This window comes from Spermophilus citellus (genome assembly GCF_964194105.1).
Source record: "Spermophilus citellus genome assembly, contig: SCAFFOLD_58, whole genome shotgun sequence".
Classification (NCBI taxonomy): Eukaryota; Metazoa; Chordata; class Mammalia; order Rodentia; family Sciuridae; genus Spermophilus; species Spermophilus citellus.
Window position 1 is genome coordinate 715,724 of NW_027672891.1, and position 72,089 is coordinate 787,812.

A 72,089-nucleotide genomic window follows, 5' to 3' on the forward strand; every position below is an offset into this window, starting at 1 on the left:
AAGAGCATTCTGGATAGATTCTTCCTACACACACACACACACACACACACACACAAAATGTTTGTACTATTATAATCCCGCCTGTGAGTTTCAGAGTAACTATATTTTACAGTCAGTTTTCAAAATTAATGTCAGATGGCCCCTTTGGATTATTATATACCCAAAGAGTCTGATTTTTCAACTACCACCATTAGTTACATAATGATAAGGGTGCTTGTCAGAAGATATTCAGTTTACATAAATGCAACATAAGATAACTAGATGAATTTTAAAAATGAAAGCAGTACTAGCCAATATCCTGTGTAATTGTGTTTTTCCTGCTGAACTTTGCATCCTATTGAGCTGTTTTTCTTGAAGATCTTTATTCTTCAAATATTAGATTAACACAGGTTTCTTGCCATTTATTTTTAGCCTAAGAGTCTATGCATTTTTCTCTTTTTTAAAAGAACTCTTTAAAAACTAGTTTTCTGCTAAATTATGAATTTTACAAAATTATGACATCAAAACTAGACAGGTTTTCATAGAAATATATAAACATATTTTTCAGTTTTTGGAAAACTTTGCTGAAAATATGATCATTAAAAGGATGAATTTTAATATAAATAATATAATTTATATTCATAATAATAATAATTTATAATAATAAATAATTTTGTAAAAATTAAAAAACAAACTAACATGTTTACTAGCCTCTATCCAGGGTGTCCTTACTTAATACATTACCCTTGTACTTCAGTGAATTTTAAAGTAATAGTTAAAATTGTCAATATTTTGACATATTATTTAATCATAATTTTCAAGAGACTCATGCATTAATTAGAGCTATATGAAATCAGCTCCATTGTAGGCAATATGCCACCAAATTTCAAATATTTCTATATACTGAGAACTAGGGTTTGGAAAAGCCATTGTGATACATAGTCTTAGACCATTGTCAATGATAAAGAGACAGAGGTAATTCTACACAAGAAATTTGCTACTTATTACAGAAACATTTTATATCACTGTGAGAAAGTGGGACAGCATCTTATTGTCAATCACTAGTACTACTGGAAAATATAATTGCTTTTTTACCTCAAGTGTTCAAGAAGGGCAAGGATACAGAGCTGACATCAAAATTATGCCCACCTTGACTCTTTTACTTTATTTTCATTTTACCCCTGAGTTAGCCTTGTCATTTTGAAGAACTAAGACAATTCCCATTCAGAACTTCAAGTACCCATTCATAATTCAAAATATGTACTTTTGGCTAAAATTAATCCTTAGCCAACTTTGTTTTGGCTTGTTTGTTTCTCTGATTTCTTAGATTCCTTTTTTTATTTCTTCTTATTTGTTCTTGTTCTCATATATAAGAATAAATTTGTTTTTGTCATTCTTAGGTAAGACTTAAAAGAATGAAGCAAAAACGGACAAGTAGATTATGTCATTAATAAATGATCCTACAGGGAACAGAGAAGGGAATTCTCTGTTGTACAGAGGAATTTGTATAGTAACTGAAGAGCTTTCCCTTTGTTTTCTTCCTTCTTTTCCCGCCCCTCTCCTTTCCCTGATCTTTACTATACAAAGAACTTCTCTACATTGGGAAGTTGAACTACCTAATAACAGAGAACACAGGGTTTAGAATCCAAAGGATAAAATTCAAATAGGGGACCCTATTTGAAAACATACAACAAATAATCCATAACCCAAAATATGTAACAGTTTCTTGGGGGAAATTTGTTTTCTCTGACCTTGGTTTCCTTATGTACAAAATATGAGAAATCATGGTGATGTTTATGGGATTCTTGTAGGCATTCACTCGTGAGGTAGATGAGGGGCATGAATGAGATGAGCTATGGAGGGAGGGTTTGGAATGCTGAGAAATACTCTGAATAGCATCCAAAGCTGCCCATGATTACTTGCATAAAGAGCACCATTATATTGAAATAAAATTTTCCAAGATGAGATTTTTCTGGTCAACTCTTATAGATAAAGTATCATTAAATAGGAAGAAGTAAATGTGATAGATCGGAGTTACTAGAACTATGATATGGGTATTTTTTCTTAAGTAGGCCATAATGTCACATACTTTTTAAAATTTTTATTTTATGTGCTTATTATGGAATTATAGTTATAAATAATGCTGGGGTTCATTTTTACATAATCATACAAGCATGCAATCTAATTTGCTCCATTTTAGTCCTCAGTACTTCCCCTTTCCCTCCCTCCCTGTCCCCCTTTCTCTACTCCCACTGATCTTCCTCCTATTATTTATAGGTTTTAAAACAGTGCTTTATAGATAGACACAAAGGTGAGTCTCACTGTGGTAGATTCATGTATGGATATGACATAATTTGGTGGATTTCACTCTGCAGTTCCTCCCTTATTCGGTCCCTCCTTCCTCCCCCTCAGTCCCCTCTGTGTGCCACTGATCTCACCTATTTTAATTACATCCTGAAACTCCTTTTGTTTCTTTGGGCATGAAATTTTTATGCTATCCTATTTTCAACACACCTAAAGGTATTATGTTTTCCAAAAATACACCACTAAGGCTGCAAGTCCTCAGTGAGCAGATCATGGGGGCGAGGGGAAGAAAAGGAAAGGAAAGGTATCAGAATAAAACAGTTACTAATAGGGCATTATGTAAAATTGTGGATGTGTAACCATCGTGATTCTGCAATCTGCATTTGGGGTAAAAATTGGGAGTTCATAACCCACTTGAATCTAATGTATGAAATATGATATGTCAAGAGCTTTGTAATGTTGTGAACAACCAATAAAAAAATTTAAAAAAATTTAAAAAGTCTGGAGTAAATGCGATACTTCATTTCTTGTACAATCACAGGAATCATCCGGTGATCATGAAACAGTCGGCGTGGTGGAAAACGTCCAGGTGTGCACAGCTGGGGAACTTGGGCTGGATCCTCTTTCCCCTTCCTGCTCTCTGTGTCTGCCACGCACAACCTGACCTTCATCTCCTCATTTATAGATTGTGTTCAATTCCTCCAACGACTTGATATTCCAGAATCACAGATCCATAAGTTAAGAGCTTGGCTTTGTAGCATCTTTGATAGAATATGCAAATCAGAGATCTATTTTGATATCTTTTAAATTTCATCTGGTATGATTCTAAGTGAGTTTTCTTAATATAACTTTATATATATATATATATTATATATATATATATATATAATATATATATAAAGTTTGCTCTCCATCACGTTCTCTAAATGATCTTTTAAAAAGCAACCTTGGGAAACAATGATAGATGCCATTCTCTCTGTATCCTGAGGAAAATGGCAATTTTCTCCTATGGGTTTTTTAATTAGTATAGGAATGGGGTTATATGAATCAAATGAACCTATAATAAGCTTCAGTGAAACCTCTTAACATCTTATCCAAAATGTATCTTCCAGAGGTTCTGTTCAAGCTCACTAGAGTTAAAGATGCTTTAAGGAATATTAACTGTGATGATATTCAAGTTAATCATGAATAACTAAAAAGATTTATCTTGCTGTCAATCTCAGCCCAGTTGAATACATTAAGCATTGTAAATTTGGAGTTTAAAAATAGTAAATAAACTATGCTAATTAGAAACATAGTTTTAGGTGTCAAACACCTTCAAGTCCTATGGGTGTTTCCATATGGATAGAAACTTCCATCTGACAGGATATTCTTGAAAACAGTGGTAGTGTTATGTTATTGATAATCAAAGGGTTACTAAATGAAGCTTTGGAATTAATCAGGGGCTGATTATTTCAATGTATTGTAGCTATTTTGTATAATAGGCCATTGCCTTTGAAATTTCACATTTCCATAAAGTTCTGGTTTCCTTCTCTTCCTAGTCTCAATTTCAGTGTTAATTTCTAAGTAGCCTTCCTTGTCCACTCTGCTGTTTCTGATCACACTTACCCTTCTTATGTCCTTCAAAGCATTGCAGTAATAAACCCGTGTACTATTTGTTCATCTTTGTACTATCTACCTCCCCCAGAAGTGTAGGGTCCATGAGTTGGGGGATTTTATCAGTTTTATTCTCCAGCTGGCTCCCAACATTTAACACAAGGCTTAGCACATAGTTTGAGATTAATATGCACTATTAAATGCATAAATGAAGATGAAGTCATAGATTCAAACCAGTTGAAGGCTATTTTCCTGGTCTTCTCTGATGTGAAGGAGCTTAGGAATTTCCATTAACTTCTGTGTGTAACTTTTGCTACAACATAGATTATATTTGTCCAAGGAATGTTATTCCAATCTCAATAATTTCATAGATAATAATTTGTCTTACCTAATATCTTTCCATAAAGGATCTCCTGATTGATGGGAAGCTCTCATCTAAGCAGAATTTTAGGAACTTGGGCTTCTTCCATCTTCTGACTATGCATCTTCAATATTTCACATGCAGTGTCATCTCCAGAATAGGAAAGAGCAAGAAGCATGGGATGTGGGAGTACAAGGCCCAGCAGGCAACTTCACAGACGTTGACTTTGAAGAATCCATAGCTGGAAGGGAAGCTGGAAGAGAGGATATATGCAACTGCAAGAGTTTGTGTTCATCAGCTTCCCATCACCGAGGAAGAATACTGGAGAAAATCAAATTGAAGGAAGGAAGAGTATATTGAGGGCTCAAGGTTTCAGGGGGTTTGGGTTCATAGTGACTTGACCTCAATATTATGGGCTTGTGGTAAGGCAAAACATCATGGCAGTCAGTGCACAGTGGTCACCTCATGGTAGCCAGAAAGCAAAGGGAAGGAGAGGAATGGACCAGCTACAAGTCATGGTCCCCAAAACATGCCCCCTATGACCCACTCCCTTCAAGTAGATCCCACCTCCTATAATTCCCACCACCTCCTTAAAGACCCTTCAAATTGGGACTCCATCGATAGATTGATTCACTGATGAGGTCAGAGCTCTAATGATCCAGTCACTTCATAAAAGTCCACCTCTGAGCATAGATGTGCTAGGAACCAAGATGTCAACATGCGACTCTTTGGTGGAAATTCCATATCCAAAGCACACCATTGTACAGTTATGTGGACAGGATGAAGAGGAAATGAATCAGGTGAAACATACTGAGTCTATGCTGCAGAAATCTAAATGATCTAAATGAACACACATCTATTCTTAGTAGGGAAACCAGCTTTACTCATGTATACCACAGTGCCTGAAATACGCTTGGCCTACAATTAATATTTACTAACCAAAATATGTTGAAATAAACATTAGACTTACATTAAAAGATGTCTTGTAAACTCACAGTTTTACATCAAATCTGCCACATTCAGCTTATCTTTGTCTTATAGAATGGGAAAATTAAAATGTAATCCCTTTCTTTAGATTAAAGAAAATGCAAGATCATAGAAATCTCGGGTATTGATAATGGATCCACTAAACCCCTTCAATTGTTATTGAGTCACAGATATTTGACAAAACTGCACTTGGTATCAGTGGTAAACTTTTAAATGTCTGATTACATCTTGTAATTAAGCAGGTCTTGTTAATAAGAAAGTTGACTGGCTGTCAGAAGTCATGTGATAGGAGAAAGATCATTCTAGTTCTCTATGCTCTTGGCATCTATGAGCTTTCCTTGCTCCATTATGCTAATTTCCTAAACTGGTTTTTGCAAGGCCAGTGGATGGCTGAGTCACATAGAATGTGAAGACACACATCTTGGCCGGGTGAAGCCACAAAGCTATGGACCCATCTGAGTTTGAGTCTTCTCACCTGGAAGCTGGCAATCATATCACCTGCTCACACAAGTGGTCATGTGAAATCATTGCAGAAATGTCAGAAATGGTCCTTGATCTGGATATTATTATTCCTGGTGTGTTTGCTGTTTCCCCTCCCTGTTCCCACATCATCACCATCTCAATAAAATTGTAGGGAAAGAATTTTAATTAGCTAAATCTTATTTTTCGTGCATATATGAAATGTGGGCTATCAAAATACCATATTTTCAGAATTACAGAAATGAATTTTTTATTAGCTTATATGCATAGCAACCTCAAAAATTTTCATTAAGGACAAGTAACCTTTCTTAAAGATGTGATATGAAAATTTAGATAAGACCTGGATGAGGTGAAGCACACCTGCAATTCCAAGAGGCTCAGGAGACTGAGGCAGGAGGACCGCAAGTTCAAGACCAGCCTCAGCAACTTAGCAAAGCTCTAAGCAATTGAGCAAGATCTTGTCTCTAAATAAAAGATAAAAAGGGGCTGGGGATGTGTCTTGGTGATTAAGTGCCCCTGGGTTCAATCTCTAGTACCACACACACAAAAAAAAGATATAACTATTATTAAATGTTGGGTTAAACATCTTATGCTGTCAATAAAGAGGCAAACAGGATTTAGAATTAAATTGAAATCAAGATTGACTTACTTCACAATTAAATCAGCTAAGTGATGTTGATATGTTTATTGAGATATTTGTAACAAGAGAAATCATGGGATTTTCTGTAAAGGACACATGTTGAGGTCAGATGGTCTTGGGTGTGAGTTGTTACTCTGCAGTGAGCATATATAGCTATGAGTATATACCTGGTCTAAGGGGACTTCAACTTTCTTATCCACTACCACTGATTAATAACCCTTACCATATAGAGCTGAAGAGCCAGCAGACGGGATAAGCCCAGGGCATGGTGGACCTTAAACGCACCAACTTGCCCTAGAGCATCAGGAAGATCAATCCCACAGTCCCTCCCCAATGCCTCTCTCTGGCCTGCATGTGATCAGTCTCACCCCAGATCAAGAATTTAACACTCTCATTTAATAAGACAACCATCTTGCCCAACCATGGATAAACGCTTCCTGAATTTACCCAGTCCCATTCTGAGAACTGTTGCCACAGAAAACTGCATCCATCCTCAGACGGATTAAAATCACAACACTTTCACCCACCATCAGGAACCCCCTTCAGCCTCCAATACACACCCAGCTACTGACACTACTGTTCCAGGAAACACCTTTTGGTTGATTGTCAACAATGGTGTATCCCCAAACCTAAATTCCACTCTTCTTTGTACCCAATCACTTTTTTCAAATTATAACAATGTAGCAGAAAGACACTTCCTTGGCTGTCATTGATTCCTTCAGAGAAAACTGGTCTCATCTCTTTCCTTTCTGCTAGTTGCACTGCTTGTGTGAGCACCTGCACCCACATATGCGTGCGCACACACACACACACAAACACACTTCAGATGTTGATATTCCTGTGTGTTTGTCTATTAGTGAGAATATATTTGCCTGTAAGTTTGTAGAGTAACTTCCGCACGTGTGTGTGTGTGTGTGTGTGTGTGTGTTTGTATGTATGTGTGCACACCCATGTACTTTACCACCCTCAACATCTCAACAATCCCTAAAAAGAGTGTCCTTGATTTTATTATCTTTTCTGAGTATATAACCAATTGCAGGGAAACTTTTATGGATGTTCAGGATATATTTGAAAAAGTGATATTTCATATACATCATGCATACTCTATGATTTCCATCACATAAATCTCAATCCCTAAATGCGTGGACAACAGATATAATCATGGCTGGATTGAGTACTTAATAGGCCTTATTTTTGATGGAATTGGTATAACTGGGTCTGGAATTCAATGTCATTTGCATATTGTTGAACCTCATTAATCCATGCCAGAAACAGCAGGGTGATATTTTTTTTCCTAACTTGTGTATTAGAGCATGAATACAAATTCAAAATGTATTTTTCAAAATAATGAAAAGGGTTCATGATACACATTGCTGGCTTTTCAAATGCAGTAATACTTCATTTGTTATATATAAATGTGCTATGCCACCATTTCTAAAATAAAAAGGAGCTTTCTTTATGACAGTATCAGGTTCCAATAAGATAATGAAACATTCAAGGTAATGACATCCCTCCCCCACCTAAAAAAAAAAACTTTTAGCAAGAACAGTAATATTCACCAATTGATTAAGTGATCATTACTCAGATTCTATTTCTTAGGGATGGTTAATCAGTTTGTTTTAAAAAAAATTACTTAAACCCTTATTTTAGAAAAGTAACAGTTTTATTAATGTATAAATCACATAACATAAAATATACTTTGTTTGTTTTGAGACAATTCATAGAGCTGTGCAGCCATCACCAAAATTTCATTTTAAACATATTTATCATCCCCAGAAGAAAGCCTGTACTTCATGCCTGCCCTCTAGTCCTGGGAAAGCACTAACCTATTTTCTATCTCTATGAGTTTGCATATTTTGGAGTTCAACTATAAAGTACAAGGTGTGGTTTTATAGCTGACTTGTCTCACTTAACATAGTCATTTGTGTTTCTACACAGGCTACAAGGGCCTGTATCACTGCATTAATACATGAATATTGATGAAAAGTGTTCACTGTGTAGAGCCACATTGGTTTATCCCTTGATCAGTAAATGAACATTTGAACTGTTTCTGCTTTTTGGCTGTTTACTATGAGTAATGTTTCTATGAATAGTCATAAAGAATATGTGTATATGTGTGTGTGTGTGTGTGTGTGTGTGTGAGAGAGAGAGAGAGAGAGAGAGAGAGAGAGAGACATATATTTTAAGTTGTTCTAGATATATACCCATTGATGGAATTTCTTGGTCATGTATAAGACCTGATTTAATGATGTCTCTTTTCAGAAATTATATGTAGAATGTTTTTATTATACACATTATAATTTTAATAAGATATTTTGGGGTCACTTCTTTATAGCCATGGAAATGCAATAACATTTATTTCAATCAGAAATAAATTCATAAGAATTAGCTAAAACTCAGAACAATTAGACTTTGCTTAGCAGAGAAATATCACCATTAAAAATTGAGTTTCTACTAATGTGTGAAATTTGACTTGAAAATCATATATATATATCTAAGTCATAAATTATTCAACGAAAAATTCTTAAGAAGTAGATGCTTTGCAACATTGAATCCTAACTACAACAGGCTTATGTTAGAGAATGTTCTGATGTCTCAACTGAATAACTTACCACTGGTAAGTCCCAAGTAGATTCCAATTTAAGGATAAAAAATATCTCCCTCCACTCCTGTGGCCTGGCCGCCTTCTCTCTCTGACAAGCCACCAACCATCATAACTGTGGGATGTAACCACCATTATCCCTTCCTGCTTTGCTCATCAGGAAGACCCCGAAGCAGAAAGATGGAACAGGATTGAGGAATTCTGGGAAATGTGCAATCCCCAAGCATCGCCCAGAGATAACAGAGGAAACAGAATCCAGAATAACTGACAGCCAGCTGAGCTCAGCATCCAGAAATTCAAGAAAAGCAGAAACATGTTGAAAAGTCTAAATTCAACAGAATTACTCTTCTCCTTTTCTAAGTTTTCACAGTAGAATGGCCTAATTTCATCAGCTTCTAGAAGCTGTTATGGGGGGGGCACTGTTGGTTATGATGGCCACCCACTATTTATAGGAAAAGATGCAGGTATTTGAGAGCAAACAGGGATGCAACAGGAAACCCCAGAAAAACTGCCAAGCTAACCTATAGCCTATGTGGATAGTAGAGCACAAGGGTATTTTTCAATCCATTTATATCAGATTTTACATTTGGAGTGAAATCGTTCATAATAATATGTCTCCTCAAATTTCATAGTTGGGCTAGAGATAAAAAGAGATAATACCAAGAAATAGATAAAATAAACAGTCCCTTACTTATTTCACATAATGGGCACCTGCCATTTCCTTTCTGATTAGGAAAGAAGATGCTTCCAAAAGGCTAGATAATGACTTTATTCATGACTCTGACACATGGTTAAGAAATCACAGGACAGAGATCAGCTGCTGGATTAGTGTGAGCAGGAAACTTCTATAGAGAAAAGAAGGACACTTACACTTGACACCACCCTGCCAAAGGCCTTCAAGGGCATCTCAGAGGATCCAGGCCCAGGGAAGGCCACACTGAGACTGGATGGCAAAGTGGGTTCAAAGTGCAAAACGGGGATTAAGGGGAGTCTGCAAAATCTTATGGCGGAGTAAAGTCGGAATAGAGGGGGGCGTGTAAAGGTTTACTGGAACACACTTGGAGTATCAAAGACTTTAAAATTTCGTTATTGTTTTGCTTGAGCTTGGCATCATATCTACACTTATATTTTAATGAACATAGAAGTAAATTAATTGTCCTTGTGACTTTTAAAAACCGATGCATTGTTTAAAGGGCTTTAAAACATCTGTTGATTTAAAATAGTTCTACAACAAAATAAGAAATAATTAGCTGGGCGGGTGCAGTGGCGCACACTTATAATTCCAGCAGTTCGGGAGGCTCAGGCAAGAGGATCACTAGTTCAAAGCCAGCCTCAGCAAAAGCGAGGTGCTTAAGCAACCCAATGAGATCCTGTCTCTAAATAAAATACAAAATAGGGCTGGGGATGTGGCTCAGCAGTTGAGTGCCCCCGAGTTCAATCCAAGAATCCAGAAAAAAAAGAAAGAAAAGAATTATACCAAGCTAAAATTTTTCATAGGTTAGAAATGTCTCCAATGTATACTTCAGCCAGATTCTTTAGGGATAAGTGTTTAAATCAATTTATTCCGATAAAGCAAGGACAAAATGGAATATTGTTGTCATACATGTACTTTTAGGATACACATGGACTTGGGGAAGTAGTTAGTGCTACCATTTTGTTGTTTGGAATTTTAAACATTTGTCTTCATGTTGGAGAGGCCCTTTTTTGCCCTTGTTTGGAGAAAGGTCATTCCTCTAGCTACTGTGGTGAGTAACTACAATGATAAGCACTTGCTTTCTTGCAACTTAAGACCATGCAAAAATAATGCATGTCTGGCAGGCTCTGCCACTAGGGGTCTTGATGCACCAAGACTTATTATTTTCCCTGATAATAGTAACTGACTAAGGTAAAGCCAGTTCATACCATTTTCTGCAGTTCCATATTGCTGAGAACAAGGCAACAGATTGAAGCAAATTCTAAACTCATGTATCATATGCTTTCTCAAGGAGATGCCTTCTGAAGGGTAACTAAGACTTTTGTCCTCACTTTCATAATTTGGAGTTTTTAAAAAAAAATTTTTGTAATTGTAGATGGACAACATGCCTTTATTTTATTTGTTTTTATGGGGTGCTAAAGGATCAAACCCAGCACCTCACACGTGCCAGTCTCTTCCACTGAGCTACAACCCCAGCGCCTCATATTTTGAAATCTTTAAAATATTTTTTCTAAAAATATGCTGATCCACACAATCACCTGAGGAGGAAGAAAATCATTCTTAAATGTTGGATTTCAAAATATGGCTCTAGCCCAATAAATCAGCTTTTGAGACACTAAGTTACATGTAAATTTTCGTTTGCAACAAAAATTTCATTTTGTATGTGTGTGTGTGTGTGAATTTTGGCATCTTCCATGAGACAGAATGTTAGAATATTCTTTACTAACAAATGTCATATAAGAAATGCATGTACTTTTGAATCTCATACGTTCGGTCTCAGCAAATTAATATTTTCTCCCTAGGAAACCTTGATTATAAATACATCTTTTAGCTCATTCATTTGCCACATGTCTATCAAGTTTAAAACATAGTGACAATTAAAAATTAAACTCTTCAGAATAGGCATTCTCAGTGTCTTTCAGGATTTGAGGGTTGACTTTGATATAAAAATTTTAGATGTCCCATTTATTTGTATTTTAGTTAATCACAGAAAAATCTATATTCAGAACACCTACAATGTACAGGACCATGGTGCAGACACTGAAGAGACCCCAATCAACAAGAGACAAAACTTGGCCTTCAGAGGTTTACATCCTAACATGGAGGAGCAGCAGAGAGCCGTTGAGGAGCTGTGGAGATAATCAAGTGCTGATATTAATGGGAGTACTGACACACAACGCTCTTTCCTGTAAATCAAATAAACCATCAGCCTTTCTTTGAGCTCCTGGGAGACTTTCTTTAGAAAAATTCTTTTCTAAACTGTGATTATGTTTTGACTACTATTCAAAGTACCCAGTAGATTGATTTTAGGAATTTTCTTGCCATAAAAACCATTCGGAACAAATCAAAGATGGCACTGTCTCTAATGCTTCAGACGTTATTGACTTTGGAAAATATGCCAATCCATGACTCTCACTTATGACATTAGACCACAAGCTAAGAATATAACTGGGAATATCCACTATAACATTAGACAACAAGCTAAGATGTAACGGAACATCTTTGGGAATATCCATTCAAATTTGTTATCCTTCTATTTTGAGTAACTATAATAATGATACCTAAGAACATTACAATACTTTACATCAACCTAAAATTTATGACATGACAATCTAATTAAAGACTTAATCACTTGATGTCATCAAATGAAATATAGTATATGAAAAAAAACATGTCTAAAATCAAGAGTCAAGAGCAAGAAACACCTCGATATTTATTAAAGTGTAGATGCCAGTAATAGCATATTTATAAATTTCTTTTTTTTAAAACTAAGCTTTTGAATGATCCTGCTACCAATTTGCACCAAGGTCAAAGCATTCTAACCTAAGTTAACACATGACAGCGAATTTCTCTGGAGAGCCCACTATTTTCCATAGATTAGGCAGCTCAATTTCACTCAGCTTTAGACAACAAAGACCTTCACTTATTTAAAAAAAAAACAGCTGACATTTCTTTCAAACCCCTTTCAAAGCACACATCTACGTATCTCACTTTTCTTTCAATGGAATTCCCATTTCTGAAATCCTTTGCTTGTTCTATCCTACAGTTGAAAAAAAGTAATTATAATAAGAATCTTCAGCTTTAAAAAGTGGTCTTGGTATCCTCTGCTTTAGAATTGGAACTATGATTTTAAAATATTCCTCAGTTTCATATAAATAATGTGAATAAATCGTGAAAGGGTTGATTTTAACCAGTCCCTGAGGAGACCCTCCTAGGCCATCCTAAGAATTGTACCTGATAGCATACAGTCTGGAAGATGCCTATCTCTTGCTCCAACACCTCTTTTATTTGGTTATTTCCTATTGCTACAATAGGGCTTAAAGAAGAGGAATCCTAAAATACAATGAGAAGTCTGAACAGTATGCAGGCAGAAATCACTACCATTTAAAGCAACTTTAGGTGAAATTGGTATCACCACAGTGTGAAAGGAAGCAACTCAGATGCTGACTACAAGGGCTTGTTTATAAGCATCATTACAACTGCTAAATAACTTGCTCTTCTCTTCCAACACGTGTTTGGTTGCAGAGATGTGAATGAAAACCAATACATCACTTCTAGATGGGCTAGAAACACAGTGACCTTTGTAGCAGGAACTGCACTGGTCATGAATGACTTCTTGTGCAAACCAGGATGTGATTGATTGGCTTTATTATAATGAGTATAATGATAATTATCAGAAAAGGAATGGTTCCACTCCACTGAGTGCTAACTCTGGGTCAAGGACTTTGCTAAGCATTTTATCTCATGGTCTGAAGCTCAAATGATCGTGCGACAGCTGGCAGCCCTTCAATTAATTCTCATAACTTTCTGAAGTAGTTTCTTTTATCTCCATTTCACAGATGAGAAAATTGAGGTTTATAAATATTGCAAAAGCCATTAACTTTCACTTTCATAAATGGCAAAGCTGGAGAGAGAATCCAAGTTCGTCTGAAACTATGGTGTGTGATCACATCCTCTATGTGAACTGCTTCCTATGCATTATTTTTCCCTTTGCTATTTCCACTTGACTTCTAGTGTTAGGAACTAGGAAAAGTTAGTTCAAATGAAATTCTCCCCCGGAGTTTGCACACTAATAAGTCTCTGCCTGAAACATCTGTCATCTTAGATCTTGATGTCCACCTGTTATTGGAAAGAGTTTGAGATGCTTTCTTTGAGGCCGATGGCTACACTAGGCTTGGACCTGAACTATTGTGCTCCCAGCTTTGATGTTCCATGACCTAGAGGTGTAAAGATGGCTGGACACCCCTCTTCCTGAAGGACCCCTCTTCCTGGACACCTGTTCCTAGGATACTTGAGGAATGAAAATAAGGTTTGAAACTGCATGACCCTTTGACTTCTCAAAGGGATGCATGGGAGCAACTTCAACTCCCACTGGTCTTTGGATATTTTTATATATTTTAAGCAGCTGGATAAGAATGTAATCATGATATTCACATTTTCATAATGAAAAATGGCTCATAAGAGCTATGAAATGACCATCATTTTTCATTTTTACTTATCAAAATAGATTGTGAAATCTGAAGATGAATGATTTTAAATGTGCTGATATAAATCAATTAATATATATTGAACCTCCTATTCTCCTTCAAGCTTCCAGAGTAAAAGCCATCTTCCATTTAGCTATTGACTTCCCAATTAGGACTGCACTGCATTCCCACTTAGAAAGGAAAACCTGCCCATTTTTCTAAAACAGGTTTTCTTGCTGAGACAAAGAAGTTGGAATCTCTCCCCTGGTATGTAATCACACTCCTTCCCCAGTAGCCGAGGGCCATGGTCAGAACGCTTTCTTGTAAATGGCAGAAAACCAAATTAAATTGGCTTAGGTGCAAAAGGGAGTCTTGGCTACTATTCATGAAAAGATCTGAGTGATACCTGGCTCTAGGCACTGTGGATTTAGGCACTCAAGCGACGCCTCTGACTTTCCCTTGCCTCCTTCCCTCTTCTTGGCTTGGTGAATTTCCATCTTGGCTTAATGCCTCACACTACACCGTGGTTTCCAGCAAGTTGCAAGTGGATGCCATTTGTACCACGCATTCTTTTAAAAAGGCTTCTTTCTCCAGAGCCATCCCTAAATTGTCCAGAAGCTCATTTATATAGTTTGGATTCCTTGACTACCCCCAATTTAACATGTGGCCAACAGAGGAAATAAATCTAGTGCCCAAGGGTAAGTTATGTGCCACCCTGACGAGTCAGGAGTCTAGGAATATAAAACATAAAGGCCAGGTTGACTATTCCTGTGTGAGATATTCTCCCTTTGCCTCATGCATCCTTTGGGAGGAGTGGGTTGTTTGGTGCATGTCCAGGTGTGGGTTCGTGTGAGATTTGGTACTGGGGATTGTAGCTCTGAACACATTCCAGCACCCCCCACTTTTTTTAAAATTTGTTTGTTTGAAAAATGGTCTAAGTGGCTTAGGGCCTCACTACTACGTTGCCAAGGCTGGCCTCAAAATGCAACCAACCTGCCTCAGCCTCCCAAGCTTCTGGGTTTACAGGTGTACCCTGCTGTGCTCAACAAGGTTCTATGTTTTTAGCAGATTACAATACAATTTTAAAACATTTAATAAATAAAATTTTGTTAGGAAATATGAAGTCAGTTCAAACTATATCCTCTCCAGGAGGCTTCATGCTAAACAGCTGTTTTTTCACCCAGAGCTATTTCTTCAAAGAGAGGAAAAAAAATCCCCAAACCACAAGCACATAATAAATACAGCCGTCAGTGTGGCTACTTTGTGTCACAAGTGCTGGGGCGAGGGAGCTGGAAGAGTAATGTGGATGTGGTACCTTTCTTCTAGCTGTAAATGGCATCTGAATGATCTTAGTCATTATCTGTTCAGATTAGCACCAAATCAAGAAGGGGGGAAAAAAGTGAAGGAGAAGAAAGACAATTTTAGAATAACAACCACAGGGTCACATTGTTATTTTATGACCATATGTTTCACAAAATTAGAGAAGATTATTAAAGCTATAGAACTTAGAATATGCATAATGTAATATATTTCAGGATGTAATTTCCAATCATTAAAATATGTTAAACGTGCCACTGTGGGCATAAATCAAATTCCTCCAAAATACAATTGACACTCATGTCATAAGCTTGAAAGGTGATTAAAAACATAAAAACCTATGGGAGTTTCTAAGCAGAAAATAAGATCCCGGTTCTTACTTTGATACCTTATATGGCATCAGAACAATATCTCATTTCCATAAGACAAAAGTAGAATCTTAACCAGTTTATTTCTTAGACAAGGATAATGGTTCTAGAATAACACACTCTCATCGTCAGCTGAAGTAAATGGATATGTAGAAACATGTCACCTAAACTGTAGAGTCCATGCTATGAAATTTTTGTTTTCTATACTATCAGTTAAAAATAAACTGTAGAGTCCAAGAGGACAGTGATGGTATTTACTTGGGGTACAGATGGGAGAAATGAAAGAACACTGAGCTACTAAAGAAGGTTCAGAATCGACATTAAATCAAGTCCACCCATTTCGAATGCTTGCAACACATACTAAAAGACATGCATTAAGAATGTGCTTTTTTCAATTCACAATAGCTAGACTGTGGAACCAACCCAGATGCCCTTCAATAGATGAATGGATAAAAAAATGTGGCATCTATACACAATGGAGTACTATGCAGCAATAAAAAATGACAAAATCATAGAATTTTCAGGGAAATGGATGGCACTAGAGCAGATTATGCTTAGTGAAGCTAGCCAATCCCTAAAAAACAAATACCAAATGTCTTCTTTGATATAATGAGAGCAACCATGAACAGAGTAGGGAGGGAGAGCAGGAAGAAAAGATTAACTTTAAACAGAGACATGAGATGGGAGGGAAAGGGAGAGAAAAGGGAAATTGCATGGAAATGGAGGGAGACCCTCATTGCTATACAAAATTACATATAAGAGGTTGTGAGGGGAATGGGAAAATAAACAAGGAGAGAAATGAACTACAGTAGATGGGGTAGAGAGAGAAGTTGGGAGGGGAGGGGAGGGGGGATAGTAGGGGATAGGAAAGGTAGCAGAATACAACAATTACTAATAGGGCATTATGTAAAATTGTGGATGTGTAACCGATGTGATTCTGCAATCTGCATTTGGGGTAAAATTGGGGGTTCATAACCCACTTCAATCTAATGTATGAAATATGATATGTCAAGAGCTTTGTAATGTTGTGAACAACCAATAAAAAATTAAAAAAAATAAAATAAAAAATAAAAAAAAAAGAATGTGCTTTTTTTCCCCACTGTAACCCTGGCCACCAAGAATAAACACAATGAATATAATTAAGCTGTAAGACAACAGAGCCTGAAAACCCGATGTAAAAAAGAGCACCACTTACCTTCCTTTCTCTGCGTCAATCACATGGTGACAGGTTGCCCAGTGGTCACTTCTTTCCATTACCTGCCACCATGAGTATCATCTCTCATTGCTCAAGACTCAGTAGCTTCAGAACTGTTCCCTCTCTCAATCAGGTGACTCAGGGGAAGGTGGCCAGGTCCAGCTCTAGAGGCTGGCCTTCACGCCCCTCCCATCCTCTGCAGACTGGCTCCATGCAGGGTAGAACCCACGGCCTCCAAGTCTGATCAATCTAATCCAAACAGAAAGTGCCACTAGCAATTGCTGTTGGTCCCATGGAATATATGTGACATGGGTTGGATCAAACAGAATAAGGGAAAGGACTTTTATCTCATACTTAGGTAAAAGAATTCTCCCTGTCCACTCCCTGTCTTTCTCTCTAGCTCTCACTCTCTCTGTACCTCAGAAGGAAGAAAGCCAGGGCCTATTCTGGAAATATCCACCAGCCTTTCTAATTCTCACAGCAACCCTCTGGAATAGGTATTTTAACTGTACATTATGGTTATGCAAACTAAAGTACAGAGAGGTCAGGCAGTTGCAAAGGTCACATAGTAAGTGGTGGGGTAAGGATTGGAACAAAGGCCTTTCATTCTACAAAGCCTACCATAAGTTAGAATGTCCATCACATACCAGTCATTGGCAAAATGCTTTATACATTTTATTTCACCCTTCACATATTTATGCCATATACTGAGAAAATATTATCCAGTCATCCAAACACCCATGTACTCATCTATACTTCCTCTTGTTCCTCGTCCTTCTGTCAATCTGTCCATCCATCCATACACATATATCTGCCTGTTGCATATACATCTACTCAAACAACCAGTCAGCAATATAGCCACCCACCCACCCACTATCCATCCACTTACCCCATAACCTATCCATACAAATACTCATCCAACCATTCTTCCACTTATCTATTTATGCTAAAATATATCATCTAAATTTCACCACCTCTCCATTCATCCAGTTATCTATTCACCCATACATTTATCCAGGCACACATCTGCTCATATATCCAAATATTCAGTCATACATGCATCCATCCAAATATTCAGCCAGATGCCCATCCTATTAAATCTAAAAATCCACTCACCCCCATATCCAATAATCCATCCAAATGCCTAACCACCTACTCATTGATCCAAACACCCACCCTTCTATCAAACATACCACACACACACATCCTAACACCTACCCACTCATCCATATACCTAATATTCCAACCTTCACCCTTCAATCTACCCAAATTTCTATTTGCTCCTCACCCACCCACTCTTTCAGACATCAACAATCCAAAAAGCTTAAGATATACATGCAATATGATCTTCAAAACCAATAAGATGTTAGGACAAAGAAAAACAAATGACAGTTGATGAGTAAGATAAGCTGGTAATACTGTGGAGAATATGTCTGGTAATTCCAGCACAATTACAAAAGGCAACCTACCAATATGGCTGAGCCAAAGCAAAGAAAGAAACACAGTCTATAACCACACCCATAAAATTCAAGTAAGCCAGCTGTTTTAATAGTGATGAGATCTGAGAATCCCCAGACCTCCTAATAGGAGTGTTTCTTCCCCTGATTAGGAATAATGATGAACCTCAATTTCCCTGGCATAGGTAGAGTTTATGCCTATTGTCTGGGTGTCATTTCTAACTGTATTCTCTTCATTATTGGGATGATAAATGATTTGACCACCATGATCATAAAGCATATGATCATTGAACAGTCAGTGAAACAACTTCTAGACTTCCCTTCCCTTCATCTGCACCGAGAATTCCCCCAGACCTGAGCATCTCTTAGCCTCATCAGTTCCTCTCCTGTCCCCAGGACTCACGTGCTCCCACAAGCTTCTGGGACAGCCAGCTTGACCCCCCTGCAGCACCCAGGATGGAGGACATTTGCTCACAAATCAAACCTTCCCAGATTTCCCATTTGTGTCTTGAAGTTTTGTTTTTTAAAAGCATGCAAGCCTCTTCCTTTAATATATAAGAGAAACCAACTAAGGAAAATCTCTGTCAACACAAATGGACTTATGTAAAAACCACATCCAGGAGCTACCACCTGCTGGAAGAAGCCCCACAGGCCTTCAAGACACTCATCAGGCTCAGACATCTGTTGAAGAACCATTAGGATCAGAAAAAGAACAGGTACACAGAAGGTAAAGGAAGTCAGGGACAGGGCAGAGATCTGGATGCTCATTCTTATTTTTTTTGGCAGGGGGGTGGTACTGGAGATTGAACTCAGGGGCACTCAACCACTGAGCCACACCACCAGCCCTGTTTTGTATTTTATTTAGACACAGGGTCTCACTTGCTTAGCAACTTGCTTTTGCTGAGGCTGGCTTTGAACTAGTGATCCTCCTGCCTCAGACTCTCAAGCTGCTGGGATTACAGTCATGTGTCACTGGGCCCGGCCAAGGATGCTCATTCTTAAAGGACTGCTGCGAATTGCATTGCATTGCCCAGAGATATGTTGAAGCCAACCTGTAGCACCTGAGAATGTGACCTGATTTGGAAATAGGGTCTTTGCAGATGTAATCAAGGGTGGGCCTTAATCTAATGACTGGACACAGACACCCAGAGGAGACCTGGTCACTAGGTCCCCAGACAGTGGCTGCTTTCAAATGTATGTTCTCTTTCTGCTGTTGAGGTGCATATGATGAAGGCTTTTAAAATATTCTATGCTCCAAAAAATCATTAAGATAAATGATAGGGAAGGATATCATGTGTATTGTTATTTTTATTTTCAGTGTCTGCACCTACCCTTGAGGGGTAGTGACGGTTGAAGGTGGTCCTGGTGGGGACTTGATACGAACAGAGAAGGTGGGAAGGACAAAAGGTCTGACCAGCTTTCAGAAGTCCACCCTGAAAATGAGAAACCCACCAACTTCTTTCAGCCACCTCTGCTCCTTCCCCAGCTATTTTTTTAATGAACACTCTATTCCCAATAGAAGGCAGCTCCCAACATCCAACAGAGCAGAGAAAACCAGCACAGGGAACCACTTATTATGGGATTTTTAAAAAGGTCATACAGTTCCACTTTTCCTATATTAAAATGGCAACATGCGCACATACAATCCCACAGCTGGGTGACTTGCCAGCATCACTGGAGTGGAACCCAAATAGGACTTTTTTTTCATTTAATTAAAAATTGATTCTCACTGCCTTATAAAATATATATTCATTCCATGTTGTCCAGATTCTAAAAGATTGTTCTGCAGTGACTCAGAATACCTCCCCTTTTTATTTCAATACTATTTTCCGGTCTTGAGAATCAGGACTGGAAACCTCAAAATGTGGACTTTTAAAGCACCACATCCTCCATTCTCAGAGATCATTACTGAAAATGTTTTCTCGTTTCCCCTCAAGTTGGCCTTTTTCTTAGACACTTCTCCAAGGCAGTGAGCCCGAATGTTCTAACAAAGGCCCCTCTCACCTGGCACCAGCACACTCCCTTTGTCTGCTTTGGGGAGACCACACACTCCTCAGATCATACGCCGTCTGGACAGGATGCGCAGCTTAGGAAGTTGAGTCTTCACTGATGGATAAATCTTAATCCGGTTTGTTGGCTAATTACACTCTAAGAAGGGGGCTTCTCAGTGGCCTAGCAGGAAGGATTAAGTCCCACTCCTCCAGTGGTTCAAGGCTAAGCTCTGGGTCTGTAATGACTGAGTAAGGAGACCTGCTTTCTGAGGGCCCCTGGCATCCATCGATCAGGTTTCCCTTCTGCTGAGACAATGCCAGAAGTGGACCCAGCAGTTAATTACAGCAAAAGTCAAAGGTCATGCAAAACCGACACACATCTATAGACTTTCCCATTCCTAACTGCACACAATGAGCATGGCTCAAGCCAGAAAGCAGGAAGGTTCCCCTCACCCCACTTCATGAACCAAAATAACCATGGGGTCTAGCCACTTGGCAGCTTCCAGTCTGCCACGTGGCTTTGGGCCACCACACTCTGCTCAAGCTGTTCCTTCTGCCTGGAGCCCCTACCCCTATCCCATCACCTACCCACCAGTGCCCTGAGCTCCAGTGTCACTGCCTCTCTGGAGCTCTTGCTCATCTTCTGGTAGACATGACCCTTCTGCCCACTCTGGGCATCACACTCCCACCAACAGACATCATCATACTCTCATTTGCTTGTGTTTGTGTCCTTTGATGTTGCAAGCCCATGGGTTCAAGAATCATGTTCTGTTCAGCTTAAGCCTCAAAACATGGCAGAAGGTATTCAGCAAAAGTGTACTGGGCATTGAGTGAATGAACAGCAGATGACTGGAGCCTCTGGTGACTGAGTCCTATAACGTGAGGCAAGATGTAGGCCCTGTGTGTACAACCATCCTGGGAGCTGGGTGCTCACAGCTTCACTTTGCATCAGAGAAAACTGAGACTCAGAGATGTTGCCTGCCCATCCCAAGACCACACAGCCAATACACGAGGAACAAGGAATTGATTAGGCTGCCTGAACTCAAAGGTAATGCTGCCTCAGTCCAAAGGACCAAGTGTTTTATGATTCCATTAACATGAAGGCACCAGAAAAAGCTGATCTATGGAGACCAAAAGCATATTAGTGGTTTCCTCGGGCCACAGGGGCTAGAGGCCTGGAGGAGAGGCTCGGGGTGATGGTTAAAGAGTATGGGCTTCCTTTGGCTAGTGATAAGAAGACTGTAAAACTAACTGTGGTGACAAGCACTCTGAATTTGCTAAAAGGTCCTGACTTGTAGACTTTAAATGGATTATATCTCAATGAAGTTGCTTAAATTTTTTTAAAAACAAATTAATGCTGTCATTGCTCTTATCCCCGGGGCTGGCTAGGTCATCAGGGATCTGCCTGGATGCTTACTTTGAACTGACCTCAATGTTACCTGCTCGGCCCAGGTTCATGGTGGGGTGCATGGCTCCCAAAGACCAGAGAGGGTTCCCCATAAAACCAACAGGATAAGAACCTACTAATTACTTCCTTTCTCTCTCAACAACATCCTAACCCTGCATTGGGGGCTGTTCCTGAGTCCTGGCATCAAGACATGGTCATAATGGGTATGGACACAGTCTGGTCCAGGGAAACTGACTTGCTGGTTGTCTGAGATGGAGTGAAAGGAATCCCAGGGCTTTGCCAGTCTCAAACTGAGGCCCCATGCTGCTCCCTCCTACCAAGAACAGGCCTGGCATGCCCCCATCCCCTTTGGGAAAGGCAGGGAAGATGCCCCAGACCCGAACCGCAGGCCGTCAGGGGTGCTCTGAAATTAACAGCCGTGAATTAGGAATATGCATTTGCAAGGAAATCCAGTCACTACTTGGAATTGGTGACCTGGGTCCTAGAGATCCTCTTATTCACTGTCCTGGGCTTTAAAAAGGGGTAACTGGCCTGGTGCAGTTTGACTTCTTTCCCTTTCTTTCCAACAGTAATAAAAATAAAAGTAGTGGCAACTTCACACCAGGACCATCTTAATGGTGACCGGCTTCACTCTTACCGTGACCCAAGTAGAAAGCTCTCAACTCTCCTCATCTCCTAGAAAAAGAAACCGAGGGCTGGGGCTGTAGCTCCATGTAGAGCACCTGTCTAGCACGTGTAAAGCACTGGGTTCAATCCTCAGTACCACATAAAAATAAATAAAGGTATTATGTCCATCTACATCTAAAAAAAAAAGAAAGAAAGAAACTGAGCTTCAGACCCTTGCCCAGCATTTTCCAACAAGTGAGAGGCGAAGCCAAACTTCAGATGCAAGTGGGCTGCTTCCAATTTCCACCTTCCCATCAGGGATGGGCTCCATGATCCTTATCAGGGGTCAAGTAACCTGCCTGCTTTCTTCTGTGCCAACGCTTTCCCCAGGTCCCTTGCCCTCAGCCTGGACCCTGGCCACAAGGAACTACCAGCTCAGGTGGAGGGAAGGAATGACCCAGACTAACACAGCCTCAGGAGGGCTCTGGCCACCCACAGACTGGCCGTGGGGAGGGTCAGGTGGCTAACCTCAGCTGAAGCGCATGTGCATGTGCACACTCCTCCTGCCACCCCCAAAGACTGAGCCAGTATTAGGACCCACCAAGGTGAAAAGCACCCGAGTCAGGAGCTTCTCACAATGGGTGCTCAAGGGGCCAGGATTGCCTGCCCTCCTCTGAACTTGGCAGTCAACATGCTCAGGCCTGCCTCAGGCCACTCAGGCCGGGAAGCCAGGTCTCCAAGGCCACTCTCAGCTCTCTACCCCTTGGCACAAGTGCAGAACAGACAGAGGCCTGGGAGTTCTGGAGAGAGGGGTGCATCCTGGGGATCCTGGAGGGCTGGGCAAGGTCAACCCCAGCAGCTGTTGACTCAGGCCAGAGTCCCACGTGGCAGTTGACATCATGCCCTTCCTCCTCTCAGAGGCGGCAGCCTTGGCCCATCTGGAGGACCCCTTCAGAGCACCCTTCGAGACCCCCTGACCTTGCCTGCTCACACAAGGCCCCAGGTCCTCTTTGTCTCAAGGCCTTTGGAGAAGGCCAACATCCATTTCAGTAGCATTCAAAGGCCAATAAGCCCACAGTTTATTTTTTTAGAAATAATGGTTTTTTTCTGGTTAGCATTCCTCTGATGGAAAAACAAATACAGCCACTGTAATAAGAAACGGCCAAGAGGAGGTGAGAGGGCCCAGCGGAAGGGAGCAGAGAGGGGCTGCTGCCTGGGGAGCTGGGAGATACTAAGGGGTGGGAGGCAGAGGCCCCTCACCCTCCTCAAGCCTCTACTCAGGCCAAATGCACTTTCTGTAAGGCAGGTGCTGCTGCTTTAGGTAGGAGGATGTGGACACCAGGCTCAAGATAATGATCACTCTGGGGACTCACTGAGTCATCGAGGCTTCTGAATCCTTCTTGCTACAAATGGAGCTGGGGGGAACGACAGAGACCTGCTTCTGCTCTCTTTCCTCACCTGGAACCTTCTCTAAGGAGCCCTCCCCAAGTTCCTCCCTTCCTCTCTCCTTTGCCCCCACTGAGTCTTCGCTTTCCAAACCCTGCTGTCACTTTGTCTTTCCCCCTAATCAGTGAGGTCAAGGGCAGGAAACAGGCCTCAGCTCCAGCACCAAGCTTGGCCCAGAGTAGAAGCTCAGCAAACATTCTTGATGTTTCCCTGAATCCAGTCCAGGGCATACATTTTACAGATGGGCAAACCAAGGCCCAGAGAGGTGTACTTGCCTCCAACACTTAAATGCCAATATGCATGAGCTTAATTTCCCATTTATTCTTCTAAAAATGGACATGGGCTGTGAGGACGTTCCAAGTGGCCTAACCTCTGCTGTGGAGCTGGGACCAGTTGCAAGCAGCACGGCCTAATTGCTAGCTGACAGCAACTTGGAACTTTAAGTCACATCCAACTTCTTCCTGCCTGCTGGTCTGCAGGACTTGAGTTTTCATCTTAGCAGAGCTCACATGAGCTTGTGCAATTGCATGCTTTAAGACTTGAAGGAGAATCCCCCTCATCCCTGCCCAAAGCCTGCTTCCCCAGGCCTTTCCTGGCTGCCCCCAAAGCAGAATTTTGTCTGGAGTTTCAATAAAGTGTGCAGCAATAATGATGAAAAATGATTTAATAAGGTCACAGACATTATTCCCTGGAAGGCCAATTGGTTTGAAGCTTTTTTTTTTTCTGATGTTAAACTAAATGGATCACTGGGTTTGTTATTAGGAGTTTTGTCAAAACGCTTTAATAACATGCTCTGTAATCTACCTAACTGCTGTGATTGACAAGCAGGCCCCAGGGATATAAAATTCAGGAAGTGACTATTTACATTCATTACATACATGCTAATTTTGTGATCTCTGATGGCCATAAGGTTGTCATTTTTTCCTTTTCACACACAAAAAGAGGAAAATAGTAATACATTTAAAATGCTGTGGCCAAAACAAAAACGTATCTCCCCCAAGAGTTTTAATTACAGCATTTTGGGAAAGGCCTGCGTTGGAACTTGAAAATGGAATAAACCACTTGAATAAGTGGTCTAAAAAATTAAGTACACATAGAGGGGGTGATGTGTGCTGTTGGTTCAGACTAAACAGTGATTAGCAAAAAGGGCTTAGTGATTTAAACAAGCCATTTGAGGGCAGTTTGCTCCTCATTTGAGGCCTGGTCCTGATTATAAACGAGAGCTTTTAATTAAGATTAGGAAGACCCAATTCAAGCTATAATTTGGTCCTTTTCCTCAGCAAATGTCTATGAAAACAAGGCAATTAAGGTTAAATGAGTTGAAGCATTTAAGGGGATGAAGTGCTCCCTCCTCACCCCAGCCTGCCCCTCTGGCAGAGTGAGCACAAACAGGCCTGGCTAATTCAGACCAGAAGGCCAGCACAAGGCTGGCCCTGGAAGCTTCCAAAGTGCCCCTACCCAAGGCGTCCAGTGAGCTGGGGTTGCACAGGCTTAACAAAAGGAAGGGGACAGATAGACAGAATGTGCAAAGGCCCTGAGGTGAGTTTGAGCACTGGGCAAGCTGGGGAAGGGAAGGACTAGCAAACCAGAGTCTAAGTGGCCGTGCTGAGCCTGAGGCTGAGCCAGGGCACCCCTGCCCTGCTGCGACCAGCAGTGAGATTCCAAATGCTCACATTCACCACTGTGTCAAACAAGCTGGCGGCAGCAAGGGAGGGGACATGTGAAAAGGAAAGCGTTTCTGTAGTGTCCTCTTGTCACTCCCTTGTTAGGACCCCCCACCTCACTGCTTTCAGACCTGGGGACCCTGCCTGCCGCTAGGAACCCAAGGCTGAATGGGACTAGAATCTAGGCCCTGCTGCCTTAGCTGGCCCACCTGACTAGAGACTGGCCAGTGTCCCCAAGTGAACTCTGCCACCTGTCTGGACACACCAGCCATCCTTAGCCTAGTCCTCTCCCCTGTTGGGCCTCAGTTTCCTTATCTGTAAAGTCTTCAGAGTTTGTGAGGCCTCTGGGAGGCCTTTTCTGGTACCTCCAGCACTGGGTGCTGACACCAGCCTGGGCTTCGCTCCAGGGAAGCCACATTGGTCATCACAACCAGGATGGCAGGGGCTCGGGGGACAGAAGCTCCGCTGGAGGATTGCTCACCTGTCTGGAGAACCAGGGAAGGCTTCCTGGAGGAGGTGTCCTTGGGGACACATCTGCCTGCCCTTTCCTCTAACAAATGCCCTCCACACCTGCTGGGTTCCAGGGAGTGGAGAACAGATCAAAGCCCTTCCTCAAGGGACCCACATTCCAGGAAAACATGACTGTAGCATGGCTGGATTAAAACAGGTTTTTACAGGTCCCGAGAGGGCAACACAAGCAGTGGTCACTTGTGGAACACAGGGGGGCACTTTGATGCCCTATGAAGTTTCTTTTAACTTCAGATTCTGTAAAGATGCAAATTGCCAAGCAAACACTCACATGACCCCTGCCTCTCTCAGAGCCTTACCTAGCTGGCCAAGGTAAGTAACTCTTTCTGGCTACAGCAAGCCCAGAACACAGCTTCACGGTGGCTCTGCATGTGGAGGCCACAAGCCACACAGCAAGATGGTCTTAAAGGTGCAGCTCTTCCCTGAATGTGGGTGGGTTGTCTCTGGTACTGAGTTTTCTGACAAGTGTTTCACAACCAGCAGAAGTCCCATGGTCACAATGTCAAGGACAGAAGAGGTTCACACAGCCCATGCAGGGCTTCCCACCACCTGGCTCTGTCTCCCATGAAGAACCAGGGAGATTGTGGAAGCCACATTCCCAGGGCACGCTTCACTGAGAATCCATCCTCTGGGTTCATCACCATAAACAGCAAAGCTATGGGATGTGTAGAATGGGGGCTCATCCCCCCAAGACTCCAACCTCTGCAGGCCCCCCTCCAGCTCAGGGCCTGCAGATGCTGCAGCCCAGGGAGGGAAAATGGGTTTCCTCAACCCTGGAAATGACCACGTGGAGGGCGTGGGGATCAGTTACTGATGTCTGCAGTAAAGGAAGGTGGAAGCATGTTTGTTACTCCTGAAGTAGGTTCAGGCGCACGTAGGAAAGCCTGTCTGTGTGTTTTAACTTGCATCTTCTAGGTAGATTGTCATCTGCAGATGCTGCAGGTCCACACATTGCTATGGGGAATTGGATGTATGCATGGATTTATATGAACAGTCAAGGAACCAACAAGCCTCTTTTCCCAGCCATTTTAGGTCCTGGGGATTGTTGGAAAAAGACAAAACCTTTATCTCTGTTTAGATTTTTATCACAACATTTATGATCATTGACTTACACTCATCAACATAAACTATAAGGATGACCAATATCAAAGACACCCTCATCAACATCACTGTCAACATCATGGTCACCATAACCACCACCTTCACCATCACCATCACCAGCACCTTCACGATCAACATCACCACCTTCACCATCACCTCCACCACCACCTTCACCTTCAACATCACCATCACTATTTTCATCATCACTATCATCACCACCTCCACCATTACCTCCTCCAACCCCATCACCATCCCCATCACCACCACCACCACCATCACCACCATCACAATTATCACCACCATCACCACCACTTTCACCACCACATTCACCATCAACATCACCATCATCATTAACAATATCACCACAATCATCACTATCAATAGCAAACATCACTCTTACCATCACCATCACCATCAATATCATGATCACAGTAACAGCAGCTCATACTTATATGGGATGTCCTATGTGTCAGGTGATGTTAAAGTATTGTTAACACATTAGCTCATTTAACCCTCAGGAAGCAGGAACTAGTAGCATGTCCATTTTACAAATGAACAAATGGAGCTTAAGTAAGTTGCCCAGGCTACCCAGCCCAGATTTGAACCTATGCAGTCTGGCTCTGAGTCCATGCTTTACCTTCTCTGTTTTATCCGAATAAGGACAGTGCATTCCTCTTCTTGGAGCAAAAAGGGATACATGGTCATAATCACATATAGACACAGTGTGGAGAAATGGCCCACCACACCTGGGCTCTTGTCCCAACCCCATTAGACCTCCACCCTCACTGGCCTCCATTTTCCCATCTGTAAAGCAAGGAGATGCGCATCTAGGTGGTCTCCAAGGCCCTGGAAGTCTCTGCACAGTCCTCCAGGGGAAGCCAGAGAGGGTTCTGGTGGTCCTTGGGGAAGGCTCCAGCAGGATGTGTCAGTACCAACTGAGAACTCTGGGTGGTCCCCAGGAATGAGAAGACCTCATGTAAGTAGGATAGGGTCCGCTCAGGACTCTGGAACCCATACTAGCATGTGGGGTTCACTCCTGAGGGTTTAGGGAGCAAGTGACCAAATGGCACCCTGCTCTTTGTTCCTAACAGTCATTCTATGTACCACTGATGAGGCCGATCAACAGGCACGGGTGCACCCCTCGTATTATCCTAAACCTGCTAACAGGAATGTCCACTGATAAAGAACTTCAGTCCGTACAACACCACGAGCCGACAAGCTCCTGCAGGGCAGGGACAGACAGGACCATGACCGTCACCCCTGCTGCATGCAGGATTTCAAAGGTCTTCCTGGTTCCTAACTGCAGCAGGGCCTGTGACCTCTCTGAGAAGTAGTGGGAACAGAGGATGGCAGTGGTGGTAGTGACATCTTCATCTGCATATTGAGCACATACTGTATACTGATGCCCATGGGGAGCCAGGTTGCGAGGCAGGCGGGTCCCACTATACCGTACAGCATCTCAGTCTCCAGGACCAGCTGTGGCAGGGAGTATTTTAGGCCCCCCAAACTAAAGGAGAAACAGGCTGGGGGAGGACAAGCCACCCCCTAAATGTCCACTTCAGAGGTGGCTGCAGCCATCTCTCCATGCAGAGGCCAGGCCTGTCCCAGCTCTTGTGCATGACACAGGGTCAAGTCGACATGGCAGGAAGGAGACCCCCAGACACCCTGTGCTCCGTGCTTCCCAGCCAACACTTGCTCTCACAGGCGACTGGTCCAGGAAGAGCTCCAGCCTGGGCCATGGAGAGCCAACTCAGACCAACACATCCAGCATGCCCATGCTGTGCCAGGCTCTGCCCCAGGAGCTGGAGGCACAAGACAGACATGCCAGGGTCTCTGTAGCTGAGGAGCTCACCGTGAGCTGAGTCTGACAGCTTCCGTGTGACATCCCCAATACCAAGCCCATGCTTGGTTCCCTGGGGAGCAAGATGCACCATTATAACCCAGAGTCATAACAGCAATGACGGGAAGCCTAGGGGCCTCCGAGAAGCTAATGGGTACTTATTGCATGGTGTGAGTGTGTGTGTGTGTGTGTGTGTGTGTGTGTGTGTGTATGCATGAACACAGGAATGCACACAGGCTCCTCGCTTGGGTCCCTGCGCCAAGCCCCTGGACCACCCTGCCGCCCCCTCCGCCTCCCGGCACTGGAGCTGCCCTCCCTTGGCCCCTGTCTATCCCCTGACCCTGCCAGAGCCCTCGGCCTGATCCCTATGCTAGGATGCTCCCCTGGTCCAGGGCAGTGGGCTTGGCCTCTTGGCCTCTTGGCGCCTTGGTGCTCCCTAGGGGACAAGGTAGCCCTGTGCCTTGCCTGGTCCCTTTGCCCTCCCTCTGCCCCGGCCCCCCCAGCCCCGCTCCCGCTCCCTAAGCCCCGCTGCCCGAGCCCCAGCCCCGCCAGTGGACCTGGGCCTTGAGCCTACCTCCCCGGGGCCCGTCCAGTGCCCTCCTCTGCCGTCCCTCCCGTCCATCCCATCCCCTGCATTCCCTCCCAGGCCCTGTCCTTTCCCTTGAGTCCCTAAGTCCGGCCGGGCCCATCGCCATCACTCGTGGTCTCCCGTTGCAGGGCCTGGCTCCTTGCTTGAGCCCAGGCCGCTCTTCGGGAGGACCCTGTCCCTGTCCCATCCTCTCAGGCCCCTTGCTTGGGCCCCCTCCTGTGCCTGCCCTCTGGTCCCCTGGTGCTCTGTGTGTCCTTGCCCTGCCGAGAAACACCCCCTCCCCTGTTTGCCCCTTGCCTGGGCTCCTGGATCGGGTCCTGGCTCTCCCCGCACCCCGGCTTGGGACCCAATGTCTCCCCCTCACGGTGCCCTCCTTTGGCCCTTGTTGGCCCTCCACAGTTGGTCCCCCGGTACCTTGGTGAGGAACTAATCCCCTGGGGCAGCGGAGTGGCCTTGTCTGGCCGGTGCGCCCTGCAGGCTCCCAATGGGAAACACAGTCCTGCCCCTCGCCGGGCCCCCTTGCTGCCCGCACCCTGACACCTGGCAGTGGACCTGGGCCTGGCCTTGCGCCGCCGCTCTCCCCCGCGCCGTGCCCTCCCTACCCCCGCCCCCACCCTCTGGCCTTGCATGCTGCCCCCTACCCCCGCGGAGCCCTCCCCAAGCCTGACCCTTCGCACTCCAGTCCCCTGAGCCCCTGACCGGTTCCTCCTGTCGCGTGGCGGGGCTTGGCGTCGCCTCTGCACTGGGGGCCCCTTGCTTGGGCCCCCTACTGCGCTGCCCTCGGTGTCCCCCGCGCCTCCCTCAGTACCCCTCATCCTTGCTCCGCCCCCATCCTCCCCTTCCCTGCTTTCCCCTCACGCGCGCGGTCGTGGGGTCTGTGCGCTCGGTCGGTGCGTGCATCCTCCTGTGTAGGGTCCGTCCCCTGCCTGGGCCCCTTGCTTGGGTCCTGGCACTCACCCCTCTCCGCCCCCACCTCGACCCCCCCGCCGAGAGCCCTCCCGTCGCCCTCCTCCAGGCCCCCGTCCCTTGCCAGGCCCTCTTTGCCAGGTCCCTGTCCCAGGATTCGCATCTGGGCCAGGGCGCCTCATTAGGGAAACAGGCCTGCCCCTCGCCTGGGCCACTTGCTCTCCCTGGGCCCTTGGTCCCGCACCCTGCACCCTGACAACCCTTACGCCTGGCCGTAGACCTGGGCCTCGAGCCCCCTCCCCTCCCCAGCCCCCTGCCCCAGGCCTTAGCCTCTGCCCCCGCCCCCGCCCCCCACACACACAGCCACCGCGCCCTCTCCCCCCCAACACCCTTAAGCCTGGCTCCTGGCTTGAGCCTGTGCTGTCCCTTGTGGCTCAGCTGCGCCCCTGGGCTTTGAAAAAATGTTACTAAACTCAATCATGTAATCCCTGAGCCACATCATCTATTCCTGGTTCTCTTCTCCTTTCTAGAATCTTTTTCTTTGGCAACAGTAACCTTATTTCTTCTAGACTATTATTTAAAGTTTCAGACATTTTTTTTACCTTATGAATTAAATTTAAGAATTGTGTAGCACATTGTAAATGGCCTTTTTTAATGTTACTTAAAAATCACATGGTCAGGAATATGTCAGATGGCAGCAGAGTATTGTATCATATTGGAGTTTCCTGTCTATTTCATCTGACTCTATTCATCTTTTTCTGGAAAAAAAAAATCCTCTGAGATGGAGCACTACTAGGTTGTCACCACAGGCAATCTTGGGAAAGATGTGCAGGCCAGCAAAGTTCCTTTTTACTTTATTATGTCAAAAAAACAAAGTCTTCTTTTCTTCTTTTATCGCCAGTTTGACTTTTTTCTCCACAATGAAACAGAATACATTTTAAATGTCAAATTTATTTTTAACTGGATCTTCACAGTTGCTGTTTTAAAAGTTACTATTCACACACCTATATTTATCTTTCATGGGATCAGTTCCAAAATACACATTTGTGCACATCTATGTGTGTATATACGTGTTTGTCTATATATACATATATACACATACACGCATATATTTCTTTTGTGGCAAAATTAGAAGTTCACAAAAACTCATTATTTTTAACATTTTCAAATTATGTTTTTTTTTTCTTTTAGCATCAGGTGTTGAATAGTTTCCTACAATGTGTCTTTATCACTGGTTTGGAGCCAATGTTCTATTTATATTTAAATAAATTTGCCATTTTTGTCATATCCTCACAAAATGACCTTGTCTGCTCCAGGTGGCAGACTTAAAAATTCTCCATGTAAAGAGTGTTAAAAGTTGAATGATAAATTTTTAGTTTTAATGAATATATTGAAGATATTTTCTTTATTTTGACAATTTCTGTGTATTCTTTCCATGTTGATAATGATTGTCGATATTTTAATGTTAAATGTTAGAGTTGTGATCTGTTTGTGGTCCTTGGGGCTTAAAAGAACTGTTTGAAAACACTCCATCCCTTTCTTAGAGTACTTTCAATGTGGGTGGAGAGGCAGACAATGGACACCAGTGATAATTCAATGAAGGAACAAGGTCCCAGGTTCATGTAGAGAGGGAGGCAGGTTAAGTAAGGCAAGACTTTGCAGAGCTCTTGATGGAGTGCCTTCATATAGACAGCATAACAAGAGCATGAGAGCAAGAAGCAGAAATCCCAGGGGCGTGAGTGCAGAGGAGGAGATGAGGAGACTGACCAGAAGATCAGGAAAAAGAAAAAAAGTAGAGGAAAAAGGGAAGTCATTCAAAGTCAATATACATTTTATCTCTTTGAAATTTAGGTGTTTAGTTATTTATTGATTATGAAAATTAATCAAAGCATGATCTTTCAAAACTAGATATGAATGCATATCTATGTCAGTACTGTGGGGATTTGGACAAAGCCATTTCTGGAAATGGCCAAGAGTGGTATGTAGCAAATAAGCCTAATGCAAAAGGAAACATCTTGGTGGTCAATGTCTTAGTCTTCATTCAGGTAAACTGTCCCTGATGAGAGGAACTTGAGTATGCAATAGTACATTATTATATTTCTGCCATTGGAATACAATTCTGATTAGGTCACATAAAAATTTTAATACTAAAAATAAGTAAATTCTACATAGTAGAAATATGATTGTGCATTCAATTAATCTAAATAGGGAAGGAAATGTAATTTATACTTCTAATAACTATTAGTAGCTATCTGACAATTCAAAGAAATCAATTAATCTATGTAGGGAAGGAAATGTAATTTATACTTCTAATATCTATTAGCAGCTATATGACAATTCAAAGAAATCAATGATAGGACACTAGGACTATATCATTCTTTTACTTCATTTTAAATAAGTACCACAGTTTGAGGTTGGATGGAGAGGGGAGAGAAAACTCATTATGAATGAGTATTAAAAATGAACTAACTCAACATGTAATTGCATCTTAGAAATATATTTATCTGAATGCCATTTTATAATTTACAAAAAATTTTGGGAACTACAAAAATCCATTTAGAACATCAGTTTAAAAAATAGGCTTAACCAATGTATAATAATAATAATAATAATAATAATAATAATAATAATATAATAACATTAATAAATGCTTAAGATACACTAAGACACATACTGAATGTATGTTTACTCTAGAAACATTAGAAAACACTAAATTTTATAGTTCACTTTTGAGTTCCCTAGAGGTTAAAGTAAAAAGGGACATACATAACTTCTTTTAGAAAAATTAGTGTCAAAAATATAAAAGTATCACCAGGTTCAGTGACGCACTCCTGTAATTTCATCGGATCAGGAGGCTGAGACAGGATGATCGTGAGTTCAAAGTCAGCCTCAGCAACTAGTGAGACCCTGTCTCTAAATAAAATAGGATGGGAATATGGCTCAGTGGTTGAGTCCCCCTGAGTACCCTCAGAACTCTCCCCCCCCTCAAAAAGATAAAAATATCTCTTTGAATATAAGAAATTCAGTAGCTATTTCAACTAATAATATAAGAAAGGTAAGGAATGGAGGACTTCAGTAACTTAACAAGGGGAAAACACAGGGAAACTGTATATGAAATTTTTGAAACTAAAGTTTTGAAAAACTTATCTAAAAAACTACATTTGAATAAATTGTAAAAGTGCTGACATAATCATCTCAAAATCAATTGAAAGGGCACAAGTGTTTAAAAATATGACTAATGTTGGAAGTCATTTTCAGGCTCCATGTGGCTGCAAAATATAGAATTTCTCACACAAAACATGCAGGCATTCCAATGACTACTAAGATGGCAAGACATAAATGAGATGAATTATAAAATTATTATAATCACAAGTTAAATTCATGTAGCAATGCATGTTCTTAATAAATCTATATGAAACATCCTCCTAATAATAAGTCAAAGACTTGTTATGATCAACATTTTTTTGGTAGGGTGTACTAGGGATTGAACTCAGGGGCACTGAACCACTGAGCCAAATCCCCAGCCCTATTTTGTATTTTATTTAGAGACAGGGTCTCACTGAGTTGCTTAGCACCTCACTGTTGCTGAGGCAGAAAGCCTGGCTTTGAACTTGCGATCTTCCTGCCTCAGCCTCCTGAGCCACTGGGATTACAGGTATGTGCCACCAAACCCAACAATGTTTAACTTTTTAAGATAAAAAGATGTTTCACATTGGAAAAAAATTGTAAATCCATATTTTATTGAAATACATTTAAATGTGTTTATAAAGAGCTACTCAAAAAATGTGAGTTTTCTTAAACTCTTCTTATAAATTTACAGTTTCATGCCCAAGATAATAGAATACTGAGGAACTGTACATGTCTTGTGTAGATGGCAAAGTGTGTCCTTCAAAGGTACTGCCTTAAACTTTTTAAATTTCTCTCTCTCCAAATTCCCTCATTTCTGGCAGAGACAGGGGTGGAAACTGGCTTATCTTGAGCCCAGAGATGTTAATTTTTTTGGAAAGTTTGAATAAAGCAGCCCCAGGGAACTTGCTGGAGGTGGTCTCAGCCAGTCCACCTGCTGGTTCAGACCTGCAGCAGGCACTCTGGCCAGGGGTTAAGAACACCCCATTCTGTGTGGAAAGACCAGCCCCCACTCTGCTGCCTCCAGGGCGGGAGGGTCCTCCCTGAGAACAGCACTGCCCGCTTGTGTTGGGCAGGGCCGATGAGGTCACTAAGAAGGCCTCTGGGGGGCTGCTGGAGGTGGCCACTGAAGCACAGGGCTCCCAAGACAACTGGAGACACAGGGGACACGGCCACACGAGCTGTCCAAGCAACTCGGGGACAGACTTACATTTGGAAGGTTCCCCGTAGAGCTGAACTTGGGGTTTCACTGGCGTCCTGCTTCTCAGCCAGCCACCCCAGCCCTGCTCTCCGCCGGCCCACAGGCAAGTCGGCTCTGGGCTCTGCAGAAGCCTGAGGCACACGGAGGCCACTTCTGCAATGGCATCCAGGGTGTGCAGAGCCGGGCGGGGCCAGCTTCAGAAGCCACCTGCTCAGCTGGGTCCCAGAGAGGACCCGTGGTGTCGCTGGGGCAGGAAGGTCTCTGTCCCGGGGACCACTGTTTCAACAGGAATCGCATTTTCGATGGATTGTCTTGGGGACTGTGAGAGCGGTGAGCCCGGTGTCCCCGGAGGGAGGGAATGGCTGTGCCACTGTTTCTGCAGCATCCTGGCCCCCTGCAGTCCCTGGAGAGGCAGGGACAGGTGATGGGTGAGCAAATGATCTACAGGCCGCCACAGAAAGCCACGAGCGCAGCAAGTGCAGCTCTGGAGGGTGGGCGCAGCTGGGTGCGTTCCTGTGGGGGCAGGGCCATGTCCTGGCCCAGGCCTGTTGAAAGGCAGCGGGATTCTCCGGGCCCTTCTATCACAAATCAGATTTTCCACATCTGACTTAAAAACAAATCAATAGTGAAAGTCTTCCCAACGTGTGGCTGGCTTTGCCCATTAGGGTTATAAACGCAGCGATTCCCTCACCTCCTGAAGAGTCCCTGAGCCTTTCAGCCTGGGGACCCCGGCTGTCAGGCTGGCCTTGTGAGGGCCGGCCCTGCCCGGGGCCCTGATCCCTCCGCTGCGCCTCCTCCCCCACCTGAGCCTTTCCAGGACTGTGCGTCAGTGCCCCTGTCAGAGCCCCAGGGACACAGTCCGGCTCCATGCTGGAAGGACCTGTTTGGTGCCCAGTCTGGCCGCCCTGAGCCAGCCCTCTCCTCCATCAGCCCATCGAGGGCAAGGACCAGGCGTCCAAAAGAGCATGACAGCCTGGCCTGCGGGTGCCCGGGGCCTGGAAACCGCCTCAGCAGTTCCTCTGGTGCCTCGGTAGATGATGGTGATGGGGAGCTCATGGCATCGTGGAGTGAGGAGTCAGCCACCTGCTCTGGAGGCCAGACCAAGGAGGGGCTTCAGGGGCCCCATGGAAAGGAGCGGAGGGAAGACTAAATACTGACAGGCTGAGAGGGCTGCATTCACCAGGGACAGCAGTGACAGCCTGGGCCCAGGGCCACCAGGAGCCTGCCTCACCTCCCTTCCCAGCCTGGCCCCTCACTGCGTGACGCCCTCTGTGACACCGCTGGCCTGCTCCCGCGGGCAGGGGCCTGGCGCTCACTGTGGCTCAGGTCACAGCCCTGAGATCTCCCAGGAAGCAGAGGGCAGAGCCACCTCAGGGCCCCGTGGGATGGCCATGCTTTGGCCCTCGTGGATGGAGTCCAGAGGTGGTGGCTGCTGCAGGGGGCGGTTCCCAGGGCGAGACGGAACTTTCCAGACTGTGGCTCATCACTCCTTGGCCCTCTCCTTGATGTTGATGGGTCACTCTCAGGGAAGTCTTCCAGGGCCACACTGGCCTCCCCGCCAGAGGCCCCAGAGAGGGCGCCCTCTCCTCCCAGGTCCCACCCAAGTCCGGGAAGGTCCCCTGGGTCTGTCGCCAACCCTGCTGAGCCCGTGGGGCACAGGAAGAGCACGTCCTCCCTCTGTGTGCCCCGATGCCACACCCTCACTGCCCCTGCACTTCCTGCCTGCTCCAAACCAACCCCATGAGCTCAGAGTAATGAGGGACAGTGCCTGGGGACATCGACTGACCTGGGATCCAGAGGCCTTCCAGAGAAACAAGTGCCGGAATCCAAGTCCCCCAGGAGGGGCCCAAATCAGGGCTCCCAGGAGAAGGGTGTAGCTCGAGAGGCACAGGAGGGCCTGGAGGAGGGGTGCCAGGGGCCTGTCTGAGGGTCTCGGGCAGGAGCCCGGTGGCCAGGGCTTGGGTCCCTCCCACCACCCCGAGCACCCACCTTCATCAGGTCCACGGTGGGAGACTTTCACTGGAAAAGTATAGAATCGCATGCAGCTCCCAAAACAGTACAGCCAAGCCCCTCGGCCTGCCCCCGGGGGGTGCTGCAGGGCTGTGACACCGGCCACACCCAGGAGTCGGCACCGCCCCCCCTCCGTAGGCCTGCCAGAGTCACCTGCGCACCCGTGTGTGCCTGCACTTCTGCGCAGTCTGTCACACGTGCCGTGCCGCTGCAGGAACCACCATCAAGACACAGGAGGGCCCATCGGGGACCCACCTGCCGCCCTCTGTAGCCACACAGGCCTCTTCCCCTGTGCTCCCTCAGCCCTGGCACCCCCAATCTGCACTTGACCTCTGTGGTTTGTTTCAAGAGCGCTGAATAGATGGGGTCGTACAGTGACCGCTGGGGACTGGCTCTCCCAGCTGTCCTCTGGGGGCTCATCCAGGTACTGTCTGTCCGTAGCTCCGTCCTTTCACGGCAGAGCGAAGGCTGTGGTTGCAGACCTCCCTCAGCTTGCCATCCACCAACAGGAGGGTGCTGGGGTCCTTTCCAGTTTGGGCTCTTAAAAAAAAAAAGAGGCTGGTGGGTGGGGTGGGCACAGGGGCACAGGGCTGGCCTGGCCTGCACGAGGCCCCGAGCTCGATCCTCAAGACCAAAAAACAAAGTGAGGAAAGATAAGTAAACAGAGCTGCTGAGAGCACCCCATACCCAGGGCCCGGAGGGTCGGCACCATGGCCTGGAGGGGCAGGCACCGTGGCCTGGCAGGGGATGGCACAGTGGCCTGGCGTGGGATGGCTCCAGCGCGTCTTCACTTCTCGGCAGCAAAGGCCCCGAGGCCGTTACTGCTCCCCCATGCCTCAGTGGGCTTCCCACGGTGACCGATCCTTAAGGGACGGCGAAGTCTGCCTTTGCTCTGTTTCAGGGCTGGGTCCTCGGTCGCCTGGCCTGTTTCTCTGGGGGCTGTGCCGAGGTGGAGCATGGTGGCAGGAGCACGTGGCAGGGAAGCTGCCCACCCATGGGGCAGGTGAGGAGCGGTGGGGGGCCACAATCCTTCCAGGGCTTGCCCCAGAGGCCTCACTTCCCCCACGGGGCTGGGCCTCCACCACCCCCAGGAGCACCCAGCTGGGATCAGGCCTTCAGCACATGGGCCTCGGGGCCGCTCCAGACGGGTGTTGGGCTGAGAAAGGCCCCAGGCCCCTCAGGCAGGGCTGCGTCCATGTGGGGGGCCGGCCCCTCTGCAGCCCAGCCGGCGTTGGGGTGGTCGCTGCTGTGCTGGCGTGTAGTGATCGGTCACCACAGCTCGAGACATGTCCCTCGCCTTGAACCCTGCAGCACAGCTTGCCTGTGTCCTCCCATCTGTCCCCTGCACTGGACCCGCTCCTGTCTTCTGTCCCCCTCCTGTTTGGAGCAGTCACCGCGTGTGGCTTTGAGCTCCTTCGTGCCTGCTGAAGACACACCTAGCATGCATGAGGCACTGGGTTCAATCCTCAGCACATAAAATAAATAATGTAGTGTCCACCTAAAACTAAAAAATAAATATTAAAAAATAGAGGCACATGGGCACATTGGGTGCATCTCTGGGTTCTCGGTGCCACTTCACCTGTCCTTGTGTCTCTCCTGCCCACTCCACGCTGTCCTCATGGCTGCAGAAATCAGCGTGGACAGAGTCCACGCATGCACACCAGGCATCCACCCACATGCCTTCCCTGGGGTAGGTCGGTGCCCACAACCCGGCATCTGCAGGCTCACTGTGTCCTGCTCCGTCACTCTTCCCACATCCAGGGGTGGCACCTCAGAATCCAGGTCTGCCACCCATTGCTGTGGCATGACCATGCTGTGGCCCTGGCAAGCCAGTGTCCTGCAGCCTCTAACAGGTCAGCAAAATCCTAACCACCTCCTGGAGCTGGGGCCGAGGGGAGGACGTCACCTGGGCTCCTGGCCGGCAGTGCCGACTTCACAGGCAGTGGCCATTAATGTTGCTGTAAATCCCGACTCAGAGCTGTCTGTCCTCCTGATCCGCCAAGCTGCTTTACTGAGCTGAACCTCTTTAATCCACATGGGACGCGTTTAAAAACAGACATGCTTCTACCGCGTGCCAGACCCCCAGAGAGCCCGAGCCCTGCACCACTGGCCACTCTGCTGGGCACACCCTGGAGAGGGAGCCACGCCCCAAGGTGCCTTTTCCAGGTCACCTGAGTTCCCCGTAGCCACGCCTGACTGGCGGCCTCGGCCTCGTTCTGGCCCAGGATGCGACAACCAGAGCCGCCCTGAGGCCGGACTCCCAGACACGTGGGTGAGGAAGGTCGGGAGCAGAATGCGTACAAAGGACACTCTTGGCCCCAGGAGATGTCTGGGGTGTGGGGCGTGGACGAGAGGTGGACCTCAGTGAAGGCCCCGCCTCAGCCTGCCGGGCACTGAGGACAGGAGAGCTGCCCGCCAAGGCTGCTGGTTCCTTGACTGTGCCCAGCACCAGCCGCCCCAGCCCCGCCCTAGGGCATGAGCACCCAGCACTGAGCACGGTAGCCTGAGGGCGCTCTCTGCAGGGAGAGGAGAGGCCACCAGAAACCACAGTGGACAGATGTGGTCAAGGCTGCCTGACCAGGGGGGCCTGGTGAGGCCCTGCAGGGCCACTGCCAGCCGACGCAGCCCCCACGGAGGCCTTGTGCCCCCACTTCCCCTGGAGTGAGACCCCGAAGCCGTGTTTCCTGGAGGATCTTGGCCTTTATCTCACCAGGAGTCTCCGCAAGACCCTCCAAGACCTGCAGGAGAAATGGGTGGTTCTGACCCGAGTGGACACCGCCCCCTGGGCCTGCCCACCTGCACTCAGCACATAGGCCCTGAGGCACCCGAGGGCCTTCCCCTCCGAACTTGGCTCTCTGACAAGAGCAAACAGCTGACCAAAAGCCACTGCTGCTACTGCCTGCAGACCCACAGCACCTGTCCAGCAGCCACGCTGCCCGCTCTGAGCCGGGCTTTGCTGGGCGGGCATGTGTGCCTCCAGGAAGGGACGCACCTGAGGGTAGGCCCCGTGCCAAGGTGGCACCACCCCAGGCATCACACCACTAAGCAGGAAGGAGGAGGAGGGGACAGGGTCTGAGTGCAGGGGCCCAAACGTTCTTTGTGGTTGTGCCTTTACCTGAGGTGACATCTGAGCTAGGTGCTGGGGGGACAGGATGAGAAGACAGGAAGAGCCACCCTCAAGGAGCCGGTTGTGTGGTGACCCAGGAAACGTACAAGCCGCATCTGCTGACAAACAGTGCCAGGCACACACCGGAGAAGGCAGAGAAGCCAAGACCAGGCTGTCAGGAGTGGGAAAGGTCCCCTGCCACTGGGCCTTTGCACAGGCTGGGCCTGGAGCATCCCCACCCAAGGCTGGTCCCTGATCTTCCTCAGGCCACACTGGCTCCTGCAAAGAGGTCTTCCCAGCCTCTCCACACTTGCAGTTCCCCACTGACACTTGGCGACTCATTTATCCAGTCTGTGTCTCCACCACCAGGCTGCCACTGCACTGGACAGAGACCACACCTGTTTCTTCACCCCGTGTTCCCAAGCAGGACCACCCGACAGTCCACCCCGTGCTGGCACCAGGGGGCCCAGGGCTCAGTGCCCTGAGGCTCAGCCTGGGCTGGGAGGGGGGACAGCTGGCAGCTGTTGGTCCCCTGAGTCCCTGAACTACGGAGCTGCCCCGCCCTGCTTGCCGCTCATCACTCGGGAACCAAGCTCAGGGTCTCTCCTGGGCGGCACCTCTCCTTCCCGCAGCATCTCTGCTGCGTCCCCTGGCCGGGCACCCAGGATGGGCTATGGGCCTTCCCAGTTCCCCAGGAAAAGGGGGCTCGACAGAGACTGTTCTAGCTGCCCTGAGTGGACTCCCCCACACTCCGGCCACGGTACCAATTCTGAAATCAATGTCACTTCCCAACATTAAATACCAGAGAAACCTGTGTGCTACCATGGAGTCAGCAGCCTCCGTCGATGCGGTCCCAGGTGACAAGGATCATTCTATTAGGGGCCCAGCATGTGTTTTTGTTTGTAGCTGGTGGAAGTCCCCTGAGATGGATGCCACGGACTAATGCCCAGGTGGCACCAGATACTTGAAAGCCATCTGAATATTAAGAACTTAAATCTTTAGCCTCAGTGATTTGAGCAGAAAGCCAATTATGAGGCTGAATTAGTTTTCAAATTAAACTGCAATTTAAGGCTTGTGAAATCAATCCTTTAAGGTGCGTGGCAGCCTGGCACATGAGTTCCCAGGGACAGCCGAGCCGGGAGTCCACTGCCTCCCCACCTGCCCGCACAGTCCCTAAAGAGATGACCTGCACCTTCCAGGTGGGGGGCAGGCTCACCTCCACCAGAGCCCAGTCCCTCAGGACAGGGAGGGCCCCAGGCGGCTTCCAGAGAAGGCCCTGGAAAGATGGCTTCCATCTGGGTCTCCATCGGGCACCCTGGGTAGCACAGGGGCTAACGTGGGCACTCCCCAGCGGGCACCACAGGGGCCTGCTGGCTGCATCTTTTCCTGATGCCTGGCCTCTGCAGACCTGCAATGCTGAGGAGTGGGCAACTGGGAGCTCACAGCTGGGCGTGGGGCCAGCAGGGGACGCTGGACACCAGATTCACACCTTCTCAGACATTTGGAGCCAGCCCTGCTCAGGACACAGGACAAAGGCAAGGCCACACTGACCCCTGTGTCAACAGCAGCTGTCCTGCCCACTGAGCCCAGTGCACTCCTTGGCAGACCCCCCCGCGAGGGGCCCACAGCTTCACCACCTTCAGATCCAGCTTCCCAAAGAGGAACCAGGATCAGCAAGGACGGGTCAGCAAGGCAGAGCCCACCTGGGAGGGCACGGGAGGGGAGGGCACAGAGGGAGGGGAGGGCTCGGAGGGAGGGGAGGGCACGCTGGAGGGGATCCAGGGCCGAGAATCCTGTGCAGGCGGAGCCCCACCTGGACTCTGAAGCCACCCAAAACCATCGAGACCCGTGGCCAGAAAGGTCCAGGTACTCCTGTGGTGGTCAGCGGGGGCTCTCCAGCACTGCCCTTCTCAGGCTTAGCTTAATCCCTGTATATGTGGAACAGTGTCCCCAAAACTCGCATCCGCCCAGAACCTCAGAAGGTGGCCCTGTTTTACTAGGGGGTCTTTGCGGGCAGAGTTGGTCAAGATGAGGTTGGTGTGGTGCACCCTGAATCCAGTGCTGGTGTCCTCACAAGAAGGAGAAAAGACACAGGGACGTGCTACGTACGAGAGGACAGAGGCAGAGTGGAGCCATCAGGGACCCTTGAGCAACTCTTTGTAGAAAGGAGAAGAATCACGCTTTTGATCAGAAGGAATGCAAAACCTTAGAAGGGAACAACTTATGAATTGAAAGTCACTTGAGCTCAGAGAAAAATTAAAGGGAAAAAGACTTATTTAAAACAAAGAATAAGTTATATAACCTTAAAGGGCTACAGACAGACGAGGAATGAAACATTGAATAAAGAATTACACACAGAAAACTAGGAGGAAGGGGATGTTAAAGATTAGTAAATAATACCTTTATAATTAGAGTCTTCAAGAAAGAAAAAAAATGAAAGAATGTTTAAAACTACAGTCCATTAAAATGTTTTAAACATTAAATAATACATGTTAGAATTTTGAAAAAACTACCACGTTCTTACAAAAATGATCTCCAATGGTCAATTCCTAGGTATAATCTAAATATGTCTACTTGACTTTAAAGTCAAAAAACATTTTCTAACCTTCCAAGTAAAATAATGCAGTCACCTACAAAGGAAATGAGATCAGGTTGTCATCGGAATTATTGAAAGAAAAATGCAAGGATTGCCACAGTTCAAAGGAATTCAATAGAAGAGCCAAGCACTAACTTTGGCCAAGCTATCCTCCATGTATGGATGAATAATTTTAAAAACAAACAAACAAAAAAGACTTGAAAAATTCAAGAACTCAGGAAATATTGCACTCAAGTTCTCTTCCTGAGCAATCTACCAAGATGAAGGTCTTCACCCCACCCAGACAAAGATGAGCACATGCTTGATGTACATCTGGCAGGAAGTCCGTGGAGGGGCTGGAAGGGAATGTGCTGTGACAAAGGACAAAGAGCAAGACAAGACAGATGGAGTGGAGGAAAACATACCCACCCCATTGGCATCATCCAAGTATTGATAAGGCATCACTTAAGTGTGACAAAGCCCACAACAGATGGTTCAGTTAGGAAATGAAAAAGACCAAGGCCATTACACAAAGTCCTATTACAAGGGACCCACTGGAGCAGCACAGCATAATTCCCTAAAAACAATAAATGCTACAAATACATAGATAAGAGCTCTAGAGAAGAGAACAGCAGAGTTGATTTTTTAAAATACAGTAAACATTTCATTAAACTATGTGATCATTAATTACCTATAAATGGGCACAAGTCAAGTATTAAAGTTTTTTGGATTAATTTTCATAGAGAAGCTTAATTCTATACAGTAGGGAAAAGATGCACCTAAAAGCAAAGTTATTTGGAAAAGCTAAAAATAAAGGGAGGCGGTGCATTGTTGTCAGAGGAAATGCGAACACCGTTTGCAACAGACAAGGTAGGACTCAGGCTAAAAGCTTTAAGTGAAGCTAAAGTATACTGTATTAAAAGACCTCAATTCACAGTAAAAACAACTAAACATGGTTAAGTACCTATGCACAAATGATACAGAATCACCATCCTGAAGGAGAAACTACCAGAGGTGTGAGAAGGAACAAATACACTACAGGAATCACGGGAGGTAAACCCTCATTCTCAACCAAGTCAGGGTGACAGAACAAAACCAAATAACTTTGGGAGGCATGAATTACCAAATCGGTGCAGTAGGTCTCCCGTGTGTGTGTCTGACTTCACGTCCCAGCAACGGAGAGCAAACCCCTCCTCTAGCCCACACAGAAAGATCTTAAATGGAAGCTTGTTGGGACAAAGGATCACTCGGCTCCACCAAGTTGAAGAGTAAAGGGAACCGTGACCCCAAGTCAGGCTGCCTGTGTGGTCCCCTCTCTGGGTGCAAGATGGCAAAGCCGGCACAGCTCTAGCCATGCGAACCTCATGAGCCCTGGGTACGGGGCAGCGGCTCCTTCCGTCCTGCAGGTGAACTCGCCTACTCGCTGTTTTCGTGGGCTCTGCAGCCCTGGCATTACGGAGCCCTTAGGCACCCTTTCAAACCTGCTGAGGTCATAACCTGAACCAGGCCTCCTGCCATTGTGCTCACTCTCCTGGAACCCCAGGCCGGGTGGTGGCTCCGAGGCTTTGAAGTCCAGCTAGACGCCCACAGTGCGCCATCACTCAGGCCTCTGAGCAGCCGCTCCCCGTGGCCTTGGACTCACTGCCTGAAGCCAATGCAAACCTGTTCTCCTTGTTATCTCCATAATCCAAATCATGCTACACATTTGTTTTAACAATTCCCATAGAGAATCACTTTCAAAAACACACAGAATGCTTGAGTTCAGCACAGAGAACGCTACACTGCTGGGTTTTCTCCAATTTTGTTCTGAGTCAACACACATATAAACAAAGATATCTCATCGGGGTTTGATTATTGTTAGTTGGAAAACAAATAGCATCTCATCCTAAGGCTGTTATCTAAGCAAATCTTGGAAGGCTTTGGATCCCCCTGCCCCATGATTGCCAGAGGTCCCAGTGACAACGGGCTCCAGTTAACGCCGTCCTTGGATTGAAGTGTTTCAGAACAACACGGGGCTTGCATCGCTGGATTAATTGCTCCTTCTCACGGCTGCCTTTTATTTCCTTTCTCTTCCAACCTTCTGCCGCCTCTGTTCTGCCCACCCTCACCTCAAGTAATGCCAACTGTTTCATTGCAGCTATTTCCAGCCAAGCACCATAGAAAACTCACACAAGCTTCTTAGTCACTCTGCACATTTGTGCTCTCTCTGTTTTCATTTCTCCTGACTTTTCAATGGTATTCCTCAAGCCCATAATTGACTGTTTTCCACTCCCTGAGGCGGCTCTTTCAAAGCCTCCTCTGTATTCCACAGGAGCCAATTTCCTCCCAATTATAGTTTGTGATCACCTTCACTTGGCCTCCGACCTGGACAGGAACATAGGGGTGGGTGTTAGCTCAAGCTCCCCTCCCCAGGACCTCTCTCCCTTCCTGTGTCCAGGCTGCCATGTCCAGTGCTCTCTGCCAACCTGAACTGCACAGGGCAGGTTCAGAAGCACATGCCAGTCAAACCCCTGGGACAAAGCGCTGCCTCAGAGTGGGCTTGCGGGGGAGCCCAGGTGAAGGAGTTCAGCAGAGGACAGACCCCTCAAGGCTGGTGCAGAAGGACTGGAACATGAGCACCCAAGAAGATCAAGAGTGGCCAAGGAGCCAGGCATGCGGTGCACACTAATGCCTGCAATTCTGGAGGCTGAGTAGTTGGATGCCCAGCTCAGGGGTAGAGTGGCCCAGATTTATTTCCCAGTACCCACCCCCCACCCCTGAAAGAGAAGAAAGAAAGGAAGGAAGGAAGGAAGGAAGGAAGGAAGGAAGGAAGGAAGGAAGGAAGGGGGAAAAAGGTCAAAGAAAGTACGTAGGTCACAGTAGGAGAAAGACAAATAAGAGAACAAATGAAACACATTGTTTTTTTAGTTGGTGATGATTTTTTTTATTGTTGGTCATTCAAAACATTACATACTTCTTGATATATCATATTTCACAGTTTGATTCAAGTGGGTTATGAACTCCCATTTTTACCCCGTATACAGATTGCTGTATCACATCAGTTACACTTCCACTGATTTACATATTGCCATTCTAGTGTCTGATGTATTCTGCTGTCTATCCTATTCTCTACTATCCCCCCTCCCCTCCTTTCCCCTCCCCTCCCCTCTTCTCTCTCTACCCCCTCTACTCTAAATCATTTCTTCCACTTGTATTATTCTTCTCTTACCCCTCATTTCCTCTTATATGTAATTTTGTATAACCCTGAGGATCACCTTCCATTTCCATGCAATTTCCCTTCTCTCTCCCTTTCCCTCCCACCTCTCATCCCTGTTTAATGTTGATCTTCTTCTCAAGCTCTTCGTCCCTACCCTGTCCTTGGTTACTCCCCTTATATCAAAGAAGTCATTTGGCATTTGTTTTTTAAGGATTGGCTAGCTTCACTTAGCATAATCTGCTCTAATGCCATCCATTTCCCTCCAAATTCTATGATTTTGTCATTTTTTAATGCAGAGTAATACTCCATTGTGTATAAATGCCACATTTTTTTATCCATTCATCTATTGAAGGGCATCTAGGTTGGTTCCACAATCTTGCTATCGTGAATTGTGCTGCTATGAACATTGATGTAGCAGTGTCCCTGTAGCATGCTCTTATTAGGTCTTTAGGGAATAGACCGAGAAGTGGAATAGCTGGGTCAAATGGTGGTTCCATTCCCAGATTTCCAAGAAATCTCCATACTGCTTTCCAACAATAAACAAGTGTACCCTTTTCCCTGCATCCTCTCCAGCACTTGTTGTTGTTTGACTTCATAGTGGCTGCCAATCTTACTGGAGTGAGATGGTATCTTAGGGTGGTTTTGATTTGCATTTCTCTGACTGCTAGCGATGGTGAGCATTTTTTTCATGTACTTATTGATTGATTGTATGTCCTCCTCTGAGAAGTGTCTGTTCAGGTCCTTGGCCCATTTGTTGATTGGGTTATTTGTTATCTTATTGTCTAATTTTTTGAGTTCTTTGTATATTCTGGATATTAGGGCTCTATCTGAAGTGTGTGGAGTAAAGATTTGTTCCCAGGATGTAGGCTCCCTGTTTAACTCTCTTATTGTTTCTTTTGCTGAGAAAAAACTTTTTAGTTTGAGTAAGTCCCAATTGTTGATTCTAGTTGTTAACTCTTGCGCTGTGGGTGTCCTATTGAGGAATTTGGAGCCCGACCCCACAGTATGTAGATCATAGCCAACTTTTTCTTCTATCTGACGCCATGTCTCTGATTTAATATCAAGCTCCTTAATCCATTTTGAGTTAACTTTTGTGCATGGCGAGAGAAAGGGATTCAGTTTCATTTTGATGCAAATGGATTTCCAATTTTCCCAGCACCATTTGTTGAAGATGCTATCCTTCCTCCATTGCATGCTTTTAGCCCCTTTATCAAATATAAGATAGTTGTAGTTTTGTGGATTGGTTACTGTGTCTTCTATTCTGTACCATTGGTCCACCCGCCTGTTTTGGTACCAGTTCCATGCTGTTTTTGTTACTATTGCTCTGTAGTATAGTTTGAAGTCTGGTATCGCTATACCGCCTGATTCACACTTCCTGCTTAGCATTGTTTTTGCTATTCTGGGTGTTTTATTATTCCATATAAATTTCATGATTGTTTTATCTATTTCTACAAGAAATGCTGTTGGGATTTTGATTGGCATTGCATTGAACTTATAGAGAACTTTTGGTAATATCGCCATTTTGATGATGTTAGTTCTGCCTATCCATGAACAGGGTATATTTTTCCATCTTCTAAGGTCTTCTTCTATATCTCTCTTTAGTGTTCTGTAGTTTTCATTGTATAAGTCTTTCACCTCTTTTGTTAGGTTGATTCCCAAGTATTTTATTTTTTGGGGGGATATTGTGAATGGAGTAGTTGTCCTCATTTCCATTTCAGAGGATTTGTGGTGATTTATTTATTTTTATTCATCTCATTCATAGTTGAATATTTTTTTTCCCAAATGAAACACTCCATTTCTGAGACACTGCCCAAAGCCCTGCTGCTTGCCCTGTGGCTTGAGAGGAGGCCTCCCTAGTCCCTGCACTGGACATGGCCAGCAGGAGCCAGGAGGGCCCATAGGGGAGCCTTTCTTCCCTCACCTTCCGAGTCCCTGGGCCTGCTCCCTGACCTGCTCAGATTCCTCGACAGAAGGTCCTCGGGTATCTAAAGTACCCCAGACACCCAGGGATCTAGACTTGGAAAGCTCTGACCTCATGTCCTGAAACTAATTTGCTGGTGTGCCTTGGGTGTCTGCCCTATCTGTCATTCCCAGGATGCAGCACTCAACAGAACTGGAACAGAGACAGCTGGTGGGTCCATGCAGTTGGGAGAGAGTTCTGTTTGGAGTCTGAGGAACTTTTAAAACCAGGCTTTTGGAACCATGAAGAGAAGTATAAGCTCTTTCAAAAACAGGGATGCAGTTGGCGCGGCTTTCTTTCAGGCCTGCATTCCTCATATCCCTGAACACAGAATGAAAACATGCTCTCACTGAACTGGCATTTAAAAGACCTGGCATGTCCCCACAGCCTGGAAGGACTCTCTTATGGTGGAGGAAGCTGAATGTTCCCCCACTTCAGAAAAATGGCACGCTTGCTCAACGTGACCACGTTCCTGTACTTTAGAGGCTTATCAGGAACTCCTTTCCCTTTACCACAATTCAGGGCTTCATCACTAAGGACACTATACTTTGTTTGTCCAGGTCCCTGCTGATGGATAAATGGGTTGTTTCTAGGTTCAGGTTATAATAAAAACAATATATTCTTTTTGTGTGTGTGTGGTTCTGGGGATTGAACCCAGGGCCTCGTACATGCTAAGCAAGCACTCTACCAACTGAGCTGTATCCCCAGGCCCTATGTCATTAAATGACTTTTTGGTTGGACATGTGTTTTAACTTTGGGGCAACTACATTATAAGGCAGATATCTAATTTATGAAAGTAATAAACAATAAAGCATTCTCCAATGTTTTTGTAGCATCAAAACTCCCATGAGGGGCTGGGATTGTGGCTCAGTGGTAGAGCACTTGTCTGACAGGTGTGAGGTACAAGGTTCGATTCTCAGCACTGCTTATAAATAAATAAAGATCCATTAATAACTTAAAAATATATATTAATTAAAAAACCTCCCATGAGCAATGTGTGCAACTTTCAAGTTATTCTCTGCCCTTGCCTGCATATAGAATTTTTTAAAATAATTTTGGATTCTCTAATAGATGTAAAATTGTGTTGCCTTGTGCATTTAATTTGCATTTTTCTACTTAACAGTTATGTTGAACATCTCTAACCTACTGGTCAGCTATTAGTATATTCACTTTTTTTGCCTGTGTAAAGGTTTTGTCCCTTTATAGAGTTTTTTATTATTGCCTGACAGGGTTCTTGCAGGCTCAGGGTGAGTGCTGTTACAGTTCTACCTTGTTTCTCTCTGAGGCCTGCAGATTCATGACCTTAATAGTGCATCGCGTCTTGGTATGACTTAATGACCTTAATAGTGCATCTTGGTGAGTATGACTTAATGACCTTAGTAGTGCATCTTAGTGAGTTTGACTCAAGACCTGTAGTGATTCACCCCCCTCCCTTCCATTTTTAGATGCTTAGTGCTTTTTGTCTTGGAAATCTGCCCATCCTAAGTTGCCCAACTCCTCTGAGGTCCACAAGCTGGAAGGTGAAGTTTCCACACTTGGTTCACGACTGACCTGGGTCAGTGATGGGCAGGGGGTGAGGGGTGAGTGACGCCTGCTCTCCTCTGTGTGTTTACCTGAGGTCTCCTGCATGTGCTGCCCACACTCTCCTTCTCACCAAGCCGCAGTACTGTGGTGCCCCCTCCTTTGCCCTTAGCTGAGCTTTCTAGAGTTTTGTCAATCTTACAAATCTTGTTAAATACCCAACTTTTGACTCTGTTAATTTTCTCTATAATTTATCTACTTGCATTTGATTTTTCTCACATTTTTTTTTCATTTCCTTTCTTCTACTTACTTTGGGCTTATTTTGTTTGTATTTTAATAGTTTCTTCAGGTGGAATATTAGATTTTTTTTTATTTTGAATGCTTCTTGTTTTCTAATATACACATGTGAAGTTATGAATGTAACTCTTAGTATTCTAATGATGCCCTCACCGGTTTTTGAGATTCCATGATATTATGAAGCGCAGAATGTCTCTTATTGGTTTTATTACTTCTTCTTAAACCTATAAGCTATTGTCAAATGCATTGTTGAATGCTCAAATAATTGGAGTTTTCTAGTTATTTTGTGTTATAGATTTATTCTGTGCTCCCCAGATTCAAGTGGTGTATTGGAGGCAGGGACTTTAAAGAGATAATCGAGTTCAGTGAGGTCCTGAGGGTGGCCCTGATCCAATCTGATGGGAGTCCTTGTGGGCAGAGGAGATTAGGAAGCAGACGCACACAGTCAGAAGATGGTGTGAGGACACAGGGAAGACAGCTATCTGAGAGCCATGGAGAGAGGCCATAGAAGGAACCAACCTGTCCAGACCTTGAGTTCAGGCTTCCAGGCTCCAGAATTGTGCAAAATGAACCTCCGTGGCTAAGCTGCCCTGTCCATGGTAATTCGTCATGGTAGTGCTAGCATCTAATACATCTTATTGGTTATTGATTTCTCCCTCAAGCCCGTCATGGTTGGATAATGTATTTTGTACAATTTCAAGCCTCAGCAATGTATTGAGATTGGTTTTGCTGCCCAGGCTATGGTCTATACTGGTAAATGCTTTATGTGCCTTTGAAAAGAAAAGAATGTGTACCTATAAATTGAGTGACTCTTGAGAGTGATATATATTTTTTAAACTCCCTGTTCAATCACTGAGGCAGGAGTTTTAGCCTTCAGCGTTGACAGTGGCGTTTCCTGTTATGTAAAGTGATTTGCTTTGTCTGTAGGGCCCCTGGACATACACATCATTGCAATGTTACACTGCTCTGTTTCCTAAGGGGTGGCTTCTTGTCCATAGCCATGTAAGCTACTGAATGTCCTTTCTGGATATCTTCCTGGCTCCTCAGAGTGAGGAGCAAGCCTACCTGTTTCTGAGTCGATCCTCTCACACCTCTCACACCCGTGCACCCTCCCTGAGTGCAGCTATGTTGGGTGAACAGGTGACATTTTTGTGGCTGTGTCATGCTCTGCTGCCTTTCCCTGCCTTGGACTCTCCGGGTCAGGCTCTTTATAGACCATCGCCTCTGCATTCTCCACTGCCATCTGGGACACACTGCTTGGATGATGAGTCCCTGGAGCTGGCAAGAGCTTCAGCACCCACCATCCTATGGGCTGAGAACACACTGGGGAGGAGGGCCAGCAGCCATCTCTGAAGCTCCAGGGCCTCCAAGTGACCAGGCTTCTGCCTCCACTGTGGAGAAGCTGCTGATGTCAGAGCAGGAGCTGCGGAGGAGGGCAGCAGAGAGGCAGGACACCGCGGAAGAGCGACAGCACTGGGTTCCCAAGGGTAAGAGGCCAGAAAAGGCTGGGTGGTATAAACGCTAATGACCCAGGAGGAATCACGGGGCAGGGGGATTTATTTTCCAGACAAGAATGAGTATATGTCTGATCTAAAGAGTCAATACTAGTTTGAATTAAAGTTGAAGATAAGGAAACTCTGGCGTGGGTTTTCACTGCATTTCCACACACACATCCTAAATTTGGGGTTAAAGTCACAAAATTGGATCATGGATTGTGTGGCTTCCTTAAAGGCTTTTCCACGGACAGTCTTTCCACAGAAATCAATCTGTTCACTTTTGAATGATTCTCTGGAGACGTTATTTTAACATTCGACACATGTTGGATGCAGAGTTGCTTCTGTATCCAGTGTCTGTGAAATGCTCCTAGTTTTTATTTCTGGATCCAATCAGAGGGAGTGGGAAGATGATCGCGGGAGGCACCGTGCTGCTCTGAGGGAAGAGGGGACTCTTCACTGCCTTACCCTGGAGGGGAAAGGAGTACGTGCTCACAAATGCAAACATTTTTTAAAATATGGCAAAGGGGTGATGCAGAACAAATTGAGATGAACTTCTCAATAAATTGTTTATACCCAAGTGAAGACACCTAGGAGCTGCTAATGAAGTCTGCTGGGTTCTTTTTCCCTAAACATAACAGTCTTATCTTGGCAAATGAAACAAAAGGTAAAATTACAAGTAGGGTATTTGGATACCTTTGGGGAATGGGGTTTTGGAGTGTTTTGCAAGTAGCCACTTGTGGGTAGCTAATGTGTTATCCACCAACTGAGCACCTGTTTTTGTGGTCTTTTTTGTTTTGTTTTTTCATGGTTTCCTTGGAAAGCTTCACCCCTGGTTTTGCTGTGTCTCAGAACAACAGCAAAAAATAAAAATGGGTTCCAAAATAAATGAGGAAATAATCCAGATGATCCCCCAGCACTCCAGTGATTGGCATTTCTTCATGCCACACCCACAGTGCACCATGTAATTTGGAGCAGGGACAGGACGGGTTCACTATTGTGATGGCTGCAAGAGCTGAAATCTTGTCCCCAAGAAGAGCCAAGTTCCGTGTCAGACAGGTGGTTCCTTTAACTGAGCAAGCCTGCTTGAGCAACAGGATGGCTGGGATTCGGTAGCACCAGTTTGCCCTCAGTGTCCCCTCTTAATGCATTTTGGAGAGGCAACAGTGATCCCACACGGAAAGATTAGAGGAGGCCCTTGGAAACTGCTCAAAGCTACTTATTAAAGGAAGCAGCAGAGATAATTAAAAGTAATTTTGTCAAACTCCAAAAGGGCACTGAACAAAACAGGAAGGTGTGGGAGCAAATCGAATTCTGCTCTTAGCATTGCCAAAGAACGAGCTTTACAGATGGGTTCCAATGCAAAATCAGAGCTACGGTTGTGGGTTCTTTTTTTTTCTTTTAATTATAAACAAACAGTTATTCCAGCTAGTCTCTACATAAAAAGGAGAGGGCAAGGAATGAAAAAAACAGGAATAATCTGATCGCCACCTGCTAGTCATTTCTGTTAGAGATCAAGTGTTGTTAATAGAAAATGGACCTCGTCTCAGATGACTGGTCAACACAGCTGGAAGTATGGGAGCAGAGCGGGTTGCCACTGTGAAAGCTGGACCTTGCAGAGGTGGAACTGTTTGCCCCTGGGCCCCCTCTTCCCTGAGCCCCACCCGTTCCTCTGGAGTCTATCCACTTGCCCACACAGCAGGCACGCACTGAAGAGCAGGCTCAGACCTGGGCCACCCCAGACCTCGGAGCAAGCCAGCACCCAGCAATGGGGCAGAGCTTGTACCCCAAATCAGGAAGGTTCTCTTTGAACCTCTCCATCCCAGCCACAGCTCCACCCTCCCTCTCTGTCCCCAGAGTGACTCCCAAAGAGATCGTTACTCCAGGAACATGAGTGAGTGCACGGGAGGTGCTTTCACTCTCAACCTCTTCTAGGTGGGTCCCATCCCTGGAGCTCCAAGGAATTCACACTAATCACACTGTCCACCCTCAGGCAAATCCCATGGACACTCTCTGGTGTCTTTCTTCAGTGTCCTCGGCCAGCCATGTTTTCATGTAGCTTTACGTCCATTCAGAAGATGAGAACACCAGTTACATGAATAGAGATGAGGAAAGAAATAAAAAAAAGGAAGGAGGAGAGGGAGGTTGAATACTGATCCAAACACACACCGCTCCCCTCTGACCTCACGGGAGGAACCCACTGCCCAGCCTCGTGGGGATCATTCTGTTTTACCATATGCAAAAGCTTCTTTGAGATGACTATGAAGGTCAAATATTTTCTCATATTTAGGTGGTGATTTATTACATACACAAAATAGTGGCATCAGCATCCCTTCATATAGATGAAGAAGACGCAGTTTAGAATAATCTACTGACACTCAAAATAACAAAGTACACAAACAGTGGATCTTGAAGACCTCCAATACAGTAATTCCAATACAGCCCGGCAGTCTTTGGAGTCGAGTGCTTCTCAAAATTTTAGAAAGACCTTTTTATGAGGTCCTGATGGTTCGAGACCAAGAAGAAGCAGTTACACAGTACACAGCACGTGCCCAGGCTCTCCAGAGAAGGCAGCAAAACGCAGAAGAGCCTCTGAGAGCATGGAGTATGCGTGTTTCATCGGAAAGCCTTCCTCCTCCCTCAAATGAAAGTGTTTCTATCAGCAGTGAATGCAGAGTGGACAATCACATTCTATGAAACAGGAAATATCTAGATTCAGCAGTGAGCTGGCACCAGACCATCACATTTAATTTTAGAAATAATTAAGTTGCTTAATGCTTTGAAAGGTCGATTTGAAATTGGCATTTTGTCAAATCCTGGGGTAAATGAAAATTCAGGTTTAGGCTAGAAAAGTTCTAGTTATGTAGGGCCAGTGTCAGAGGACCGGGAAATGCAGCCTGGGCGTCTGGAGACCGGGGTTTTGCCTCTGCCCTGGCCCTGGGTTCCTCTGTGACCTCTGCCATCGTACTCTCCCTCTGAGCCTGAGCCTTCCTATCTGTGAAGTCAGGAGTAGGCACTGGAGAATTCCCTGGCCCTTTTGGATTGCTGACCCTCTGATTCCACATTAGGGAGAAGCCTCAGCAGATATTCAATTGGTGGTCTCTCTGTGTCAACGCTCTGCTCCTAGCCTGTCTGTGGGGCATGAGAATCAAAGTGCTAGCCACCTGCTGCAGCCACCAGCTGCTCTAATCTACTGAGGAAGGAACCACAGCTCAACCAAGATCAGGACAGACACACAACTAGAATGAGGCAGCACAGGAATTCAGGACCCAAGACCAGTGATCCTCCCACCAGCTAGAGACGCTGAACAAAGAGCAGTCTCCCTGGTGAATAATGAAGCTGGGAGGGGAAGCGGAGGTGCCGTGCCCTGCAAAGCTGCGAGACGTGGCCAGAATGTACTTCCAACCCCAGATTAATTCTACACATGTGGGAGAAGAAATTGCTGTTTCTTTGTTAAGATCCATATGTATATTTAAAAATATTACTTAAAAATGCAAAAGAAAGTTACCAAAAAAAGTTCTTGATAAAAATACACATTTCTTATAAAATAAAAAGTCGTATGCTCTGTCCTCTAGAAATAAATGATGTTTAAAAAATAAAAAGAGTAAGAAAAAGTCATTCCATTCAAACATAAAAATAATATTAAGGAAAAGCATCGACCCCGAAAAGAATTTTCAGAGAACAAAAGAAAAATCTATTTCTGTGTTTGGTCTTCAAATACTGACTTAAAGTTCAATTCAAGTTGCTTTATTACCTTCTTCCAAAGTAACTAGCATTGTATCCATAACCCAAATCCTGAGTAAATATATAAATTTAAGGCAGTCATCAAAAAATGTCAGAATTTTTTTTGATGGATATAAAGTGACCATATCAAAATAATTTCATCCCAATAAATTTCATAGTTTTGCAAAAGAAAATTTATTCTGTTGTTTAATGCAAATAAGTATTTCATTCTTTTAAGGGCATGATTGTGGAAAACATGCAGATTTGTCTTTCTTCCACTTCATTTTTATTTTAACAGCCGCTGGCACAGGAAAGTAAAAGAGAAAGCAAGAAAATATTCTTTGTCTGCACTGCTGCCTGAGACCCCCGAGACCTCCCCATATTATACATAAAGACTTGGAAATCAGTGCACATACTGAACTCAACAGGGCAGTGAAATGTGGATGAGGAAGAAAGAAATGAAATAGGTTTCCATTACATGGAGAATATCTTTCACTCATTTTCAGACTTTGGGGAAAATAACTTGCTCAGACAAAGCATCTTTATTGTCACAGAGTGCATTTTCCCTCCATGTCAGGAGACACTGTATAAAGAGTGACACCAGTGACCTCACTTCCTCCCCCCAGACCCCACCTCCTGAAGGTCCTGCCAATACTACCATATGGACCTTGGGGACATTCAAGATGCAAAGCACAACACCAGCTCTCTCTTAAGAACAAGAGAAAAGTCTCCAGTGCGGTCCTTCACGTGACTCAGCCACTCCTGCACATGTGAGTTATCAAGGGTCCCCTAAGACTGGCTCAGTCAGTGGACCCTGGCACTGGAGACATCATTGGGCCTGCAGACGGCCATGCTGGGAGGGCAAGCGTGGGGACTGAAGTAGGACGGTTGCTGAGTGAGCCACCTACTGTCGCATCTCATTCATCCACACATTCATCGTGTATATTTAGACACAAAATTTCAAAATCACTTACATTGCACAATAAAAGGGTAGACCTGGAAGATCATGAGTGCACAGTTGGCTGTGCTCTGTGCTCCCAGGGAGGATGTGGCAGATTCTCTGTGTTCTGAGAACCACTCCCTAGACAGATTGCGATCCTTCAGTCCCTGCTCTGTGCATGTGCCCTGGTTCCACATCATCTCCTCCTCACAGGGCCAAGAGACAGTTAGCAGCACACTGCAGGAAAATAATTGCAGATAAGACCCTTTCCTGGGGTCTCCCCCTAGACACATTCTCATGGCCTTTCAGGATAAACTCTGAATTACTTAAGAAAATAGGACTTTACCTCCTAAATCCAATGTGTCCTCCCAGACTTGAAACCCACAGCTTGCCCAAGCCCAGGAGGCTGTCGTAGAATGCACTGTCTTCTAAATAGACGTACCCACTCTCCTGAGCCCCTGGCTTTCCCTTTCCCACTCTTCCCCTCAGAATGCCTTGCTCCTCCTTCACCTGGGTGCTCTCGTTCACTTTCTTTGAAGGGATGGAGGACACTGCTGTTTCCCTAATGCCCGGCATCCTTGGCTTCCTAAGAGCTCTTTGATAAAGAATTCTCTGACCCTCATTCCATGTGGTTTCAGTGGATCAGAGGGTAAGCCCCCACCCCACATTGCAGAAACATAGAGAGCTGAGCCCTGTAGTCCACAAGCCCCGGGGTAGGAGGGCTGGGCACATAGCATGAGCTTAGGAACCCAGAACTCTCAGCAGCTGAAAGCCTGGGGGGTAGGTGCAGAGACGACAGAACTGGCTGAGCGTCATCATCACCATCCACGTGGGTTTTGGCTGTTGCAGCCTGATGGCACCTCTGGAAAGTTCTCCCAGCCATCAGGCACTTCCTGCCCTTGGCTCTCCAGAGTTCTGCTGGGGTCTATCCCAGCCAGGTGGCCCCTTTCCTGGGCACAAAATCATGAGCCACTCACAGCCTTGTAGATTCCAACAGCAATTCTTTATTCCCGAACTCTCACCGGCACTCTACACACAAGTTCTGAGGAAAATCCACCCTCCACCAGGCTCTGTGTACCAAATACTCTCTGAATCCCGAGAGAACTCAACGGGAACTCAAGGAGCGGGCACCTGAGGCAGCAGGATACCCCTATTCCCAGCAGGATCCACACCCTAAACCTGGAACCTCCCTAAACCCGGATCTGCCCTAGTCCTTGAGCAGGGTCGCCTTTCTCAAACATTCATGCAATGTCACTGCAAATTACCTGGGTCCAAGGCAAGCCCATTTCCACAATGGAGAGTCCTCCCTCTAAGCAACATTGGGTAGGCTGACAAAGAAATTGCCATGTGTCATTCCTACTTGGCTATGGCTCTCAGCAGGTCCTGACGCAGCACACATGCCACACAGAGTTATCCCTTTATGTTTTACTAGAAATTGTGAAATTAAAAAAAGTCAGTAAATTGTTACCAGTGACCAAAAGAGAGACAACCTACATTGTGGGAAAGCACAGAATTTGGGATGAATAAATTGGGTCTGTTTACTGGCCCATTCCTTTATTAACAGGGTCCTGAAAGGGTAAAGTTTCTAAGATGCAAAGCCTGAGTTAAAATGTAAAGGACCAGGTATTGTTAAGTTCCTATGCTACACTCAAAACCTGAAATTCCTGTAGCTGTTAGGACAATTCCCGGGACTGCCCAGTAGATATTCCCCCTGACCATTTAGTTGTTTAATAACCTAGGACCCTGTGCAGCTTGGAACGTAGGCATCTCAGGGCCCAAACCAATCAGTTTAAATGTATCCCCCTCTTTAGGAGTGACCTATCTTTCCCACCCGACCTGTTCCCGCCAATGAATGTGCTAATCATGTTTAAGAATCATCATCACAGTGTATGATGATTTGTTAAAGGGGACCATGACGTATGTAAAGTTCCTGCCCTCCCTAAAAAAGTGTACTTAAGCACTGCTCAACCCCTGCTCGGGGCTCTGGGCTGCTCTCCCTTCTTGAGTGAGCGCAGAGCCCCAGCATGCTGGATCTGCAATAAACCCCTTTTGCTGTTGCATGAGCCTGTCTCTTGGTGGTCTCTTCCTCCAACGTTCGCCGGACCCTTACAGTCCCTTCTATGAGGTCATCGACCTCCCTGTTCCTCTGGCCCAGGGCCACAGAATGGAAGCACACCAAGATTGGTGTGAGGAAATTAGGCTAAAGACATGCAGAGCCCTACAAATCTGTGGGAAGGAGTGGGTAGGAGGGAGGTGCCCCTGTGGGAGAAAGACAGGAGCCGAGGGGCTTGAGGTCTGCTCTACTCAGCCAGGGAATCACCACCAACAACCACCATAGGAAAAGATGTCATCATCATCACCATCATCATCATCATCATCATATTATTATTATTATTATTATTATTATTATTATTATTATTATTATTATTATCATTTGGAATACCAAAGCTAAATGTCCAGCAAGCTGGAAAGGATCTGACAGTTAAAGTCAGGACAAGAGGTCCATCCAGAGAAGATGCCCAAGGCCCAGGAGGGGGGCAAAGGTAGTGGACTCGGCACGCCTGAGGTTTGGGAAGCCAAAGCATCACAAGTATGTCGACCAGAGGGCTGGGACTGCTGACTGCACGGCCTCCTGTCCAGCTCTGCACATATGTGGTCAACTGCCACCTCATCTTATTTGGACACAGAGGGCAAAGGGCACGCAAAGCAGCCAGTACCTCAGGGGCCTGTGCTTGAAGTGTGGGAGCTCCTCTCTGACCTCACAGACATACCTGGCACCTTCAGGACAGAGCTGGAGCCATTTGGCAAGAGCTCCCTCTGCTCTGCTCGCTGCAGGTTCCTCCTCAGGACCAGCCCTGCCCTGTCATCCTGGGCTGGTGGCCTTGGTCATGGTGAAGTTAGTAGTTATTCCAAATCCAACCACAGATCCTCTCTGAGCCTCACTACAAAGAAGGCAGAGACCCTGACAGTTGGTCAACTTGGGTCAGAATCTGTCATGGTCCCAGCTTATTAGGGAGAGGGATCAAGTGTCACCAACTGACAGCCAGACCAAGGCGTGCCATTGTCATGCTGGCACCATCGTCCCCAGAGAACACCTCCAGGCAATCTTCCCTGATGCTGCACCACATTTAGCAAGTGATCAAAGATGCGGCCATCGACTGGGAAGGGGCTGCTGCTGCAGGACTCCACAGACTGCAGCCCTGCTGGTCCCAGGACCAGTGTCCTGCACACAGCTTTCAACAAATACCTATTTTACTGTTTCCCTTCTTGGTTTAGCCTTCCAGTGGCCTGTGAGGAGAGACTCCAGTTGGTTGCTTTGATGAAAGATACTTTGTAAACAAATTTGGAATAAGCACCAAATCTGTGGAGCTGTGTGGAACTCAAGATGAAAAAGAATTGAAGATTAAAAAAAGAGATCATGAGGGAATAAGGCTTCTATGACCTGAGCAAGAAGGAGAAGACAGTTCCAAAGCCTCTGCTTGATACTCTCCCTGCAGAACCATTGATTTAATCTTCTGACCCAGAATAACCAAATTATCTGAGGGCTGGAATCCCTAGCCTGCATGGCCTCTAGATACCTTGGCTGAGAGGCAGTGGTTCTTTTCCAGGGTGGTTTTATTTTATTCTTAATACAATAATCCTACACGTGGATCTTCTGCACACATGAGGCCAAGAATCAAAGTGCTAAATTTAAGTACAAATTATGACTGCTACCTTCTATTACACCTAATGGCTTTTCCTTCGCTAATATAATTTTTCTTGCTAAATTTTCTTAGGTTTCTTTATTTTCAGTATGATTCATTATAGTAAGACTAACCATTACCCAGATCAAATATATATATATATATTTTTTTTCAGAAAATAAGCAAGAAAAAAAGATTAAAATACACACACACACACACACACACACACACACACACACACAAAGAATGTTATTGATACAGTGTGTGCCCAGGATGCATGAAGCCCTGGGTTCAGTTCCCAGCACCAATAAATAAATAAATAAATGGATAAATAATAAGTTTAGAAAAAGAACATGAAAATAATTAAGCACTACTTCATTTTTTTTTTTGTACCAGGGATTGAACTCAGGGGCACTTGACCACTGAGTCACATCCCCAGCCCTATTTTGTATTTTATTTAGAGACAGGGTCTCACTGAGTTGCTTAGTGCCTCATTGTTGCTGAAGCTGGCTTTGAACTCAGGATCCTCCCGTCTCAGCCTTCCCAGGGGCTGAGATTACAGGCATGCACCACTGCGCCCAGCTAGGACCACTTCTTTAAAAAGTCTTCTGACAGAGGCATTGCTAACCCTCCAGTGAATCTGAGATCTCATTTAAGCATGGCACAGAAAGCCAGGGAGTAGACAGCCAGCAATGACACAGCGTCCCAGTCAGTCCCCTCCTGCCTTCTCCTCCATGTCAATGCATTACAGAAAACAATCGAGTTTCCATCTCTCTGGGCTCCATGTACAAAACGCAGGCATCTCTGTGGAATGCCAACTTGGTGAAGGCAACTGAAAGTGTGTGGGGAAAAAGACAGGAGTAAGCCCGGACAGCTGTGGTGTTCTCAGAACTGGGGCTGCTGCTGCTGCTGTTCTTTCAAAAGACTATGATCCTGCTGAACAGACAGCGGTGCCCATCAGAAATATCTCACACAAACCGCAGAAAGTTGTGAGCAGGATTCTGACCGGCCCGGGGTAGGTCTCCCAGTCCATGTGACATCACCGGGGCCGGAGGGCATTTGTCCTGATGGGAGGCTACAGACACAGCTGGACACTCATTTCAGGAGCCGGTGGCGAAGCCCCAGATGAGTGAAGGAGGCCGAAACCCTTTCCATATTTACAGGGCTCTCAGGCTGCCGCAATTCCAACCTCTGCAGGAGGAACCCAGTCAGGGCAATCTCCTCTCGGGTATCACACATTGCAACAGAAAATCCATTTGGCTCCCTTTTAGATGAGATAAAAAAATAGGGATTTTTATTTTTGATTGAACTAAGAATTTATGCTGTTCATTGAAGCTCCACATGGACCAACCAAAACCACCTGAACTTATCTCACGAATTCCAAGTCGGTACTTTTTAATAATAAAGCTATCTAAAAAAATACATTATAAATCATCTTTTATTATTTTTTTCCAAAAAAATCCTGCAGTACATATATAAATTGATCTGTTGCTATAGCTTCCAGAGATTGAAATATTATCATAACCAAGCCAGCAAAACAAAAGTGACAGTTTTGTTTTTATTATTTTCAGAACATACCCACTCCCTTTATTGATGTTAGGAGCCAAGTTACCCATCAACCAAAATGATCCCTTTCAAAAGCAAGAGGAAAGGGAACCTGCTTATTAATTTTAGTTTTTGCTCTTTATATTTTATTGGTTTCCTACTAAGATTTTCCTGTTGGGGTTTTAGTGTAATCCCTTCATGTTAATTTTTTTTTTTTTACTATTTGATGGAGATACAATACACAATAAACAAAACTAAGAAGTATTAAGTGCTATCTGTATTCTAAATATCTAGAATACAATTACAGTTTCAGGGCATTGTTCAAAAATTGATAGAATATATGTGCACGTTCGTTATAGTTAGAGTTACACCCACATATCTTTAGAACCTCATAAGTAATATTTAAACTTTGAACTCCCCCATCCAAATTAACATAATTATTTAAAGACTTATTGCATAGATCTTTTCCATGTCAAATGCCATTGTACTAAACAACAGCTGGAGGGAGGAGCATACACACACACAGGTGTGGGCATTGTAAGAAGAGATACTGAGTACAGGAAGTTGCTGGAGAAGGTTGGGTGACCTGAAAGACTGAAAGAGGAGGTTGTAGCTGCCAGACATTCCTGATACCAGAAAGCTTCTGAAACCATTGTCTGGAGGAGGAAAATGACAAGTGACTTCAGGAAGAGCTGTGCAGAACTCACTGGGGACTAGAGATGCCCTTCCCAGGCTCCAGGCACCTGTGACACAGAGGCAAGGCGGAGGAGCCAGAATGGAGCTGGGCAGACCCAGTGACTCACTCCCCATTGCTGGACTCTAGGGGCTTCAGGATGGTTGACTTCTGCAAGAACCTCGGCCTCAAGATCATTCTTCCCTTTAGGGTGGTGGGTCAGGATTTGGGATCTTTGTAGAGTAACTAAGAGAAAGACGGGCTCACTCTCAAGAAAGAAATTCAAATTGCAAAGAGAGAAGAGAAACAAAAGTTCTTGGTATGTGAGTTAGAAGCATTGTGGCACTTTACTCTCCAACCCTGGTGTCTTTCCTGTAGAGGGCTGTTGAAGAGCACAGAGAACAGAGGAAATGAGGAGGGGACTAGAGCTAAGCATCACTTATGAGAGAACATGTTGCACATTATAACTACATTTCACACACAAAAAACCTTCTTGTCATAAAGCAATTGCAGCTCATCAGAATTCAGCAAATAGTCCAAGGTCACTAAAATAGCAGAATTGAAGCATGAACCTGAATCTACCTGAACCCAGAGATTGGGCTTTAATCCTTCCTCTGTTCCTTCTCTGAGCATTCACTTATTGACAAGGACTTGGGGTGATTATTGGATGTACAATACGTGTTTGTTAAGTAAATGAATGAGCTTTTTCCAATTTCAAGTTTCTAGTATTCATAGAAGAGCATTTCCCTGGCTGACAGATTGCTTCAGCACTCCGGAGGCACTGAAGGGACACAGTGAAGACAAAAGAGGAAAATTGAATGAAAATATATTTTATGTTTTTAATTAAAATATATTTAACTTTATTTTCTGCTTAATTAATTAACACTGTTTGGTGCTTTTGTGTATAAGGCCATATGCTTAATTTAAAAATACTTGCTTAGCATTCCATAGGACAGCACTTTGGATATCTGAATCTAAACTTGGAATGTTTTGATATTGACTTTACGTGGCTGTCATAAGGGGACAATTCTGCTACCTCAAAAGTGGAAAAAGGATATCAGTGTCTATACTTACCATTCCATCCACCAGATACACAAACATTCGTGATTAATATGGCTATTAAGTCATCATCTGCCCTCATGTATCAGTTTTTCTAACAAATTAGGTGTAAGGTGTTGCATTTTATATTTGAAAAAAAACATATTCAAAACAGCATATGCTATTTTTGACACTCTTTGGATAATGGTTCTCTGCTATAAAAGAAAACAGCACTCTGCCTCCATGGCTTTCCTCCCCAAACCCATGACTCTAATCTGCTCAAGTGAAAAATGACATCAGACTAATCTCAATTGATGAATATTTTATGCTGTCTGACCAGTTGTCTTAGTCCATTTAAGCTGCTAAAACATGTGCCCAAGACTGGTTAAATTAGAAACAATAGGAATTTATTTTATAGGTCAGGAGGCAATGCAGTCCAAGACCCAGGCAGCAGTGAACTTGGCCCATGCTGAGGGATAGCTTTCTCTTGGTAGCTTCATCCTCAAGTGGCAAGGGGCAGGGCAGCCAGCCCTCAGGATCCACTCTCCACTAGAGGCTCACCTGCTAACAATACTCCAGGAGGGACTAGATTCCAGCATCTGAATTTGGAGAGAACATAATCAGACCATAACACCAGGATTCTTCAAAAATATTCCTTGGTCAAGGTCACCGAAAATGAGGTAAGTCTGAAAAACCATCACAGCAAAAAAAGATCTTAAAAAGAAATGACAACTAAATGCACTGCAGTATTTTGGATAGAATCCTGGAAGAAAAAAAAAGGCAACATTATATAAAAATTAGGGTTACAAGAAAGCAATGTAGACTTTACCTAAGAATAAGGTATGAGTATTGATCCATTCATCATTCAGGGATATGCCCCTATAATCTAATATATTCTTTATTTTTTCTGGTTGCTCTTTCTTATTAAGCCTTTTTTGTTTTTAAAGATATACATGATAGTAGAGTATATTTTGACATAAGGAAATTTGATATGGAATGTATGGAAACTCTCTGCACTATCTTAGGAATATCTGCAAATATAAAATTGCTATGAAGCATAAAGTTATTTAATAAAATTCCTCACTTGGAAGTCTTTGAAATTTATTTCCAAGGTGTCTGATTTTCTATCCTGCAAATGTGGAGAGCCTTTTGCATGTCATAAGGCAATGGACACATTCTCAAGAACTTGGTGCAAACTAGCACTCCTCTTGTAGCCTTTTCTTCCCTCCCAGCAGAACACTTTGGCTACATTACTAGAGCTGTTCACATGGGAGATGCTCTGCACCTGTGCCTAGGGTGACCACCTGCTGCTGTCTTGCTCTTCAGTTGGAGTCACCTGACCAGGACTATAGTCCATATCCAGCAGGATGCATTCCAAGGTTACCTGAAACCTCAGAGAAAGCACACTATGGCTCTTCCTAACTTAAATACTTATGATAAAGTTTTATTTATAAATGAATCATGGGAAGAGGCTAATGACAATTAATAATAAAATAGATCAATTATATTAGAATGAAAATTATATGGATGGAATATCTCTCTCAATAAATCTTATTGTACCAAAGCTATAATTTTTTTTTTTTTTTTTTTTTTTTTGCAATTTGAGGTATTCCAAAACTGTCACCCATTTCTTTCCCCTCTTTACAAAGTCATGAATGGAAAATTAGTTCTCACTACAGGCAAGATCAGCAGGTGAATTTTTCCTTTCCTTATTAAGTCAAGAACTTTCAGCTTGTCACTCAAAGGAAGTACTTTATAGCTTCTTTTTGGCATATCCAAGCTATCAGAATCATGGCTTTCACATTTTGAGATCATCATTAAGTAGAATAAAGATTGCTTGAACACAAACTGTGCTACTTAGTGGCAGTGGATCTGACAACTGAGCTGGCTGAGTGACTAATGGGCAGGTGGCGTACACAGCATGGAAACACTGGACAAAGTCCGACTTTTGTCTTGGGTGGGACATCCTGGGATGGTGCGATATCTCATCACAGTGTTCATTTTGGCATGGAACTACAAACTTAGGAATTGTTGACTCTGCAATGTTCCATTTAGTATTTTCAGATCCCAGTTGATTGTGGGTACCTGAAACTACAGAAAGTAAAACCACAGATTAAGGGAGACAGCTGTAGTTTTTTTTCCATAGGTTTTTTATGACAACATTTTCTTCCTTTTTTTTTTGGCAGGGGGGTCATTTGTGAGAATTGGTGAGATTAAAGCTGGATAATTAATAAACTCAGTTTACCAGATAAAAGTAAATTAATACTCGCTACAGTATTTAAAAGTTCACTCATGATCAAGATGCCACCATCACTCCTTCCCCTTCTGCTTCCATAACCATCTGATTTCAAAGAATTGTGGGTCCGTCCCTCAGAAAGCACACAAACCAAGCGTCCCACATCAGCTCAGGAGACCAAGGTTAGGGTCTACTTCTGTGTTGTTCTTTGTCTTGTTATTAATGACATTATTTTAGACATCAGGATCAAAGTCGTATTTTAGAGCACTGTCCTAGAACACCCAAGACCCCTCTGCATGTTGTCTCCCTGGCAGAACACAAAGTGACCCTTCAGCAGCCATGTAGAGTTTAATGGATTGTTTTGTGGGAAAACAGTAAAAATCTCCTAAAATTCACAGCGATGTAAAGGAAGAGATGAGTGAATCCATGGTAACTTACGTTCTAAGACCATGAGACACGGCACCCTCACCTTTCTCTTCACATTCTTTTGTTACATAGACTCTTTTTCATCTTTTTTGAAGTAGCAGGAAAAACGAACGTCAAGGTGTGCTTCCTGAGCATGTTTCTAAAAATACTACCTGGTGACGCTATTTGACAAATTACACTCTGCATGCAAAGGAGAAAGTGAGGCTTGGAGAACAGTTTTGTTTATCTCTGTAAAATAAATGTGTTGTTTTCTACTAATTGTTCTTTCATAAGAAGAGACTTCATGAGCTACTTTTCCTTAGTGAAATACCCATGGTGGCTTGAGAAGAGAAACTTAATTTTGCCCAAAGGATGAAAAAAAAATGTGTATTATCTATGTTACTGTTTTTGAGATTTATTGATTGTCAATTTGCGGTGGTTGGCCTGGATGAGATATGTTTTAGTGTAGGGTTCCCTTGAGAGAAGACTTTGAAAACATAAACATAGTGGTGAAAATGCAAATACATTTTCATTTACTAATTGCTATAATCAAGGCAAAGCTCATAATCATTAGCACTGATATAATATAAACAGAAAGAACAAATCGATTAATCATCTTCTACGAAGACATTAGATAAATGCTATTCAAATTTCAGTATATAGAGCAATACCATGACCTTATGTTAGTTAATGGGGGTTTTATTACTTTATTTATTCATCTATTTACAAAGAAGCAGGCAATTTTAAAGATTGGTAAAGAATTGAGAAGAAACATCAAAGATAACTCCGAGGAAGGGAGACTTGAACTGTATTCATGGGCTGGATAAGAAGACCTGCAACGTGCTCATTGCATCCCCAACAAAATCTGTGGACAAGGAATGAAGCCAGGTGTCCGTGTCCACAGGGACCACGAAGATGCCCAGCTTGCTGGAAAAGCAAACCCTGCAATTCTCAAAGGCACAGCAGAGCCCCATGTGTGACCTACTCGAGGAAGAGCCTTGTCATCTTGGAACCACGGACTTGAAGAGAAAGACGACTCCGCCCTCCGCTGGCCAGCGGCTAAGTCAGTCCAGGACCCACATTTTACCTGTGAGCCTGTGGAGGGGTGGGGGATGGTCTCTGCTGGAGGAAACCCAGCTGTGGGAGCTGAGTGGGTGAGGAGCGGGCACGAGGGCATCCCCCGAGGAAAGGGGACTTGGGTAAACGACCCACCTACAGAAACACTCTCATAGGCCTTGCTTTCTCATCTGTAGGTTCTAATTGTAAAGTCCACACAAGGGACGGAGGAGAGGTGCGTGTGGGAAAAGACTCCAACAGAGCAGCCTGCAAGCATTTCTGTCCTTGGGAGTTTGATGACCCAGGAGAACCTGGTAACAGAAAAGCAGATTTGGAACTGCAGGAGTGTGTCCACCTCAGGTGCAGGAACTTCCTTTGGCTGTTCTCTGTTCTTAGAACTCCTGTTTCCTGCATCCCGTGTTTTCTTTTTTGGATTATCCTTTAATTTAAAAAAAATTAGTTATACATGGACACAATATCTTTATTTTGTTTATTCCTTTTTATGTGGTGCTAAGGATCAAAGCCACTGACTCACGTGTGCAAGGCAAGTGCTCTGCACTGAACCAGCCCCATCCCTTCATTTTAGTAATATTGTTAGTCTCTTGAGAAAAGATATTTGGGACATAAGATTTGGAAATCTATATGAAAATGATTAGTTGATGGAATTTCAGGTTGAATATAATCTAAATACATTGCTTGATATTTTTTGGCAGTTTTAATATTATTCTGATTCTTGACTTTATATTTGTCTTATTTTTCCTCTTTTAGAAGCTTTTTATCTCTGATCTAACATTTCAGGATGATATACATTTAAAAATTTTCACTTATTCTGTTATATAGTTGTATATTTGTTTCTTTCAGTTCTTTTTTTTAAGATTTATTTTCTTTTTAGTTATATATGACAGTAAAATGTATTTTGACTTATTATACATATATGAAATATAACTTTCCATTCTTATGGTTGTATAGAGTATGTCCAATTCATTTTATTCTATTCCCCTCCCTTCCTTTCATTCCCATTTGCCTAATCAAATGAACTTCTGTTGTTTCCCTTGCCCCTTATTGTGTGATAGCACCCATAGAGCAGAGAACATTCAGCCTTTGGTTTTTAGGGATTGGCTCATTTCACTTAGCATGATAGTCTTCAGTTCCATCCACGTACCGACAAATGCCATGATTTTATACTTCTTTATGGTTGAGTAATTGTATATTTATACCACAATTTCTTTATCCATTCATCTGTTAAAGGCACGTAGGTGGGTTCCAGAGCATAGCTATTGTGAAATGAGCTGTTGTAACCGCTGATGTGGCCACATCACTCTAGCATGCTGATTTTACGTTATTTGGGTATATGCCAAGGAGTGGGATTACTGGGTCAAATGGTGGTTCTATTCCAAGTTCTCGGAGAAATCTCCATGCGCCAATTTGCAGTCCTACCAGCAATATATTAGTATACCTTTCTCCCCACATCCCTGCCAATATTTGTTATTACTTGTATTCTTGATAATTTCCATCCTGGCTGTCCTTCAGTTCCATGAATTCTTTTAAACATTATTTCTTTGATATTCCCCTCTTTGATTTTCCCTGGTCTCCCCTTCTGGAATGATTATAATTGGATATTAGGCTTATTTATTTATTTTCATATTTGCCATCTGTTTTCCATTTTCTTTGCCTTTTGTTCTATTTTTCAGGAGAATCCTTCATTTTATCTTGATTTGTTTTTTTCCTCCTGTTTTGATTGTCATCATTTTGATTTCAGTGCTTTGATCTTTAAACATTTCTTAACATCCTTTTGCTTGGTGTATGTGATATTATCTCTAATTTCAGCAATGAAGATAACAATAGACTTTTTTTAAGAGCTGTATGAAAATTAAGAGCAATCATACCAGTACATCACTTAGAAAAGTCCCTGGTACACAGAAAGCACTCAGTCATGTTAGCTTTTTTTTTCTTTAAGGGTATCAGAGATCTTTTGAAGTTTTGTTCTGTGTCTGTATTTTCTGTTGTGGGTGTTTGTCATCGTTGTTTTTGTCTTTCTTATTGGATGGAACCTTTTCTCAAGTGTCTAAGGGGTTCAATAAGTGAACAGTTTTTTAAAACCATGACACTAAGAAGGTTACTCAAAGCTCTCTAGTTGTGGTTTTGGTGGATTGCCCTGGAGTCTTCCCTAAAGGATGTTCACGCCTTCACTCTTGGATAGTGTGATTTACATGAATTCCCTATTCTGCGGGAAGAGCCCTCAAGGTCAGTCATGTTTAAGTGCCCCCTCTTTGGATTTATTCAGTTTTCCAGAAAAAATATTTTCCAATTACTTTCCTTGGGAGAAGGAGTTTAGATAATAGGTATTATTGGAACCTATGTGGATAGTAGGTTATAGGTCTCACCCCAAAAAACATTTTATTTATTTATTTCTTGGTGAGGTGCCTCATTCTTGTCCTATACCATACCTGACTCTGTTAAGTTGGAGCATGTGCCTTTCAGTTTCTTCAGAGACCAAAGTCTGATGTCTCATAGAGACATTGCAAGGAGAGGCAGGTTCCTTGGAGATCAGACTACTTTACGTACTTTCATATAAAATTTTAAGTCTTGTAAATACATGATTCATCTATGCATTTCATATTTCTAACTTCTAAGCTTTTAAGGCACTTTGGAGAAAATATACTAGCTTCTTTTAGGAACTCCCTTGGATTTCTGAGCTGCTGAGTTAGTGACCTTTTTAAAAATTTTTCAGGGGCTGGAGATGTGGCTCAATTGGTAGCGTGCTCACCTAGAGTGTGTGAGGCACTTGGTTTGGTTCTCAGCACCACATAAATGTGAAATAAAGATACAGTGTCCATCTAAAAACTAAAGAAATAAATATTTAATGTTTTTTCTTTTGTATTTCTGGGAATTGAAACCCAGGGGAGTTCTCCCACTGAGCTACATGCCCAGCCTTTTTTACATTTTATTTTGAGACGTGTCTCACAACACTTGAACTTGCAACTCTATTTTAGCCTTTCTGGTAAACTGAGCCTCCAAGCCCAGTTTAATGACTTTTTCTGAATCTGTTTTCTACCTTCCAAAAATAGGTAGTTATCACTTGACATTTGTCTTTTTTAATATTCTCTCTTGATGTTGTGGGTTTTTTAAAAAAAAATTTAATGTTTATTTTTGGTAAGTTTTTGGGAAGGGGCTGTTCTAGCATGTTTTAAAATCTAGTATGTATTTTCTTTCATCACTGTTAATTTTCCTTTTATTTTTTACTTCCTAGGATTCTTTGGATTTCCTATTTTTGTAATAGTTTTCTCATAAATCTATCAAGTTCTGTGAGTTATCCCAAAAGGCTTTTAAAAAATAAATAAAAATAAATAAATAAAGATATTGTGTCTATCTACAACTTAAAAAAAGATTCTATCTTACCTCAGTCAGAATGGCTAGCATCAAGAATATAAAAAATAGCTGGACACTGTAGCAATGCCTGTAATCTCAGTGTCTTGAGAGGCTGTAGCAAAATCTATACATTAACTTCAATGGTGCTATCTTTGTTAAATTTTACAAATCAAGAGCGTTAGTGATCCCTTCCTTTATTTCTCTGAAGCTATTTAAGTTTAAATTAAGCAAAAGTATATAAAATAAAAATTTTAGTTCCTAGGCTGGAGATGGAGCTCAATGGTAGAGCACTTACATGCCTAGCATGTGTGAGTCCTTGGGTTCAGTCCTGATACCATCAAAAGTAATAACAATAAAAATAATACTTAAGTTTCTGAGTCTGACTAGTCACAATTTAAATACTCAGTAGCCATCTGTGGCTAGTGGCTGTCATAGCGTGCCACATAAATCGAGCATATTCCCATTATTATAGAAAGTTGAATTGGCAGTACTATTCTAGAATTTTAATATTTTCTTTAAATATATCTTTTGTCCTTGATGAAATTAAAATCAGTGTATTCATTTGTTATTCATCACTACTATAAAGTATATTAAGTGTCTAATGATAATAAATGGCATCATATGAAAAGGATATTGTAGAGAAATGTGGACAGGCCACATGTGCGATGAAGAGTTGTCGTTGCCTCCAGGTTGGTCTTTTGCTTTGTGAGGTTGAAAACTTTTATTTTATTATTTTGTCTTAACCATTTCAGATTCTGAGGGAATTGAGTCTTATTAACTAAGCTTATAAGAGATTAAATGCTAGTTTTAATATTTGTGGGGCTTTTGCCCTTTTTGTGACTAGAATATTTATAACCTATATCCAAGTACTACTGTAGAGAACCTGGGAAGTCCAATTAATCAAAAATTTGATACTAGAGTGAAGAGAGAGCCAATAAAATGGAAGAAAATATTTGCCAGCTCCTTCAACAGAGGATTAATATCCATATAAAAAACTCAAAATATATAAAGAACTCAAAAAACTTAGCACCTAAAAAACAAATAGCCCAATCAATGGATCAGCAAATGAACAGACACTTGTCAAAGAGGTACAGATGTCCAATAATTACATGGAAAAATGTGCATCTATATCTGTCAGGGAAATGCAAATCAAAACTACATTAAGGTTTCATCTTGCGGGAGCTGGGGTTGTGGCTCAGTGGTAGAGCGCTCACCTAGCATGCATTAGGCATTGGGTTTGATTCTCAGCACCACATAAGACTAAAATAAAAGTATTGTGTTCACCTACAACTAAAAAAAATATCTATTTAAACAACAACAACAAGAAGATTCCATCTCCAGACTGGAGTTGTGGTCCAGTGGTAGAACACTTGCCTAGCATATATGAGGCACTTCAATGTTCAGCACCACATAAAAATAAATAAATAAAGATATTGTGTCTATCTACAACTAAAAAAAAAAAGATTCCATCTTACCCCAGTCAGCATGGTTAGCATCAAGAATATAAAAAATAGCTGGACACTGTAGCATATGCCTGTAATCTCAGTGACTTGAGAGGCTGATGCAGAAGGATCACAAATTTGAGGCCAGCCTCAGCAACTTACTGAGTCCTTGTCTCAAAATAAATAAAAAAGGATAGGGGATGTAGCTCAATGGTAAAGTGCCCCTGTGTCCAATCCCCAGTACAAACACAAAAACAAACAAAAAATAAATGCTGGTATGGACCTGTGAGAAGAGGAACTCTTATACACTGTTGATGGGAGTGTAAACTAGTACAGCCACTGTGGTAATCAGTGGGGAGTTTCCTCAAAACCTAAAAATAGAAATATCATATGATCTAACTGTACTACTCCTGGGTATATACCTGAAGGATACCTGCATACCTATGTTTATTGCAGCACATATCATATTAACTGTTATGTTCTATCAGCCTAAGTGCCTGTTGATGAATGAATAAAGAAAATGGAGATGATATACACAATGGAGTATTATTCAACTATAGAGAAAAATGAAATCGTGATCTGTAGGCAAATAGATAGAACTGGAGAAAAACATGGTATAAGAAATAAGCTAGACTCAGACAAATATCACATGTATTGTCATGTGTGATCCAGAAGGAAAAAGATAAAGTAGAAGGGAGACTATTAATAAAAAGGGCTTCATCGGGGGAAGGATTGAATGGAGAGTGGGTGAGAAGGGCAAATATGAATATACAAGTGTGAATATACCACAATGAAACTTGTTATTCTGTATAATTAATATGCACTGATAAGAATTTGGTTTTGGATTGGGCCTGTGCAGTGACCCCAAACCTCATGTCTTCCAGTTTAATTGCATCTCCTTTGCTTGAATTGTATTAAATATACATGGAAAATTCTTGTAATTTGTGTCAATCTTTATATTCTCCATGC